At 35.8% G+C, this 72089-nt stretch overlaps 2 protein-coding genes and 1 long non-coding RNA gene across 3 annotated transcripts; 2 read left to right on the forward strand and 1 right to left on the reverse strand.

The window, feature by feature from the left end:
• Window positions 1–31062: 31062 nt before the first annotated feature.
• On the forward strand, window positions 31063–39804 carry LOC144440705 (alanine--glyoxylate aminotransferase 2, mitochondrial-like). Its single transcript, XM_078130089.1, has 12 exons — window positions 31063–31134; window positions 31726–31910; window positions 32929–33052; window positions 33940–34034; window positions 34999–35158; window positions 36139–36267; window positions 36608–36773; window positions 37071–37130; window positions 37338–37426; window positions 38077–38226; window positions 38453–38551; window positions 39688–39804. Exons 1-12 carry the CDS (start codon window positions 31099–31101, stop codon window positions 39802–39804), a joined length of 1410 nt encoding a protein of 469 aa, XP_077986215.1. The 5' UTR covers window positions 31063–31098.
• A 3287-nt stretch (window positions 39805–43091) lies between these two features.
• On the reverse strand, window positions 43092–54122 carry LOC144440706 (monocarboxylate transporter 13-like). The gene is made up of 7 exons (XM_078130090.1): window positions 53954–54122; window positions 52428–52613; window positions 51560–51933; window positions 50715–50919; window positions 47155–47319; window positions 45889–46046; window positions 43092–43193 (listed from the first exon to the last, which is right to left on the reverse strand). Exons 1-7 carry the CDS (start codon window positions 54120–54122, stop codon window positions 43092–43094), a joined length of 1359 nt encoding a protein of 452 aa, XP_077986216.1.
• Window positions 54123–63227: 9105 nt separating this feature from the next.
• On the forward strand, window positions 63228–67999 carry LOC144440707 (uncharacterized). The gene is made up of 4 exons (XR_013481213.1): window positions 63228–63267; window positions 66822–67005; window positions 67787–67858; window positions 67905–67999. It is a non-coding gene; the product is annotated as an uncharacterized LOC144440707 (long non-coding RNA).
• The last annotated feature ends 4090 nt before the right edge of the window (window positions 68000–72089 follow it).

The raw sequence follows: 72089 nt of genomic DNA on the forward strand, positions 1-72089 counted from the left end.
ACCATTGTTAGTGGTACAATGATGACGAACATGTAGTTGTCCGGACACTTCGAATTCTCCAAATAAACCTCACTATTCGTAGATTGCGTAACCTGTTCTGTTGTAAATATTGGTATGTAAACAAAGAAACATAAAAAAATCGATTAAATTTACAAGCATACGTTTGCTAGCAATACCTTTTCTTCCTAAAACAAAAGTGATGACTAACACAGCAGTATAATTACACAGAAACTATGATTTTGAAGGCATCTGGTGAGTATTGTATTGTTATTCAGGGCAATTTGCTCAGATTTTGTTGTATTCAAGTAACAGTCACTTAATTCTCATCTGGTGTGTGTGTGTGTTGGTCATTCACGGACTAGACTTTTCCAGTTTCTAGTGATATTATTACATTTTATATTGGTAATTCGTCCATCTTTAGTGACATGCATACTTACTTCTTCATGATTCATTCATTCATACATACATACATGCATACATACATACACACACACATACATACATACATACATACATACATACATACATACATACATACATACAAACATACATACATACATACATCCATACATACATACATACATACATACATACATGTACATACATACATACATACATACATACATACATACATAAAACATACATACATACATACATACATACATACATACATACATACATACATACATGCTACTTTGGCATTCTTTCACATTGATGTTCTCAAACACTATTTCCCTTTTGATATTCTTCAACGTCAAACGGCTGCCAAAATGAAACCAGAAAATAGTTTAACATAGGGAGCCTTCAGTATTTACAAGGGGGGGGGGGAGGAATCGGGGGGGGTGGGTCACATTTTACAAACCTGTTCTTGGGGGAGGGTCATAATTTGCATTATAATATTTGGGGTAGGGTCACATTTTACAAGCCATAGTTTTGTGACCAAATTGAAGATTCAATTATTGTAAATTTGTTTTGTGTGTTTTGATATGTAAAAGTGAGATGAGCACTCAAACATTTATTTTTACGAGTACGTTTACATACCAAAATACCAAAATATCCAGATCTAAACTGAATGACTTCCGTAAGGGCACTCTGCTTTTGTGATCCCCTACATACTACACTCGTTTCCATGGCAAATAATAAACGAAATTGAAACCTGCATATCATTGGTATTATGCATCAGAAAGTTTACACACTTCATGGTACGCATCGTAACAGTTGAACAATTTTAATACAGTGAAGTGATAAGGTATAATTGCCCTACTTCGTCCCTGGGTAAAGTGTATACATTCTTGTTTCGATCGAGATTGACAGATGCACCATCTGCTCCAAATCGTATACATGTACATGCGTGAAAGGTTTGAAGTGAGCAGATGATCATGACTGTATGATGTAATAATCTTCAGATTCAACGAAAATATCGATACAAACACTTGAAACCCCTGAAAACAGAGTCTTTCTCAGTGTAGAACGAAAGCGTGTATCCATTCCGTAGCTTCCTGGTTAACCTTACATTGACATTGGTGGCGCACTTTTGAAACGAAGCGCGTGTGCTACCAGATGATCGATCAATTAATTAAACAAATTGCTCATTAATATTCATGGTATTTTTATCAAATCTTAATCAGTTCTTGCCATTCAACAGTACAGTTGTGCCAAATTTCGTTTGAATTGAGCCAACCGTTTTGGAGAAAAAGATGACACAGTCAGATGCACAGACAGACACAGACACAGACACGCACATACACACACAGACTTTCACCCACTAATACATCTCTTCCTTACGGAAGAAAAAATACATATATTGTAAGAGAATTCTTTAATAAAACGATGCATTTTGTTGAGTGTACCATCTCACTTTATCACTCACACTGTCCGTGAATAAAAATACATATATTGTAAGAAAATTGTTTTATAAAACGATGCATTTTGTTGAATGTACCATTTCACCTTATCATTCACACTGTCCGTGAATATTGTTGTTAAAATATGATGGTGATGGTAGCAGTGATGATGATGATGATGATGATGATGATGATTTAGTTTTGAATGTAATAGAGAACACGGACAGTAATACATGTACTGACTCAAGTAGTCAGCGAGTCAAATTAGAGTGACACTGATAATGGCAATACTGAAGGTGAACGTGGTGATAGTGATATCAGGGAACTTTTCAAGTGACCAGATCAGGCAGAGTATGCACAACATAGAAAGCATGTTTTAGATACTAACTACAAATGTCGGCAATTTTACTGCAAATGTCGGCAGTTTTACTGCAAATGTCGGCAATTTTACTACAAATGTCGGCAATTTTACTACAAATGTCAGTAGTTTTACTACAGATGTCGGCAATTTTACTACAAATGTCAGCAATTTTACTACAAATGTCAGTAATTTTACTACAGATGTCGGCAATTTTATTACAAATGTCAGCAATTTTACTGCAAATGTCAGCAATTTTACTACAAATAACAGCAATTTTACTACAAATGTCAGCAATTTTACTACAAATGTCAGCAATTATACTACAAATGTCAGCAATTTTACTACAAATGTCAGCAATTTTACTGCAAATGACAGCAATTTTACTACAAATGTCAGCAATTACAAATGTATACTAGAAATGTCGACAATTTTATTACAAATATCCGGCAGTTTTCCTGCAAATGTCAGCAATTTTACTACAAATGTCGGCAATTTTACTGCAAATGTCGGCAATTTTATTACAAATGTCGGCAATTTTATTACAAATGTCGGTAATTTTACTACAAATGTCAGCAGTTTTACTACAAATGTCAGCAATTTTACTAAAATGTCGGTAATTTTATTACAAATGTCGGCAATTTTCCTGCAAATGTCGGCAATTTTCCTGCAAATGTCTGCAATTTTACTACAAATCTCGGCAATTTTACCGTAAATGTCGGCAATTTTACTACAAAAAGTACAAATGTCGGCAATTTTATTACAAATGTCGGCAATTTTACTACAAATGTCAGCAATTTTACTGCAAATTTAATGTCGGCAATTTTATTACAAATGTCGGCAATTTTACTACAAATGTCGGCAATTTTATTACAAATGTCGGCAATTTTACTACAAATGTCAGCAATTTTACTACAAATGTCGGCAATTTTATTACAAATGTCGGCAATTTTATTACAAATGTCGGCAATTTTACTACAAATGTCGGCAATTTTATTACAAATGTCGGCAATTTTACTACAAATGTCGGCAATTTTACTTTTGTGTTTTCCCTTTCATCTGCAGACTGAATTGGCTGGACAGACAAACGTGAAAAAAGGAGGTATTTAAGTGATGGGCGCTGACCAGAAACAATTCTTTTTTGGGAGGGCCTTTAAAACTCTTTCTACAGTGAGTGCTATGGTACAACATTCTATAAAGGTTCACATTACATGTTCTGGTTGGCCAGGAGATCACTAACAGCAATGGGCAAACAGCAATCAATGAAAAAAATAACATATCTTCTGTTGTATTCCAACAATTGTCTGTAGGAACGAGAATCTCAAAACTTTGTCCTTACGGAAGGCATTCACTGAGTTTAAATCTGGTTGTTTCCTATCTCTGTGATTGGTCAAAGCTTTTCACACGTCAAATTCTTTGGTGATACACATCGGTGGTTTGATGCGAAGGACCTGCATGGAGAGATGAAATGGTTGGTAAAACTATTTATAATGTAGAAATTCAAAAGTTGTACACAAAAACCAGCTCAAAAAGCAGCTCAGGTTTGAAACCAACCAAAACATAAAAAAAAACTGTTTGTATTTAATTACTGAGAGGTATATCATAACTCCATTTAAGAGGACACTTTTGGGGCAAACGTCGGTCACTTGCCTTGGCACAGAAACTGGTGTATGTCTTAAAAGTGTCCAGTTAAATCCCTTAAATTTGTGAGATGTCATATTATAATGACGTTATACTATGAATTCAATGTTTTCTGTCTTCCCCAGTGCATCATCAATATTATCATACAACTCTGTTACTTATCCCCAAACACTTACTCGTTATAATGTTAATGAAAAAAATAATTATAGAACCGAAGCGGCATTTCTCACACATCACTTCATAGAGGTTACAAACTGGGTCAAAGGATAGATAGTTATTGTATTTGAGACCCAGCTAATGTATAGATGATTGTTTTATGAACACTCTAATGAAAAACAGGTGTACCAGCAAAAGAAAAGTCGTGTGTGTGATGGCATGTGAGTTGGCGAGCAGTGTTATTGTGATGGTTCACCAAATTACAAATAGTTTCATAGATGCTTAACAAGTTTGTCATTTGTCAATTTCAAAAGCATATATTTCGAGAGACCTAAGTTGGACGGCATTTTGGTGTTCTTTGTCTAAGAACTGTATTACGCTTACATTTCCATGAATTCCAGCTTTGCCAATTAGAATACCCATGTCTTCAGTATCCTCAAAATTATCAGCCACATCAGCAACTGGTATTGGATTATTCCGATCTTAATATTGGGTTTTAAATGATTATAGAAAACTTTACAAACGGCTAGCTGCTTTGAGAATACCTTTGCCTTATTAATACTGGGAAGCACGTGCAGACATATAGACTGTGAAACATTTCATAAACACCATCATTTATTTTGCGGGTGGGGGTGGGGGGTTCAGGTATGACTAAAACCTCTTTCAGTTCATATTTAAATTGAAGCTTTATTTATCAAAAGAAAGACAAAATGAAAGCATTCAATACAAAACGCTTTTTCTTGAAACTTAACGAAAGGCTAGAACATAGTTAATAATTTATCTAGTCTAGCCAATCAAATTTCACATTACTAATAACACAAACGTGTGATTGCTACAGGGTCTGAAAAGATGAAACGATGAAGTGAACTTGGCAGATGACTGGCTAATAGTGCTATCGTATCTAGGTACATGGATATTCCAGCTTACTTTCAATGCATGTATCAGTTGATTAAATTACACCTCCAGTTATTACAGTTGTGAATGATTTTAAGATAATGTGAAGTACTTCATAACGTTCATTCTGATTGGTTAGGAAACAAAGGAAACAAGCTTATCTGTTAATTTTTTTAGTGATAAAGTATATGTACGTTATCCAATCAGTAGCAACCTTGTAACAGCTTCACATCACCCATGAGTTTACACATACAGTGATGTATGTTAGTGAATACTCCTTAAAAAGTCATGTCACATTTGGCTTGTCACTTTAGTAGAAAAACACCATTGATCTGTTAGTCAACAATCGTTATCTTACGAAAGGCATTTTATTATAAATCGGAATTTTGTTCTGTTTTTGACAAAATCCACTTTTTAATAGCAAAGCCAATTGTTGATGATAAAACTAAGGTTACGCCAAATATGCTGAACACATTAGGCACCCTACCGAAAAGGAAATATTCCACAACAAAAGATAAAACTACATCTAATGTCTGAGTTAATGATATGTACACTGCCTTCTCTATTTGCAATGCTCTTGTTTGGCACATCTGTCCGATATAGGCGGTAATACCTATACCAATCATAACTATCCAATCTGTGCCACTAGAGGGCAGTGTGAATTCTTTCAGAAGCAATACTAACACAGTTGACAAAACTATCCCAGACACAATTAAATACAAAATGGGAAATAAGAAGTGGACCTCTTTAATTTTTCGCACAACAACCCATGCAAATGAAGCAGACATGCCACTTATCAAAGCAGTAATTGTGCCAATGATCGAGTGCTCATCTTGATTGTCGCCATGCTTTCCAAAAATAACAGTTGGTTGTACAACTAGTATCACGCCGGACACAGTGCACATGGCAAAGAAAACTTCCACTAACGTTAAGTTTTCCTTGATAAGCATCCAAGCTATTATGGCGACGAAAATTGGTTTACAGAAGTATATTGTTAATGCGTCGGCGACTGGCATTTGTTGGATAGCATAAAAAATACACACATTGCTAATAGCACCAAAAACCCCTCTGCAGACTAACCAGAGGACGTGTTTCCTGTCACATGGTATATCAACTTTGAGATATATCAATAAGGGTATAGTGCCTACAAGCTGTATTGTCAGTCTTACCAATGTCAGCTCAAATGCATGTATTCGGTTTTCAAGGTATTTTACACCGATAAAACCAAAGGTAAAGAAAACGCTTGCAAGGAATCCATATATAAGTCCAATGTGACTTGAGAATGTTGACAAACAAGATGTTGTGGACTCAGAGTCGCTATTTTCTTCAGATGTTTGATATTCAGTGGGAACTTGTGCATGTTCTGACAGCCTGGTGCCAATTTTGGACCGCAGTGTTTGTGTGTTGGAGGTCATCGAAGTCACGTCAGGTTTTGATCTAATAAATCAAATCGATATTAAAGAGAAAGATATTCATATGGGGAAGCCGGGTGAAATTAAGCACGGTCCGTCACATATACTATAACCTTTTATTTCTATAAAAAAGTGCTAACTCCTCAATTTCTTTTCTGTCAAATATAACCCTCCCCAACAAGAGAAGTGAAACAGTAGGGTCAGATGTGAAAGGTTGCACTAGTCTGAGATTTTGAGCCCATGTATCACTTTGATGCTATCACTACAATTACACCTGTCAGGGACAAGTTATATCGCTTTCACACATGGATGTGTTATGACCATACTTAACCATTTCAGTGATAAGGACTGTGTCCCATCGTTGCCACCATGATATTAATTTGAATGGCATTAGTTTATTCTCATTACTACCACCATTGTAAGAGTGTGTGAAGGTACTGATAACTTCAACCTGCGAACTTTTACAAAATGATCTGCTTGATACTCTGGCTCTTACCTTGTTTTGTAACTACCAGAAAAGTAAACCCATTCTTATTCCATTAAGATAGAGAGATGGCGCTTTTTAATTTCTATACGTATTTGACTTTGAATTGAGAGTACTTACCTTTACAATAGACTGTAAATGTTTATTGGCAGAGAATGTATCTCAATTCCATGTAATTTAACAATGATAACTGATTAACGATCACTAATTAAACATTATCCTAAAATTAATATGTAATTAACAGTGAGGTTTTAAATTGTTGCTACATTAGCTCTTAGAAAACGTAACTACGTTATCGATAAACCTTTGATATACATCTATCATAATTTAATGTATTGTTACTTTTTGATCTCGCGCACACAGCTGACAGACCAAGTAACTACACTCTCACATCTTATGCCCGACTCAACTTCTGTACCGGGATCACCACTTAAACTTTAGGGAATTAGCTCAGACTACACACAGTTTATGTTCAAAAGTCTACTCTGGAACCAAGGCAAGCACTTAGCAAGTGCCTCGTTCATTGACTTCCCCCGAAGTGAAGTGCCCCCTGCCTGTTCCAAGTGTCTATCGTTATTGTCCGCAAAGTCTAAATTTACATAACGCCTGGTCAATGGCCAAATCATTAATGCAATCCATATTAAAGTCTGCAGGAGGTGTTACCATGCCCTAAAGACTATTCTCAAAACATTGATGAATGATCACTGTGAATCCTAGCTATTTATGAAATGCAGACTGTCGTCTCATGTACTCGAGTACGCTTGGAATGCTGTGGTCTGAATCCAATATCCTTGAGAGAGTCTATTGACCTTTCAGTCAAAGTGGGACATGCGATGTAGTTAAAATATTGAATTTACTGAAATTATGAATATGTCATCTGTGACAGTATCGTTATATACGTTATCTGTCAATTGACAAATCGATTAAATGTTGACTTCATATCAGTTTGGTATTTTACTGGTTGGTTGTGCATCATCAGTTGTAAAACGCTATTTTACATTGTTACCAAAGACCATGCACAAAATATGACACTTCATGTATGTGTGTATACTAAGAACTTGATGACGATAAGGCAATATTTTCTTCAGGTGATCATACCATGGCCTGAGATTTTTGAAACCAGATACAAACTGCATTCCTCCTGTAAGGGTTTCGTGTTTGAATATCATTGCAATTCGATAAACACAAATGGTAATAATTTTGTTTAACATTTAACCTTGAGGATGAAAGTCAAGATCAAAGTTAAGTACCAAAACTTTCATTTCATAACATAGGTTGGGATATTTCAGTTGAGCCTGTATTTAGTAAACTTCAACGGTTATGAGACAAAATGTGAATTCTTACGACAAAAAGGACTTCTTTAGCTGGTTTTGAGAATGTCGCAAAGTGACGTACTGTACCCTAGAGTATTTGACATTTCTGTCAGGTTTATTCGAACGGGCTCGTGCATGCATGCATGGAAGAAATGAAGTAGTTTATTGACTATTTGACCTTGAAGATGGAGTTCATTAACACATGCAGTAATTGAGTTACACGATAAAAATGTACAAAACAATGGAAACATGCTAATGAGCAAATAAGTATGTACCATTTTCATGTATTTTGTGACACAATTTACGGGACTATAGCAATATTTCGTCCCATTTGATAATAAATTGGTAAACATGTATATTTCCAAATTATCAGTCCTATAAGTATGCAATAATTAAACAACGTTTGACGAAAAGAATACATGTAGTACATTTCACATTTTTTAATAGAAGCACTTAGCGTATCAAGAGACATAATAAATATTTTGTATTAGCATATTATGGTAATTAGTAATATCAGTATGCATTAGGTTTGACAAAGAGAATGGTTACGCCAAAACAGCACCATATTCAGATGTTGGCCAGACATATGCTAATAACGCTCATTAATACGCATGGTATTGGTCGGCAATGCTATCAGCTCTTGCGGTAATTGTAACGTGTGTAGCAAATGCCATTACCACCAACCCAAAGGAGTGTCCAAATGTTATTGGGATATCGTGTATACATACATACATACATACATACATACATACATACATACATACATACATACATACATGTCATACACACAAAGATGGACTGATGGGCAGAACCCCATCCCCCACTTCACTATCTCTCATTACGAGATGTGAAAATGGATGAAGACAACTAAATGGTAAAGTTTACTAAAGTTGATTATCTTACCGATTGGTAAAACTTAGGAAAGGACTAAAATTCATTCTAACACCAACATTTCCAACAACCACACATAAACTGGCCTCTCGTGGGGTTTTCAATATTGTGGACTATAAATAACTGGTGCGATTAAGGTGGCCGAAATATCTATATTTTACCCTAACACTTCAGTTTTGTAGGAAAGTATTTCAAAATAGATTTAATGGTCAACAAAAGCGAGGCCGATTTGTCTCAGCTGGTTTAGTTGGTCTTCAGTGAGTCACGAAAATTCACATTTACTACAATGCGCAACTTTAACTAATGGACGAACATGCCCTCCACATTTTAATTATCACTGTCCAGATTGTAACTGAATGGTTCAAAATTGTGCTTAATTTCCAAAGATGGATGTAAAAAGTGCCCATACTTATTAGTAATGTTCAAATTTATAGGTAAATGGTTAACAACTTCAAAATGATGGACATAGATCAACTGTTCACACTTACTAGCAAGTACTACATCTATCAGTGAAGAGGCTCGAAATAGATGTAACAATTTCATGCTTCTTACTAACGCAAAGCAATAACAAATGTTAACATACGACTTTTATTGCATTAGTGTTCACTGGGTCTGTTAGATTGTTATTCTAAAGTGTACACAATGTTCTCGCAAGCCAGAACACATTTTTCTGCTGACGCAACGATATATGAACCTCTCGCGAGTAAGTTTCATGTGCAGTTTCTTATTGGTTTCTGAGCCAGTGAACACTAACATGTAACGGGGAGTATGGATGATTGAACTAATGACACAAATCCGTTCGATTATGAAAGCAACAAATATGAAAGGTGTGAGAGAAAAATGAAGACAAAATAAATAATCCATACATTACTTTGGCATTTGAAATGAGTATGACACGTTTGTTTTCATCTGTATAACATCAACAATTAGCAAAGTATAGATTTGGTCAAATGTCAAAAAGGGGCCCTGCGGAAAAGTAAGTAGAATTATCTTAATATCAAGAACTAGTAAAACGTATGAATATATATTGCAAAACCTGATGAAAACGAATATAACTTGTGCTTAATGTATGTTCAACCTGTAAATGGATATAAAAACAAATTGAAAATCGTATTGAACATTGTAACATCGTAAAGGAAATTGTGTGTAGTAACTTCTTCACTTGACCATCCTCGATTCGATCACCCAGAATTAAAATTTCGACAAACAATTTTTAAATGGAAAAGTTTCAAACAAATAGAAATGCTCAATTAGAAAACAAAACGAAACAAAAAAAAAAACAAAAGCAAGAAAACCTCGCCAATAAGTATAGCGACTTTGCTGTTGAATGTTTCATAATTATATTATTATATATCATTACAATCGCTTAAACCATTAGAACAGCATGAAAAAATATAACCTACCTGTTATACAAGGTGATAATGAACAGTAGTACAGTCTTCAATACAGCATCCACTAACTATAAGTCGGGAACTAGGGAATGATAAAAAGTATCTTCAGAGCCTTCTTAAATTCAAAATTTTTACATTTGTTTAGTTTTAAACAAAGCTTGTCAGGAAAACTCAAAATGCTTTATTATTTATATAAATTTCGTAGGTTTTCCTGGCATTTCCACACACATACACACAAATGAATACATTAAAAACAGCAGTTTCTATCACAATAATATAAATACCAGAAAATCTTTATAATTGAATACAAATGTTGACACCCGATTTGATACATTCATAGTACAACTGATAAATGACATACCCATAACTCAGTAAGGACAGTAACTCTTTTGTTTGTTGTGTTTCATTGAATGAAACACATAGAAGTGATGCTGACAGTGACAGTGCTTTTGAATACGATATGTGGATAAGAATATTTGAGGGTACCTATGTCGATTCTTTGTCGGCTACCTTTATCCTCTTTATGAAAAACACTCTTTATGAAGTTAATAATCATGTTATGATAGATAACTACGGTCTATGATACTATTAAATATATGACATTGCATTGAGATATGGATAAACACATATTCAACCTTTCTACGGCTCATTCTGAAATTATAAAAAAAAAAATATAGTGCCCCTCATATCATCACTTTGTCGTGTCTCCGTATTCACACCACTCCCTTTTTCCTACAACTCAACATTTTAGACATGAAAAATACGCAATGTAAATTAAATATATGTGTATATGATTATCGTTGTTATTCTCAAAAAGAGCTGGCTCAAATCAAATGAAAATTTGACTATGATGACGTATCATTGTTCTGAAACACCGATATTTGTATCTTGTTACCGCAAGTTAATGTTTTCCCATAGAACCCATAAAGTTATTCGCGCAGAGGAATAAGTGAACATAATGATTTATTTATATTATTTATATTATTTACGTATTGTAAGTTAGATGAAGTTAGATTTTCTGTGTCTTTCAAATAGGTATGTGCATGCTAACGACCGAAATGCATCAGTGAACAGTTCCTTAGAGAAGAGATGCCAGACTCTGTGAGTGCTATTGACACCTGGCATGGTGAGTATTGCTCATTCTACTCACTGAACCACATACAGGTATCACTGACCTGCTGGTAACCAGAGGCGGTATTCCACATCCATACAACAAGCATATTTTTCACAACCATGTACCAGGGCTGTGAAAAAATATACCCTGTAACGGGGCTGTGAGACACACAGCTGGTACATAGCTCTGCTCTTCTTCATATCAGCTAGGATTTATTTGCAGTATTCATTCGGGGATAACAATTTTGGTTTTATAACGTGTATCCCGGATGGATTAAAACCATCCAGATCGGGATACATTAAAATATTTCATATATCATATTTTCAAAACTCTTTGAAAGAGTGTACTGAAAAATACAGTTTTTTGGCAAAAAGTAAGATACACAGCTATTCATAGAAATGAAGCTAAAATATACCATTTTTTAGTGAAAAAGTTACATTATCTGATAGATAGCAACATTTGAACAAATTGATACAATCGCTAAAATGACCTTGACCCAAAATGACTTTGCGCTGTACATATGGCGTGGTTTGTAAGTATGTGAATATGTAAACCATGTCAACCTAATGCATAAAAATAGTATTTTAGTTAAATTGAATTCATTGACCGTGTCACATTGTTGTTCCCTTTGATATGATATTGACGTTATTCCAAGTGCATTGTTCACTTGTGTGACACATATTCATGTTTTCGCCCTTCGTACATTTACGTTTGTTCGTGTTCCTCTCTGGCAATTTACAACAATTCGTAATTTCGATGAAAACATTTTTAATGCTGGTGTAATTGAACACTCTGACCTGTTCATGAAAAGGCTAGACAGTGCGTCCGTAATTTTTTTTTAATTTTGACGGTCGGAAAGTGGACCATATAAAAGTAATTGTCACTTTTCCACCCTAGGCCTTATTGAATGATGAATGGTAAACTCAACTCAACTCTACTGTTTGCAATATGACGCATACACATCATAACTTGAACACTCATACTGCGAAGACAGAACGAGTTCACGGCGTAATTATATGTGATGTGATGTAACTAACATACAACCTGTCATCCAACATACACATACGCTTTTCCATCGCTGGTCAAAAGCAAATGTATCCAGCGAGGGCTAGGTAACAGCCTTGGCACTATATAAGCATTAGAAGTTTCATACATTTTCCGCACAATTATAAAACATTGAAACGTTTTCTGTTCTTTTGCCGACAGTGTGTTTAGTCATTATGGCAACACTGTATTCCATTCATTGTGCTGAATGAGTCGTAATGTTCAGCGTATAGGAAAACCATATCACGTATAGCCGTGGTGAATGTGTCATCAACCTGCTTTTAGACATGGAATGCAGAGAAAGAGACAAAATAAAAACAACATTTTATTTATGATGATTTACACTTTCTTTCATGTGTTTTCTATTGTGCATATCGTGATATTCCTTCTTCTATCCTCTATCTTTACGATCTTACCAGACAACAAATTTGGGGTACCTGTAAACTTTAAAGTGAAACGAATTCTAAAATTACAAATAACGTTTGACACTCGAAAAGAGCAATTTGGGATAATAAGACAATAGCATGATTTTATTCAGGGTAGCTCAAATAAGTTTCATAGTACTAAAGTAAATGAACGCTCGCACAATGTCACGTGAGCACAATAAACAAATTTCGTTCAGGCCAAAACCACCTTCTCGAACGAAGTTCTGTTTATTGGCTGTGTGTCAGATCGTGCGATGGTTCCTAAGGGATATACATCCTTCCCTTGAGGACCTTGAGGCATCTCAACAATCATTAAAAATTTAAAATGTTTTGTTTGTTTTTAAATGATAAAATACAACTCAATACAATACAATACAATACAATACAATACAATACAATACAATACAATACAATAAAACATGCGCGGGAACTGTAAACGACAAGGAAACTTTACGAAACAGACGTAAAAACCGAAATTGATATTAAAAATGGAAATGACAGACACGTAATTCTATCTAAGAATGTACATGCTGAATGCTGATACAGTATAAGTTATATATGACCCTGGGAGAAATCATATATGTAAATGGAAAAATTATTACGTTTGACAAAGTAATGAAGGCAATGTCGGCAATTATCTATTATACGAAACTGAGCATAGAGATGTGTGACTGCAACGCTTGTTCTTTCTAAACAAATTACATTCATTTCAAAATAAAATTTAAAGTCTCAAACATTGACTGCAATATAAAACATTACGACTGATTCAATTGATTTCACTTGAAAGCACAGAACTGTGAAAATGAGATGTTTGCTACTGTTTTGTCTCGGTTCAAATGTACAGCCTACTACTCAGAAATCAAACTCAAAAGTTACTACCTCACTTCATCCTGGGTATACAGGTCTACAAGCACATATTCAAATGAAGGTTGAAATCGTCCCTTACCAGTTCTAACAAGTGTACTTACATGTCTAAACGTACTCCTGGGGTTCTTGAACAGTCCAGGTGTCTTCGTACATTACGTCCGGTCACATGCTATGACTTCCCATGATCGCGATCGTGCATTGCACGAATTGTTTGCATCAAAATCGAATACAGCAGTAAAATCGGCAAAGCGGCCTTTTAATTGATCCTTTCTTGTGTTGAGTGGATATAGAGTTACTAACCGCTCCAAAACAAACAAACAAACAAACAAACAAACAAACAAACAAACAAAAATGAAACTTAACTGGAGAGCAGACGATAACATTGTGTAAGTTTGTGTAAGTAGAGCGCAATTTCCAAAATTTCTATTGTTTTACCTAATTTACATAACAATGACCAAATCAACTTGTCGTGAACAAACTGCTCACCAAACACCTACCCAAATTTGTTTAACTCAATTGGCTCAGTAGTTTTTGAGAAGATTTTACAGCATTTTTACCAAAAAATATATATTCAGACCTAATTTGAATATTAATGACCCAGTTAATTTGTGTTGAACAAACTTCTATCTGTCCATTCCAAGACACCTACACAGCAAATTTCACTGAAATATGTCACATTTTGTGTAAGCTGTATGGTGTGCATCAGACAAGCTTTACCCCATACAAACAATTCCATTTCTATATAATTATGAATAATAACAGCATGTTTTGTTTAATAATATGCAAATAAGGGTGATTAGTATGCATGAATTTGCTCTCTCTCCAGTTCTTGGCATGGCGACATAGAATACGTCTATCAAATTCATTTGAACCTATCGTTGCACAGACAGACAGACAGACACACACACACACACACACACACACACACACACACACACACACACACAAAGCCAAAGCATAAGCATCCTAAGTTAAAAAGCTCACACTTGGCCCTTGTACATTAATCCTAGCACTACCTTTGAAATGCACACAACCTTAAAATGCCGATTTTCTGTTTGACGAAACTTTTGCAACCACTAGGTGATTGACGGCGAAAATTTGCAAGAAAATGCTGCCACTGTTGGTACATACCTTTTGCAGGAACTGAAAAAGTTTTGGGATTAGTTTGAGATTGTTGGTGACGTGTGTGAGAGGGAAAGGTTTAATGCTTGGCATTGAACTTGTCAACAAGGTAAGTTTATAAGTTGCAAATGAATTTCAAATTGTAAATGATGTGAGAGGAAAGGATATATAATGGTAGAAAAAGATGAGGTATGGGCATTTATTTTTAATTTTTAATTAACAAAACAACTCTGCAATGCTTTTCTACTTAATTTACACAAAAAGTCACGTCCAGTGACTCTAAATTAAACTATTTATGTATAATGTTTCAGCGTATGGGTAAGCTAAAGATGCAGAAATTAAATATGGCATAATGATTACTTGTGTTTACCAGGTTTGTTTAAAAAATCCTTTCCTTACATATCATAAGAAACCTTTTACAATATTTAAAAAAAAATATTATTGAATTGCAACCACGAACTTTGTCACTCTTTATTTTCAAGTAGAAAAACATTCTTTTATTAATCATAAACCGTGACATCATTGCTGCAGAGTACAATGCCGATCAGATATATACTAGTCTTTCTTCATTCAAACCATTATAATACTAATTAATGCTAATTATGTTAATTTATGCACGAGTCATGCATTTCACTAGAAGCATTACGGCAGACATCTGTAATGGAGACACTCTCAAATCTTTCCAATCATCAAGACTTGTAGTGGAATGATAAACTGTATACGAACGTTATATGTGGTATGAACTGGATACATAGACTTTATTTATCAAAACCCTGGCGGCCTCACCCCAAGGCCAGGGCCAGGAGTTGACTAACTTAAATTTTACAAAGTACTTTACATGAAAACTTGGAATGTCTATTGTCTAAACACATGACAACACATTCAATGTGTATGTTGACATCTCTAGTATGAGTTAAACCTCGGCTAGTCAGACTGACCAAGTCTCATATTATATATATATATATACATCACACCCAGAGAGTAGGCCTCAGAGTGTCTGATGATCGCAATATGCGTGAAACTCCGAGTTACACCCAAGAAAGAGTTCCAGTACTACCAAAACTATTACGCTCTGCCACTGCGGTATAGAGCACTGTCTTAGCAGATTGATACTCACCGAGTTATATATATATATATATATATATATATATATATATATATATATATATATATATATATATATATATATATATATATATATATATATATATATAATATGAGACTTGGTCAGTCTGACTAGCCGAGGTTTAACTCAAGCATTAAACCTTTCCCTCTCACACACGTCACCAACAATCTCAAACTAATCCCAAAACTTTTTCAGTTCCTGCAAAAGGTATGTACCAACAGTGGCAGCATTTTCTTGCAAATTTTCGCCGTCAATCACCTAGTGGTTGCAAAAGTTTCGTCAAACAGAAAATCAGCATTTTAAGGTTGTGTGCATTTCAAAGGTAGTGCTAGGATTAATGTACAAGGGCCAAGTGTGAGCTTTTTAACTTAGGATGCTTATGCTTTGGCTTTGGTTGTGTGTGTGTGTGTGTGTGTGTGTGTGTGTGTGTGTGTGTGTGTGTGTGTGTGTCTGTCTGTCTGTCTGTGCAACGATAGGTTCAAATGAATTTGGTAGACGTATTCTATGTCGCCATGCCAAGAACTGGAGAGAGAGAGCAAATTCATGCATACTAATCACCCTTATTTGCATCATATTAAACAAAACATGCTGTTATTATTCATAATTATATAGAAATGGAATTGTTTGTATGGGGTAAAGCTTGTCTGATGCACACCATACAGCTTACAAAAAATGTGACATATTTCAGTGAAATTTGCTGTGTAGGTGTCTTGGAATGGGCAGATAGAAGTTTGTTCAATACAAATTAACTGGGTCATTAATATTCAAATTAGGTCTGAATATATAATTTTTGGTAAAAATGCTGTAAAATCTTCTCAAAAACTACTGAGCCAATTGAGTTGAAATTTTTTGGGTAGGTGTTTGGTGAGCAGTTTGTTCACGACAAGTTGATTTGGTCATTGTTATGTAAATTAGGTAAAACAATAGAAATTTTGGAAATTGCGCTCTACTTACACAAACTTACACAATGTTATCGTCTGCTCTCCAGTTAAGTTTCATTTTTGTTTGTTTGTTTGTTTGTTTGTTTGTTTGTTTGTTTTGGAGCGGTTAGTAACTCTATATCCACTCAACACAAGGAAGGATCAATTAAAAGGCCGCTTTGCCGATTTTACTGCTGTATTCGATTTTGACGTAAACAGGATTCGTGCAATGCACGATCGCGATCATGGGAAGTCATGGCATGTGACCGGACGTAATGTACGAAGACACCTGGACTGTTCAAGAACCCCAGGAGTACGTTTAGACATGTAAGTACACTTGTTAGAACTAGTATGCACTTGTTAGAACTGGTAAGGGACGATTTCAACCTTCATTTGAATATGTGCTTGTAGACCTGTATACCCAGGATGAAGTGAGGTAGTAACTTTTGAGTTTGATTTCTGAGTAGTAGGCTGTACATTTGAACCGAGACAAAACAGTAGCAAACATCTCATTGTCACAGTTCTGTGCTTTCAAGTGAAATCAATTGAATCAGTCGTAATGTTTTATATTGCAGTCAATGTTTGAGACTTTAAATTTTATTTTGAAATGAATGTAATTTGTTTAGAAAGAACAAGCGTTGCAGTCACACATCTCTATGCTCAGTTTCGTATAATAGATAATTGCCGACATTACCTTCATTACTTTGTCAAACGTAATAATTTTCCCATTTACATATATGATTGCTCCCAGGGTCATATATAACTTATACTGTATTAGCATTCCGCATGTACATTCATATCCATTCATTTTTAATATCAATTTCGGTTTTTACGTCTGTTTCGTAAATTTTCCTTGTCGTCTACAGTTCCCGTGCATGTTGTATTGTATTGTATTGTATTGTATTGTATTGTATTGTATTGTATTGTATTGTATTGTATTGTATTGTATTGCATTGTATTGTATTGTATTGTATTGTATTGAGTTGTATTTTATAATTTAAAAACAAACAAAACATTTTACATTTTTAATGATTGTCGAGATGCCTCAAGGTCCTCAAGGGAAGGATGTATATCCCTTAGGAACCATCGCACGATCTGACACACAGCCAATAAACAGAACTTCGTTCGAGAAGGTGGTTTTGGCCTGAACGAAATTTGTTTATTGTTCTCGCGTGACATAGTGCGATCGTTCATTTACTTTAGTACTATGAAACTTATTTGAGCTACCCTGAATAAAATCATTTTATTGTCTTATTTTCCCAAATTGCTCTTTTCGAGTGTCAAACGTTATTTGTAATTTTAGAATTCGTTTCACTTTAAAGTTTACAGGTACCCCAAATTTGTTGTCTGGTAAGATCGTAAAGATAGAGGATAGAAGAAGGAATATCACGATATGCACAATAGAAAACACATGAAAGAAAGTGTAAATCATCATAAATAAAATGTTGTTTTTATTGTGCCTCTTTCTCTGCATTCCATGTCCAAAAGTAGGTTGATGACACATTCACCACGGCTATACGTGATATGGTTTTCCTATACGCTGAACATTACGACTCATTCAGCACAATGAATGGAATACAGTGTTGCCATAATGACTAAACACACTGTCGGCAAAAGAACAGAAAACGTTCCAATGTTTTATAATTGTGCGGAAAATATATGAAACTTCTAATGCTAAGTTATATAGTGCCAAGGCTGTTACCTAGCCTTCGCTGGATACATTTGCTTTTGACCAGCGATGGAAAAGCGTATGTGTATGTTGGATGACAGGTTGTATGTTAGTTACATCACATATAATTACGCCGTGAACTCGTTCTGTCTTCGCAGTATGAGTGTTCAAGTTATGATGTGTATGCGTCATATTGCAAACAGTAGAGTTGAGTTGAGTTTACCGTTCATCATTCAATAAGGCTTAGGGAGGAAAAGTGACAATTACTTTTATATGGTCCACTTTCCGACTGTCAAAATTAAAAAAAAATTACGGACGCACTGTCTAGCCTTTTCATGAACAGGTCAGAGTGTTCAATTACACCAGCATTAAAAATGTGTTCATCGAAATTACAAATTGTTGTAAATTGCCAGAGAGGAACACGAACAAACGTAAATGTACGAAGGGCGAAAACATGATTCTGTGTCACACAAGTGCACTTGGAATAACGTCAATGTCATATCAAAGGGAACAACAATGTGACACGGTCAATGAATTCAATTTCACTAAAATACTATTTTTATGCATTAGGTTGACATGGTTGACATATTCACATACTTACAAACCCCGCCATATCTACAGCGGAAAGTCATTTTGGGTCAAGGTCATTTTAGCGATTGTATCGATTTGTTCAAATGTTGCTAACTATCAGATAATGTAACTTTTTCACTCATAATTGGTACATTTTAGCTTCATTTCTATGAATAGCTGTGTATCTTATTTTTTGCCAAAAAACAGTATTTTTCAGTACACTCTTTCAAAGAGTTTTGAAAATATGATATATAAAATATTTTAATGTATCCCGATCTGGATGGTTTTAATCCGTCCGGGATACACGTTATAAAACCAAAATTGTTATCCCCGAATGAATACTGCAAATAAATCCTAGCTGATATGAAGAAGAGCAGAGCTATGTACCAGCTGTGTGTCTCACAGCCCCGTTACAGGGTATATTTTTTCACAGCCCTGGTACATGGTTATGGAAAATATGCTTGTTGTATAGATGTGGAATACCGCCTCTGGTTACCAGCAGGTCAATGTATGTTGTTCAGTGAGTAGAATGAGACAATACTCACCATGCCAGGTGTCAATAGCACTCACAGAGTCTGGCATCTCTTCTCTAAGGAACTTGTTCACAGACGCATTTCGGTCGTTAGCATGCACATATCTATTTGAAAGACACAGACAATCTAACTTCATCTAACTTACAATACGTAAATAATATAAATAATATAAATAAATCATTATGTTCACTTATATTCTAACAAATAACTTTTTTTCGTAAATAGCTTTGAAAGGTTGGTAATATACCTTCATCTTCACACATTTCTTGTACCAAGCAGCTCGTGTCTCTGGGAACATGGCTCCTGTCTCCGTGTAACTTCTTCTGCGCGAATAACTTTATGGGTTCTATGAGAAAACATTAACTGTGGTAACAAGATACAAATATCGGTGTTTCAGAACAATGATACGTCATCATAGTCAAATTTTCATTTGATTTGAGCCAGCTGTTTTTGAGAATAACAACGATAATCATATACACATATATTTAATTTACATTGCGTATTTTTCATGTCTAAAATGTTGAGTTGTAGGAAAAAGGGAGTGGTGTGAATACGGAGACACGACAAAGTGATGATATGAGGGGCACTATATTTTTTTTTATAATTTCAGAATGAGCCGTAGAAAGGTTGAATATATGTTTATCCATATCTCAATGCAATATCATATATTTAGTAGTAACATAGACCGTAGTTATCTATCATAACATGATAAAGAGTGTTTTTTCATAAAGAGGATAAAGGTAGCCGACAAAGAATCGACACAGGTACCCTCAAATATTCTTATCGACATATCGTATTCAAAAGCACTGTCACTACTGTCAGCATCACTTCTATGTTATTCTGGTATTTATATTATTGTTATAGAAACTGCTGTTTTTAATGTATTCATTTGTGTGTGTGTGTGTGTGGAAATGCCAGGAAAACCTACGAAATTTATATAAATAATAAAGCCTATTGAGTTTTCCTGACAAGCTTTGTTTAAAACTAAAACAAATGTAAACATTTTGAATTTAAGAAGGCTCTGAAGATACTTTTTATCATTCCCTAGTTCCCGACTTAGAGTGAGTGGATGCTGTATTGAAGACTGCACTACTGTTCATTATCACCTTGTATAACAGGTAGGTTATATTTTTTCATTCTGTTCTAATGGTTTAAGCGATTGTAATGATATATAATAATATAATTACGAAACATTCAACAGCAAAGTCGCTATACTTATTGGCGAGGTTTTCTTGCTTTTGTATTTTTTTGTTTCGTTTTGTTTTCTAATTGAGCATTTCTTTATGTTTGAAACTTTTCCACTTAAAAATTGTTTGTCGAATTTTGAAAAATTAATTCTGGGTGATCGAATCGAGGATGGTCAAGTGAAGAAGTTACTACACACTATTTCCTTTACGATGTTACAATGTTCGACACTTTCCGCGAGATAAGATTTTCAATTTGTTTTTATATCCATTTACAGGTTGAACATACATTAAGCACAAGGTATATTCGTTTTCATCAGGTTTTGCAATATATATTCGTACGTTTTACTAGTTCTTGATATTTAGATAATTCTATTGACTTTTCTCAGGGCCCCTTTTTGACATTTGACCAAATCTATACTTTGCTAGTTGTTAATGTTATACAGATGAAAACAAACGTGTCATACACATTTCAAATGCTAATGTAATGTATTGGTTATTTATTTTGTCTTCATTTTTCTCAATCCTTTCATATTTGTTGCTTTTATAATCGAACGGATTTGTGTCATTAGTTCAATCATCTATACTCCCCGTTACATGCTAGTGTTCACTGGCTCAGATAAAATAAAAATAAAAATCGTATGTTAACATTTACATTAAGAAGCATGAAATTGTTACATCTATTTCGAGCCTCTTCACTGATAGATGTAGTACTTGCTAGTAAGTGTGGACAGCTGATCTATGTCCATCATTTTAAAGTTATTAACCATTTACCTATAAATTTGAACATTACTAATAAGTATGGGCCCTTTCTACATCCATCTTTGGAAATTAAGCACAATTTTGAACCATTCAGTTACAATCTCGACAGTGATAATTAGTGTGGAGGGCTTGCTCATCCTTTAGTTAAAGTCGTGCATTGAAGTAAATGTGAATTATCGTGACTCACTGAAGGCCAATTAAACCAGCTAAGACAAATCGGTCTCGCTTTTTTTCACCATTAAATCTATTTATGAAATACTTTCCTACAAAACTGAAGTGTTAGGGTGAAATATAGACATTTCGGCCACCTTAATCGCACCAGTAGTCCACAATATTGAAAACGTCACGAGAGGCCAGTTTATGTGTGGTTGTTGGAAATTTTGGTGTTAGAATGAATTTTAGTCCTTTCCTAAGTTTTACCAATCGGTAAGATAATCAACTTTAATGAACTTTACTGTTTAGTTGTCTTCATCCATTTTCACATCTCATAACGAGAGATAGTGAAGTGGGGGATGTGGTTCTACCCGTCAGTCCATCTGTGTGTGTGTCCGGCTGTATGTATGTATGTATGTATGTATGTATGTATGTATGTATGTATGTATGTATGTATGTATGTATGTATGTATGTATGTATGTATACACGATATCTCAATAACCTTTGGACACTCCTTTAGGTTGTTGATAATGGCATTTGCTACACACATTACAGTTACCGCAAGAGCAGATAGCATTGACGGCCAATACCATGCGTATTAATGAGCGTTATTAGCATATGTCTGGCCAACATCTGACTATGGTGCTGTTTTGGCATAACCATTCTCTTTGTCCAACCTAATACATACCGATATTACTACTTACCATAATATACTAATAAAAACTGTTTATTATGTTTATTGATACGCTAAGTGATTCTATTAAAATGTGAAATTTACTACATGTATTCTTTTCGTCAAACAACATTGTTTAATTATTGCATACTTATAGGACTGATAATTTGGAAATATACATGTATACCAACTTATTATCAAATGGAACGAAATATTGCTATAGTCCGTAAATTGCGTCAAAAAATACGTGAAAAAGGTACATACTTATTTGCTCATTAGCATGTTTCCATTATTTTATCATTTTCTTTTGTTTAACTCAATTACTGCTTGTGTAAATGAAATTCACATACCCACCTTGAACTCCATCTTCAAGGTCAAATAGTCAACACAATACTTTATTTCTTCCATGCACGAGCCCGTTCGAATAAACCTGACACATCAAGTCAAATACTATAAGGTACAGTAGGTCATTTTGCGACATTCTCAAAACCACCAAAAGAAGTCATTTTTGTCGTAAGAATTCACATTTTGTCTCATAACCGTTGAAGTTTACTAAATACAGGTTCAACTGAAATATCCAAACCTATGTTATGAATTGAATTTTTTGGCACTTAAGTTTGACCTTTAAATGTTAAATGTTAAATGTTAAACAAAATTATTACCATTGTGTTTATCGAATTGCAAAAAAAAAAACATTTAAACACGAAACCCTTACACGAGGAATTCAGTTTGTATCTGGTTTCAAAAATCTCAGGCCATGGTATGATCACCTGAAGAAAATATTGCCTTGTCGTCATCAAGTTCTTAGTATACACACAGACATGAAGTGTCATATTTTGTGCATGGTCTTTGGTAACAATGTAAAATAGCGTTTTACAATTGATGATGCACAACAAACCAGTAAAATACCAAACTGATATGAAGTCAACATTTAATCGATTTGTCAATTATAACGTAGATAATGTAGTAACATACATTAAATTATGTTAGATGTATATCAAAAGTTTATCGATAACGTAGTTACGTTTTCTAAGAGAAAATGTTTCAACAATTTCAAACCTCAATGTTAATTACATATTGATTTTAGGATAATGTGTAATTAGTGATCGTTAATAAGTTATCATTGTTAAATTACATGGAATTGAGATACATTCTCTGCCAATAAACATGTACAGTGAAGGATGTCTATTGTAAAGGTAAGTACTCTCAATTCAAAGTCAAATACGTATAGAAATGAAAAGGCGCCATCTCTCTATCTTAATGGAATAAGAATGGATTTACTTTTCTGGTAGTTACAAAACTAGGTAAGAGCCAAAGTATCAAGCAGATTATTTTGTAAAAGTTCGCAGGTTGAAGTTATCAGTAGCTTCACACACTCTTACAATGGTGGTATTAATGAGAAAAAACTAATGCCATTCAAATTGATATCATGGTGGCAAAGGTGGGACACAGTCCTTATCACTGAAATGGTTAAGTTTGGTCATAACACATCCATGTATGAAAGCGATATAACATGTTCCTGTGTACTTGTAGCAATAGCATCAACATGATACATGGGTCCAAAATCTCAGACTAGTGCAAGCTTTCACCTCTGACCGTACTTTTTCACCTCTCTTGTTGGGGAGGGTTATATTTTACAGAAAAGAAATTGAAGACTTTGCACTTTTTTTTTTGAAAAAAAGGTTATAGTGTATGTGACGGACCCTGCTTAATTTCACCCAGCTGCCCACTTTGCAATTATATTAGGCTTCCCCATATGAATATCTTTCTCTTTAATATCGATTTGATTTATTAGATCAAAACCTGCCATGACTTCGATGACCTCCAACACACAAACACTGCTGTCCAAAAACGGCACCAGGCTGTCAGAACATGCACAAGCTCCTACTGAATACCAAACATTTGAAGAAAATAGCGACTCTGAAGCCACAACATCTTGTTTGTCAACATTCTCAAGTCACATCGGACTTATATATGGTTTCCTTGCAAGCGTTTTCTTTACCTTTGGTTTTATCGGTGTAAAATACCTTGAAAACCGAATACATGCATTTGAGCTGACATTGGTAAGACTGACAATACAGCTTGTAGGCACTATACCCTTAATGATATATCTCAAAGTTGATATACCACGTGACAGGAAACACGTCCTCTGGTTAGTCTGCAGAGGGGTTTTAGGTGCTATTAGCAATGTGTGTATTTTTTATGCTATCCAACGAATGCCAGTCGCCGATGCATTAACAATATACTTCTGTAAACCAATTTTCGTCGCCATAATAGCTTGGTTGCTTATCAAGGAAAGCCTAACACTAGTCGAAGTTTTCTTTGCCATGTGCACTGTGTCCGGCGTGATACTAGTTGTACAACCAACTGTTATTTTTGGAAACCATAGCGACAATCAAGAGGAGCACTCGATCATTGGTACAATCACTGCTTTGATAAGTGGAATGTCTGCTTCATTTGCATGGGTTGTTGTGCGAAAAATTAAAGAGGTCCACTTCTTATTTCCCATTTTGTATTTAATTGTGTTTGGGATAGTTTTGTCAACTGTGTTAGTATTGCTTTTGAAAGAATTCACACTGCCCTCTAGTGGCACAGATTGGATAGTTATGATTGGTATAGGTATTACCGCCTATATCGGACAGATGTGTCAAACACGAGGATTGCAAATAGAGAAGGCAGTGTACATATCATTAACTCAGACTTTAGATGTAGTTTTATCTTTTGTTGTGGAATATTTCCTTTTCGGTAGGGTGCCTAATGTGTTCAGCATATTTGGCGCAACCTTAGTTATATCATCAACAATTGGCATTGCTATTAAAAAGTGGATTTTGTCAAAAACAGAACAAAATTCTGATTTAAAATAAAATGGCTCTCGTAAGATAACGATTGTTGACTAACTGGTCAATAGTGTTTTTCTACTAAAGTGATAAGCTATATCTGACATGACTTTTTAGAAGTATTCACTAACATACATCACTGTATGCATAACCTCATGGGGGGGGGGTGTGAAGCTATTACAATGACAATGTTGCCACTGATTGGATAACTTACATATACTTTAATCACTCAGATCATTAACAGATGTGCTTGTTTCCTTTGTTCGTAACCAATCAGAATGAACCTTATGAAGTGTTTCACATTATCTGAAAATCATTCACGACTGTAATAACAGGAGGTGTTATTGAATACATGCATTGAAAGTAAGCTGGAATATCAATGTACCTAGATACGATAGCACTATTAGCCAATCATCTGCCAAGTTCATGTGAACAATGTTCAAGACAAAATTAGTAGCACCCCAGTCAGAATATGCTTAAATAAAAATAGATTTTTGATTAATATTTTGATTTTGTGATATTTCCAATTATGTGAAGTATTATCCTTTTCATCGTTTCAACTTTTCAGACCCTGAGGCAATCACACTATTTTGTGTTATTAGTAATGTGAAATTTGATTGGCTAGACTAGATAAATTATTAACTATATGTTCTAGCCTTTCGTCAAGTTTCAAGAAAAAGCGTTTGTATTGAATGCTTTAACTTTGTCTTTCTTTAGATAAATAAAGTTTCAATTTAAATATGAACTGAAAGAGGTTTTAGTCATACCTGAACCCCCCACCCCCACCCCCAAAATAAATGACTGTTTAACAGTCTATATGTCTGCACGTGCTTCCCAGTGTTAATAAGGCGAAGGTATTGTCAAAGCAACTAGCCGTTTGTAAGGTTTTCTATAATCATGTAAAGCCCAATACTAAGATAGTCATGCCACAACACATTGGGCTTGGGATAGGAACTTAAATTGCGATTATTCCTGCATTTCGTCGGTGTATTTTGTGACGCGATTCTGACTCTGAACCTAGTTTTGTATTAATACTCCGTCTGCATGCGGGACTAGGCCGTGGTCATCTCCAGGGTCCAAGCTTATGTAGATTGGATACCTCTTTGCGATATATTGACCCAGCGATACAAGAGAAAGCCTAAGTGAATCAGCCTTGGGGGTTAACTGACGGTTTGGGGAAATGTAATTGCGTTGATAATAACATCTCTATATTGATGTTTTATTTGTTTCAAGATCGAAAACCCGTAATTTGATCTCCGACATACTTCGTAGTCGTCAATTCATTTTAAGGGGTACTTCCCATAAGGGGTACACCATTTGATATTAGGGAGCTAGAGGATTTTTGTAAAAAACTATTGAAGGCCATCCCCTGAAAAAAACCCCAAAACAAACCCAAAACAAACCCCCAAAAAACTCAAGATAGAAAAAAATAGTCCAGTCAAAATATGGAATGACCCATCACTAATTGGAACTGAATTTATTTTTTCACCATTATCTTCAGATTGGTCCTCATAATGAAATATCAAAAGATCTCCTCAATCTAAGTGGTGGAACATTATCTAATTTGCATAAATCCAAAATGGCCGCTGAAAATATTTAACTAAATTTCAATTCTAATAAACTTTTATGAAGTATTTAAATATGTTAATCTATGTAGTTTGACTATTGGAGTATACAGTAGTCACAACAGACCTAATTAGTATGCTGAAATTTGCATAAATTAAATATGGCTGCCAAAATGTTGAATTTTCATGTTTTTATACTGTCTTGTTTTCCCTTGAGAATAAGTATGTATGAGCTTGGAATGTGGCTCCGAACATGAACAGGATTCAACCAGGTTGTATGGTAGTTAGGTTAGAGATAACCAACTGTGTGGTTGTTACGTAAAGATCAACAGTTTCACCTAGAGTGTCGTGGGATTCACTGCAATCTAACATGTACAGATGCCTACAATCGAAAAAGAGTATTAAATCTTCAACCGATAGTCATTCTTTACGTTCTACAGAAGCACTGTGTGGCTATAACAAACACTGTCTTTTCTGTGGCACAACAGACATGTATGGTGGCAAAAAGAAAGATTTTAAATTGGTACCAGTGTCAATTTTATGACTGGCAAAAAAATAACTCGGAAATATATTCCTTTTGGTGAAGCTACTCCAAAACGTGTCAAGCTTGGTAGGCCACAGGATGAAACACAACTAGAGGCATTCATTTAAGCCATGGAGTATTTGGAGGAGAATGATGGTGAGCAGCTTATAATTACAATCAATGATCTGATGCAAAAGATGACTGGCTATATAGGTGACCCTGAAGCATGTGGTTTTACTTACATGAAGAAACAGATCAAAAATCATTTTGGTGACAAGGTAATCATAACTGAAATCATGGAGTACTGCAGCTACTATTCTCCAATACTTTCATTCACAAAACAGGAAAACTCCAAAGTATAAAAGCTTATGATAATACAGACTGCAGCAAAGCTCATTAGACTGAAATATACCTACCCAAATTACCATGAGATGTCTTACATTGAAGAAATAAATGCATTCTTGCCAGAATCTTTTCGAGTTTTTCTTCAGAGCATATTCACTAGTAAAGACACAAACTAGAGGTAAAAGATGGCTTCATTAGGCCAATCCATAGTCCGAGCAACTCATCCTAAGTGTTATATTGTCTCCATTGCAGTGAGGATCCGGACTTGGTGTCCAGCTGCATCATCATTTTGCATAAAAATCCCTGATAAATACCCTACATAAATTTGGCTTTTGCAGCAGCTATGATGATGTGATCAAGTTTGAGTGCAGTGTAGCTTTCTCCCAGGGCATAGAAATTCCAAATGTGACAGCAGGCAACTTTATCCAGTACGTCGCAGACGATGTTGCAATTGACCATAAAATTCGTACCATTGACGGGAAAAACACATTCCATGGAATGGGGATCATAACCACAATAACACCTGGCATATCGGGTGAATATTGAACACTTCTTATCAGAATTTGGTGGCCTGCAGTCATTGAGCTATGGGAAATTACGAAAGTATGATGCAAATGATCAGACCTCTCATGCTGCTCTACTGTGAAATGTGTTACTATCACTAAAATGACATAAACCCAAGTGATATGACCTGCATTTACCCAACAGTACTGCATGTTTCTTCTCATGCAAGGCGATATGGCATTACTCCTATTGTAACATTTTATCAGCCACTTTGGTGGAAGGCCCTAACAATACAAGAGAGTACTCCATTAGGCACTAAAATAAGATCTACTAAGATTCCACACAGAAATGAGCTTTCCAGGCCCTATCAGACACATTATGACTGGTACAGGGCTGCAGGAATTACTAGAGTGTGTACATACAAGCAATGCAGTAGGCCATATGCTGAGTGAAAAAGCCATTTCAAGGGCTATTCGTGGACATGTACTTGCCAATAGAGCACTCACTATAATTTTATTGGCACAAGCATTCAGCATACCGATGCCATGCATACCATCAAGTCAGCAAAGTGAAGTCCAACAAAGGGAACCTAATGAAGAATCAATCCTTGAGACAGGTGAATCTACCTCACAAGCAGATGATTAGCGTCATGTTGGTGAAGCTCAAGGGGACCATGAAAGCAGTTGATCAATTTCAAAGTTATGGATTCAATATCTAGAAATGGTGAGCATTTACAAGCATTCTTCAAAGCTGAGCGCACAGACAACTTGCAGTTACAGTTGAAGATATGTACAGTGCATGACATGTTGCCATATCTAGCTGCTTCAGGTCACAAGAACTATACAAAGTCACTCTGTCTTTACTTGCAAAGCATAGATATGCTACAGGAATGCAGGAGTTGACACCTTTTACTTATCACACAAGTGAGCAGCATAAATATCTATATCATACAAGACAAGAAACGGACTTGTCAGACACACAGCCACAGGAACTTCTAGCTTTTCTGACACAACGAAACCCTTTCTATCTAGATCCCTTCCTACATAGTAGTGTTACTGATGTTACATGTGATGCCTTTGTGAATATCAGACAGTGCCAAAGCAGGTGGTGATATCTTTGCCATCAGAGGATATTCAGTACATATTGGATAGAGTGGCATTGCTTCATAGAAATCCATGGTATCGTGGAGCAACATATGACTTTTATGAGGAAATATGCCAGCAGTACTACTGCGGTTACAGCCTGTACGTAGAATATCACGATATGTTCAGCCAGTAGTAGTGTTTGATGGATATCTGGGCGGACCAAGTACAAAGGACACCACCCAACAGCAGGACAAGGACAGCAGCTAGATCAAACACCTGGTGTGCCAAGGATGTCACACAAAACATACCAGGGGGATGCTGAGCGCCTAACTGTACAGACTACCATTGTTGCTGCACAAGTGACAACTAAGCCAACTGTCGTTGTTGGTGATAACATAGATCTTCTGATTTTGCTTCCAATCACAGCTCACAACATCAAATGTATACTTAAGGCCACAACCCCACCATGGCAGGAATAGGACTCCAAGATGCTGGAATATTACTGTCTTGAGAACTGTGCTTGGCCCACAAGTATGTGATAATGTACATGTATTATTCATTTATGCTATCTAGGGTGTCACACAACTTCTCACATCTATGGGCTCAGAAAAGGAGTTACACTGAAGTTGATTTGTACCAGTCAACTGTTTAGGGAAATTGCGGAGGTATACATATGTTGATTCATGCCTCTAAGTTCTATGACATTATTACAACAGTTAATTGCATTGTGGGTAGTCCACTCGATATTATTAAACATATACATTATGTCATCCGATCATTTATTAGTTATATCTTAATATTAGGTTTGGGTTTAGTATGTTGTAAGTGTGGCTTACGGTATGCTTCAGTAATTATAATACTGCACACTAAACCTGCTGCAAAACCTGCTCAAAACGTATAAACTCAGCCTGTGCCCCTATAACATGTCCCAATAAATATTTAAGACGCAGTATACAAGATGTGTCCCCATTGGTTATTTCGTTATCTACCTGTGCAACATCCTCTTTTTACAGGCAAAACACACATCAACTATATTCATAAGAGCTTAGATCTGTATGCAGTGCTATTTTGCTACACAATGAGTCGACTTATCCCAAAAGTTATTAGATCGGCTGCAAAGAGCCAAAGCGGTGAGTATAGGAGTCCTAATGAAGCATTACCCCAGGAAGCAAAGTTCTTTCATTTAATGAGGAGGGTATTTAGGGTTATTTCGATTACCTAAATTTATTTTCACACCTTGGGATATTCAATCATTATTCCATGGTCTTCAAAAGTTATATCAAGAAGCTTTGTATTATGTATGTGCTTTGTTATAATTTATGTATACATCAAATTATATTATAGTTGAATAATACATTTACTGCATTTAATTGTAAGGTTCTAATTATGTAAATGCCTCATTGATATTCATATATTGTTTACGAAACCAAATCTATTACTCATAAAGATGTGTACCAAGTTTCATTTTAGAGATAATTATGACACAGACGAACAGACGAACGTATGGACGGACGGACATACATCACCATTTCATAACCTCCCCTTAGTGGAGGTAAAACAACAGTGCACTTTTATTCGAATATGTTTTTGATGAACATAAATATCTAGTTAATAGTGTTATAAATCGGATTCTTTTTAACAGTTCTGACGGCTGTTAATCCCAAGATAAAAGAATACCGAGATGAACTGGTAATGCCGCCATGTAACTTCAAACCTCAAAAATACAAGGTATTAACTTTTACTTGCTATCCTAACTTACACCACTCTTTCTGATATGTTCACAAAGAAATGTCACAACAAAAATCTCGCACAAGACGTTTCTTGAATCTATCTTGTATTCTAGATTTTGTGATCAAGACCAATTATTGCTTCAAATGATACGGCAGCCATTGCTACGGATACTCTACCGGAGAGTATTTTGGGGAACATGCATAATTGATAATTCGTTTCGACTATGATACTTAGTTAGTAATCCTCAAATTTGTCTTCGATCTGCCAAGGAAAACACGAATGACGTAAGATCAATGATATAATTGTACCCTCTCACGCATAATTGTGAAATATCCAGCTAAAAATAACGGCGATTTCGAACATTTAAACAGAATTCAATTACCACAGAACTGATGACAGATGAGAGTTATGACGATGAAAGACCGGGGTATAAAACTCCATTTTAGTCCATGCGTTCGACCTGGCTTGCGTAGTATATTTACCTATTTTACAAAACTTAATATGGGGATTGGTTATTATAACATGTTATCTCTTCCAAAAGTCAACTATTGCCAACCGATCGGAAGTTTAATGTTATGATTTGTACAGGGTTTATCGTACGCAGAGGCAATAAAAATACGCAGCGAGAGACTAACACCATCTCTACTTACATATTATCAAAATAAACTGATGATTGTTGAGGGTCAAATGCAGTGGTTGTTTGATCAGAATGGAAAGAGATATTTAGATCTGTTTGCAGGAATTAACACAGTCAGCGTAGGACACTGTCATCCGTAAGTATATACATATATCTATGTATTCATTTACGAAGACCTCTTTATGCACACAGATTTTAGAAATGTTTCTTAGCTTCACCTAATTGTAGTAGATAAACAATTCTGGTTACAGGGTACTTATGCCCTCATATGCTAAATTGAAAATGAGTTCAGAGCAAAAATACATGACTATGTTCACACTGTATTAGTTATCAAATTCCATTTTTTCTAAAATTAAACTGAATTCGTTTGTTAATATCTACTATATACTATGCTTTATAGTGTCAAGCAAGTTACTTTCCTCCCTCCCCCCCGCGCGTTAATTCTGCTCGTTCCCTAAACACCTGTAGCCCCGTCAGGTGGAGGAGACCACAATCCCAGACTATACACACTGTATGTTGCAAGGTTCATAAATAATGACGTCTCTTATTCATCACAACATTCTGTTTACAACAAAAAAATTATAATTACAGTGTGTCTGCAGTTCGCGCATTCTCGCATGTTGCTCCAAATTACCTTTCTTGACAGTTATAACAGTTGATTAAAATATATCTGTTGATTGGTAGTGACAAGGCCCCTTAGGTCTTTCATATATCCGTTGGCTGAACGAAAGGAAATATTTTGAAATGGTATCATATTGTTACATGCATGTGTGTAGACTTGTACAAGCATCCGGCGAATATTAATTCTTTATTTGAATATTTTGTGTTAAACAAAAACGTGTTCTTTTGTGACAAACAATAACATGACTGGGTGATTGTGAAACAGTCGGGTGAGGGCGTACAACCCCTGACAGACTTAGTAGTAACTGTAATAGTTTAAAGACAGTTGACATTTCCTTTACAAAACTAAAAATGAAATAACAAACTGAAAACATTTGAAGATCATGAGAATAAAAAAATATCTCCCAAGGGACTGGTACCTATGTGGCATGAATGATTAACGCCGAGACAGTTATGATGGGTGTGCATTTATAATATAATAATGGAAATGAATCTGTGCCATTGCCTATATCAATATTCTATCTTACTGACAGGAGAGTGGTAGCAGCTTTAGAACGACAGATGAAGACACTGTGGCATACTAGCAATGTCTATGTTCACCCAAAGATCCACGAATATGTTATCAAATTAACAGATAAACTACCAGGTGATTTGAAGGTAATCATAGCTAAATCCATTTTTCAAGTGGCCATATGGATTAGAATTTGGTATTTATTTGGGATGTTTCATTGATAAAACAAACCTATCCATATTATTCTACTTGAAAGAATAATATGAAGCAACATATAGCAAGCTCTTGTTTGTAACTCAATAAATTGCACAAAAGAAAAGAAAAGGAAGAGTGTGTAAAATATGTTATTGTACTTTGAAAAACATTGTCAAAACATTTATTTCGCTTTTTGTAATTTATTGAATTACAAAGATGGTGTTTATCGATGCTGCTTCACCTTTAGTTTCAAGTGGGAAAAATATTGTCTATAGTTGTATAAATCAAACATGCAATTTGAAAATAAATACCCCCTTGTCATCCATGCGGCTATAATATCTACATTGTATGTGTTGCTTGTTTGAAACTGACAGTTTACATTTTTGATAACTGGAAATAGATAATGGATAAATCTAGACATGTTGTTAGTATCAGAAAAAGCAACATGCCAATGTATACTGCAGCGTAAACTGAGGTTTCAGTTTATGAATACATACGAAAACTGTTGTTTAGACATGAAGACATACTCTATTGAATGTATGTTGGTTTTAATTATGTGCACAGTAGGGTAGCATTTCTGATGACTTTCGTTACCTTACAAGGTATATTGTGGTGACGTGAAGAGTTTATACTATCTTGATGACAGGGTAATTACATCGGCACAAAAGAAGCAATGCTATCACTCACTAGTGTAATCTATTAAACTACACAACAAACGTTTTCATTTGTGTCTATAAACCGAAAGATCGATTGCCGCTGTAGTATTTTCTATCCTCATTGCAACATTAAACACTACCAGAGAACGTGAAAAATATGATAATGTCTGTACGATTTGCAGGTTGCTTACCTCGTCAACAGTGGATCAGAAGCCAATGACCTGGCTATGATGATGGCAAGACTTTACACAGGAAACTTTGATATCATTTCATTAAGGTATGTAGCTGGTCATATATTCTTAAATTGGTGGTGGACATGGCATTTTATTTTTACAAAATGTAAAGAAATTTTCAATATGTAAAGTCAACTTTTCTGCTAAGATGTCGGAAGGAAATCCTGATATAGCAATTTGTACATATTTGCGTTCAGTGTCAACGATCAAACATATTTGATGTGAACGTATTGCTCCAATTTTATCAGTCGTAAGTATTGCAGATTCAATGGGTCTCTCATATATTCACGCAAGTGTTTCCATAGGTAGTTCTTGGACCGTCAGATTAGCAATGCCCCTGGTTTATTCAAGTTTACCCCAGTTATAATTTTCAAACGTCTTCTCAACATGCTGTTTTGTTTCCCGTTAGATCCTGCACACAATGACTTGTTCAAATTAAATTTCCTACAGGAGATTGATCCACCTGCATTCATTAAATATCTATTTAATTTGTGCTCTTGGTCTAACAGTCGTCAGGTGGAATTTCACTGCCATCTTCCCTAGTTGCTGGTCATCAAATAATGACCATGTGGTTTCTAAATCTGACATTGGTCTTGGGATTCTAGTCATGAAGGTTCTATATGTTCATATGCACAATACTTGTTGTCAACAAAACAATTCCTTATAATTTGAAGAACCCCCTCCTAATCACAATTTATCCCTGACATATGCTGAAATTTTTCAAGTACCCCTCAATTCTCCTGAAACGTCCCCCACCAAGGTTTCTGTGAATTCAGCCTTAATGCTGCGATTTTATGAGCAGGAATCCACAATACAATTGACGTCTGTACCCAATTAGTAAACCGGAAGTATGTAATTGCGCCCTCTGATATGAACTTGATGAACTCGCCTGTTGACCCCACTGCAGTCGACCTATATATGGATTATTGTAGTTCGTTGATGAAAAATATAAAAAATGAAAAGTATAGTGTATAGATGTAGAATTTCTCATCCATTCTCATAATATAGGAATGCCTATCATGGTGGCAGTCCATACCAACAAGGCCTGACAGCGATGGATTCATGGGCTTATACCTTTGCCAGAGGATTTGGAATTCATAACAGTATGAATGCTGATGTGTACCGTGGACCATTTGGTGGGGCGAACTGTCGAGACTCCTCAGTTCAGGTGTAGTGTCAAAACGAATAATAAAACTAACTCCGAAAGTTTGAAAATATCATTTAGGCATAATTTCCTTTTGAAATATTTGATATTTAAGCAATTGAAGATGTATTTACGTTTGTTTTTTCAAACCAACTTGGTAAAGATTTCATCTGCCACATATTGCGTTATCTGAAAGTTACTCAAATGGAACTCAACATTTGTTTTAAAAGGGTATGTGACTTATAATATGTAGTTTTCAGGCCACATTTACTATCTGATCTGAACTCGTAGTTTTCGTGGCATAATTGACGCACGAAAACAAATGTGTGCAGCTTTATTGAATACTTATACATGAGTAAATAATGTAACATTGGTTAGGTTATCTCTCTTTGGAGGATGTGGTGGCCCTGAAGGGTCTCTGGATTGTGTGTCAAGCCGTAAGAATGGTACATCGCATGCACTAAAACCACATCCGTCCATCTGTGCATGCATACCTATGTGTGTCCATGCGTCAGTCCATAATACATTATTTCTCAGACATGCAATATCAAATTTCATTCAAACCTGGCACAATGCATGGTTACAAATCTTATGGGCCGTATGTACGTCACTTTGTTCTGCAACATACACAATCTGTGTAACAGCTTTGAAACCATAAGACAGAGACTTCATGCAAGTGTCTACTCCTATAGTATAAGATGCTACCTTTCTGCTGATACGACATTTACCTTCGGAGTCAAAATTCAATAAAAAAACCCCCAATTCCATTTGTTAGTCACACAGAAGTGAAGACCTGGAGAAGTATGTCTTCTCCTTAAGACTTGCACCTAGTGCGAAAGATGAATCTCTGTGTTTTTCCTGGATAATTACGTAGACTATATCTTACATTTTTTTTCAACAAACGTATCACTCAAAGGTAATACGTTTGTTGAAAGTAAATATAACTTTGAGCTCTCAATTTGATATCATAATATTTATGCTCCACGGAACTATCTCTTTATCAGACCATTCGAGAGTGTGACTGTGCAGTGGGGCAGTGCCAGGCTCGTGAGATGTACGCATGCCAGGTGGATGACGTCCTTAAATTCTCCTGTGCTAAGAAAATTGCGGGTGTATTTCTAGAACCTATCCAGGTAGGCTTATCTACTTCTGGTGTATTCGTATATATGTAACGAGGTACTGGAGAGGTAATTTGCACATAGCGATTCAAAACCGTTTGCCTATAATCACAGAATACGTGCCAAAAGGCCAAGGTTTCAATCCCAGGTTCTCGCATTAGTGTGAAGCCATGCAAATTAGACAGGACTATTTTTTGTTCTTGCCCAACTTAGTGTCTATAGCTCTGCCATACAACCGTTTTTCGAATCTAAATTTTAATCCGAACAACCATTGCAGAATATGATAGTGATGCCTTCTGCTTTAGTTTTGTATATGTTTTCAGTAGTCCTAAAATGTGAAATATTTTTTATTCAGGGAGCTGGTGGCATAGTCCAATTTCCTAGAGGTTTTGTGAAAGATACGTATGCAGCTGCAAAAGCCAAGGGTGGCCTCTGCGTTATTGATGAAGTCCAGACGGGGTTTGGTAGACTTGGAAGTCATTATTGGGGATTCGAAACACACGGTGTTATACCAGATATCGGTAAATAAATAAATAGATAAATAAATAAATAAATAAATAAATAAATAAATATGCCATACATAAATTTTGAATCAATTATTTGTCTTCTCTTCAATATTAGCATGAGCTTAAATTGCAGACAAGGAATGTCATATGACACACGGTCACAATTACACTTGAAAGACAAACAACGTGAATATTTCTTCCGATTAGATAAGTATATCAATCATATTGAGGTCATCAAGGTGAGGGTGATGAAGGTCAAGGTGAACAATATTCGAAATGACTTCAAATTAAATTTATATTTACATAATGTAGTCACAATGGCTAAAGGTATTGGTAATGGATTCCCAATGGCTGCCGTGGTTACAACACCAGGTGAGAACGTCATTTAATTCACTCCTAGTTCTTGAACTTACAAGAATACAGCCCCTTTGCAAGTAAACATGGTCATTGATTCTTGAGAAGAAGGAGAAAGAGGAGGCAAAATAAAAAAAATCTCGCTAGTCTTTTGTAAAAATCCAAGATTGCGTGTCTGACAAGTACACACATTTGTAGTAAAATAGTGTATGTTTGTTGTTACAGAGATCGCTAAATGTCTGACGGAAGCCATGCATGTTAACACCTTTGGTGGCAATGCCTTGGCCTGCACTGTAGGATCAGCAGTTATTGATGTATGTATGATCTATGTGTACAGTATTTAACGTCATTTGAATTGACAGTTTTTGAGATAATGTAACAAATTGAATTACGAAAAGGCTGTCGTAATAGTGCTAATGAAAACAGCAAATGAATGTCACATTTTCCGTAAGCCGTATGATGTGTATTGGCCAAGCTTTAACCCATACAAACAATTCCTTTTCTATATAATTATGAATAATAACAGCATGTTTTGTTCAATAATATGCAAATACAGGTGATTAGTATGCCTGAATTTGCATTCTGTCCAGTTCTTGGCATGGCGAGCTAGAATACGTCTACCAAATTCATTTGAACCAGACAGACAGACAGACAGACATACATACATACATACATACATACATACATACATACATACAGGCATGCCTGCAGATAGACAGACAGACAGACAGACAGACAGACATACATACATACATACATACATACATACATACATACATACATACATACATACAGACACACACACAGACACACAGCCAAAACATAAGCACCCCAAGTTACAGAGTTCACACCTGGCCCTTGTACGTTAATCCTAACACAACCTGTTGAATCATGTTTACTTTTGAAATGCAAACAACCTTTAAAATGCCGACTTTGTGTTTGACGAACCCTTTGCAACCACTAGGTGATTGACGACGAAAATTTGCAAGAAAATGCTGCTACTGTTGGTACATACCTTCTGCAAGAACTGAAAAATGTTCGGGATGAGATTGAGATTGTTGGTGATGTGAGAGGGAAAGGTTTAATGCTTGGTATTGAACTTGTTGTCAACAAGGTAAGTTTATAAGTTACAAATGAATTTCAAATTTATGATGTGAGAGGAAAGGAAATATAATAGTAGAAAAGATGAGGTATGGTCATTTATTTGTTTATTTTCAATTAGCAAAACAACTCCCAGACTGCTAATTATGTTAATTTGTTGGGGATATGCCTTCGAACATAGAAGACTTGTTAATACTATATCTAGTTGATGATTATTTTTTGTTTGTTTTTATTTTCAGGAATGCCGCACTCCATTACCAGTTGCTGATGTGGCTGATATCTTTGAGGATACTAAAGACATGGGTATTCTAATTGGCAAAGCTGGCATTCATGGAAATGTAAGCATAATACAGTTCTTAGACAAAGAACAGCAAACTGCCATCCAAATTAGGTCTCTCCAAATATGCTTTTGAAATTAACAAATGACAAACTTGTTACAATTAATCATCAAACTGGTTAACCATCACAGTAACACTGCTCGTCAACTCACATGCCATCATGAACACAAGACTTTTCTTTTGGTGGTACACCTGCTTTTCATTACAGTGTTCATACAAACATCATCTATACCTTGGCTGGGTCTCAAATACAGCACCTATCTATCCTTTGATCCAGTTTGTAACCACTATGAAGTGATTTGTGAGCGATGCGGTTTCGATTCCATAAGTATTTTGTTCATTAACATGAAAAGGAGTAAGCGTTTGTGGATAATTAACAGTCATATGATAAGGCCAAATAAAAAAAGTTGTTTGGTTCCGGTTACCCGACCACACCAAGTTTTTCACGCCAACCCTAAACTTTGTTTGTTTTTTTACATATTCAAGAAAAACAAATAAGAAAATCGCGAAAATTGTGAAGTCTCGCAAGAAGTAGTGGATGCGGAAACCGACATCACCTGAAAAAGACAACATAAAACTGTTCTTAGAATCTGTAATGGCTGTACATCTGATGAGAAGAAGCCAATAACACAAAGACCATATAGAAAACAACAGAAAACATAACTAAACTAGACACTCACATGAAAAAAAGAGTAAAAAATAAAATACAAAATCTACCTTCCCCACCTATTTTAAAATTGGATGTAATCGGAACCACACAATTTCTTTACGCCTAACATTGATAATGTACTGGAAAAGACAAAACATTCATTGCATTCATAGTATAACGTCATTATAGTATATGACACCTCACCAATTTAATGGATTTAACTGGACACTTTTAAGACAGACATCAGTTTTTTGTCCAAGGCAAGTGACCGACGTTTGCCCCAAAAGTGTCTGTTAAATGCATTAAACAGAATGAAGCATAATCTGCTATACCTCTAAGTAATTAAATGTAAAAACGTTTTTTTTTTTGTATTTAAAGTACTTAAAGCACAAACTGGCTGGTTTCAAACCTGAGCTGGTTTTTGTGTATAACTTTGAAATTTCTACTTTCTAAATAGTTTTACCAACCATTTCATCTCTCCACGCAGGTCCTTCGCATCAAACCACCGATGTGTATCACCAAAGCTGATGCAGAATTTGGCGTTGCTACGATACGAAAAGCTTTGACCAATCACAGAGATAGGAAAGAAAAACGACGCACATAAGTCACCAAACAGAATGATATTTCAACATCAAATGATTGTGACGTCACAACATTCGAACAACCAGATTTAAACTGAGTGCCTTCAGTAAGGGCAAAGTTTTGAGATTCTCATTCCTACAGACAATTGTTGGAATACAAGAGAACATATGTAATAAGTTATTTTTTCTCATTGATTGTTGTTTGCCCCTTGCTGTAGCAATCTCCTGGCCAACCAGAACATGTAATGTGAAGCTTTATAGAACGTTGTAGCATAGCACTCACTGTAGAAAGAGTTTTAAAGGCCAAAAATGAGAGAAAAGAATTGTTTCTGGTCAGTGCACATCACTTCAATACTCCCCCTTCCCGCGTCAATTTTTTTCATTTTTGTCCAGCCAATTCAGTCTGCAGATGAAAAGGAAAACACAAAGGTAACTCTCCCTACATTAATTGCCACTTCAGTGAAGACAACTGCAGAACCAATCATGATCAAGCCTATGACATCTGCCCCAAGTACACTCTTGCTGTAAAGTGCTAGATAAAAAGAACAGTAACTGCAATGAACAGTAGATTGAGTAACATTTGTTGAGAATGTAAAATTCGTTTTTTAAATAATCGCATCGTCGCACGACTTTAGACAGCATTTCCTGACCAGAATCATTTTTTTTTCTTTCTTGTGGCCTACTGAAAATATGCCAATAACTTATTAAAACTAAATGCAACATCAATAATAGTGTCAGGAAAGGTGTGCTTTGGTATCGCAAATGTATGTGTCACATTATATTGAATTTGAAGCGTGCATTCTTGAGATATAGCCTAATTTACCGAAAACCATTAATTACGTAAATTGCTCATTAATATTCATGGAATGTTTACCGAAAAACCTAATCACTTCTTGCCATTACTCTACAGAACACGTCTACCCAATTTCGTTTGAATTGATCCAGCCGTTTTATAGAAAATGGTGATACAGACACACACAGATAGACAGACAGACAGACAGACACAGACTTTTCCACCCTAATAAAAAACCTTCCTTAAGAAAGTTAAAAAGAACATCTTCACGGACAAAGGAATGTCGAATTCATCAAAGACCGGCTTATCCTTGAGCTATCTTAACGTTATATAATTACCCTAAGATAGTTCCTCTATCACCTGGTAGTTTCTTAACCAATTAAATCTCATTAAACGACATAGGTAAATTGATGCAGACATGGATTTTATTGCTGGTAGTCCAGAAGATTTTATTTCAATTACATTAACTCATTTTGATAGATTTGTTGTTATATTAATGGTTGATAGATTCATTTCATCCTTCCAGGAATCTGGGATTTTTAAAAAACTTGAAACCATCTCTGTTCCGTTCGTCTTCCTGTTGGCTAGTAAATATCACCTTCACTGGCGGCTGTGGATTTTTTCCACCACCAAATACTGTACATAAATACAAAATATACCATGGGAATGGCATGCGTAATGAAATAGTGGTATTCAGATTGTTCAAAGTACAATTGTGAATTGAAAACATAACCAACGTGTACACATACTTTGACAGTATTTTACTCAACCGACCGACCGACCCATCATTGTAGGATGAAACTAAATACCAAAAAGTCATCCATCCCTAAGATGACATAAATCGGACACACAATATCATGTTTAGATGTTTTCCAATAACTTTTCGATCATACTGTATAACATTAATATGATTTCGTAGACTATATATTTGATATCCTAACTAAATGCCAGTACTAACGGCAGTGACGTGGCACAGACAATGTTATTTGTGAGATTGTCTCCGTCAATACGCATCTTCAGGAATATTGTCAAAGTTATAAAATCTCGCGTATAGTGGGGTCAGAATTTTTACCCATAACTGCTACAAAAGGGGGTCGAAAGGATTATGATAAGCTGCAGAAACGTCTGATAATATGTAGCTCTACACAAAGAGTATCTTATATTGAAATAAAATTTGTCATTCAGAAATGTTTATCTACTGAAACTAAAAGACCATATACACACATACGGTGTACACTGCATGATTTCTTGTGTGTAGCATGTGGCAATAAGCAGCACAAGGCTCAACCAACAAGCAGGCGTTATCCCACATTCGACCACAATAAATGTTTTGACTATAAATCACTGCTGAAATGACAGATACTCCTAACTTCAAAGATAGGGGTATCCATGCGATATCTTATCAAACAGTAGAACCCAAGCCAAATACTGTAAAGAATGTAGCAGAAGATTTCATACGAGGTAGTTCAAGAAACCATTCCTTTTCTGAGCTCATAAAAGTGACTACATAGAGTTGCTGTGTTTCCTTTTTGGTCATGTGTCCGATAAAAGTAGATACACTTTGTGAATTTGGAACTGTTTTCTTTGGTTTAGAACCATTTTATGTTGTACGTAATTCCTATGGTAATTTTAGTGTACTTTTATCTACTGATAGGGTAACTGACAACTTTGATTACATTGATGAAAGTGAAGTAATGTTTCTACAACTATTGTACATGACTAATGTTAAAATTATTCAATCAGATGTGTTACAACTATCTATGACTGAAGCACTTGGTAACACCGTATTTACAAAATATTGTCGAAGGTGTTCCTGAAATGCTCCTCTGAACCCCCCCCCCCCCACAAAAAAAAAAATTATTTCAAGCCTTCAGTCACTGAAACATTATGTTGAGTAAAATCAGTATTTTTTGGCAGAAACAAGTACACAGTCTTATACTTCAAAGATGTGAGATTTACTTGGATGATTTTAAACTGTCTGATAATGAAGAATGTGTTTTGCAAAAACTTAGCACTGATGTATTTGTGTATTGCTTGCAAAAAACACTCCTCTCACATAATGAATGAAATTTTATTTCCAAATTGGAGAAACATGCATACAAAAGTCCATAGTTCAACACGTGAAAATATTAAAGTGGTTTACTTAGGTGTTTTGAATAAGCCATGTTACAGTTTGGAGACAGTCAAACATGCAGTAGAAAAATTCCACTGTATTTTCAATGTAGGCAGGGACTGAAGTATTTAATACTAGTGGGGATGGCAAGACTTTTGAGCTGCTTGTGAAATTGAAACATGAATATGCACATGAACTTGTATCACAGGAGTTCATTTGAAATGATGCAATAATTGAAAAAGAAATATTTGTACAGCCTAGTGCAAATAGCACTAATGCCACAGAGAAGACATTTTTGAATTTGAACAAGCTAAGTAGTACTATCATAAGAGACCCCGACCTTGCTGACATTCCAGAGGAGGAGAGAGTTCAGTATCTCCAAGCTGTTTCTTGAAAGTGTTCTTTCAAGACGTTTCTTTCATATCTGGTAAAAGCTCTGCTTCTAGAAGCTTGGCTATCACTGATTCAGAATCAAGTTTACTGCCTTTTGTTGTTTGATAGGTACCCTGTATTACAAACGTCACAACAGTGAATTTGCTAAGGATTATTCAGGCCCCGAAGACGTATTTAGTTTATACCTCCATGATCTGCGCTACCCTATCCGTGCTATCAGATACTGTACAAATGCATTCAAGGCCATGTCCACATAGAAGCCCTCTTACATACTATTTAATATCCCCCACTCTAAGTACACATCAAATTGAAATCTGCATGATTTATAGACCATATAAGGTAAAGACCCCAGTTTTCGCACAGATAATAGTCCATGGGCCAGAGGGGGTTACCGTGCAAATCCCCCACAAACCTTCAACATAGGTATTTTTTGTTCTTTGGAGTCTACTGAATGAGAAACAAAATGTTAACCATGAAAATTTTGGGATGCACTACCTGTTTGGCCTCGATTTCAAATTACATGTGCATCACGGAATGGCGTCGAAAGGTTGAGGGTAGGAGGGAGGGTGGGAGGGGAGAGAGAGAGAGAGAGAGAGAGAGAGAGAGAGAGAGAGAGAGAGAGAGAGGGGGAGAGAGAGAGAGAGAGAGAGAGAGAGAGAGGGGGGAGGGAGGCCTTTCTATGTTACGTAATAGACTGTTCATGCAAAATGTAATCGATTTATACAACATAAATGTTCTTGAAAAATACAAGCGAAAATTGTACTGGTATCCTTCACATCTTGGAAAACATTATACTAATTAGTGTTGGTTATCAGAAATACAAACGTCGTATAGCTTGGCCACAAGGAGCGCTGTTCAAGGGAGCTGTTGAACATGGCAACCGTTGCATTCTTAAGAAATTGTTCTAGTAGTAAACAAGTAGTTTTCTGGAACTCGAGGAGTTCTTTATCATTTACCAATTATGTGACAAGGCAATGCGATTATTTTCACTTTCAACTGACTACACTATGTCAATGGCTAGTAGCTGAATAGATTTGTGAATTTGATATATCTTTCGAGAGGAGGACGAAATTGCCGAAATAGTAATATTCAAATATTGGTCCGTGACAATATTGGTTATGCTTGCAGAAAAGGGACGATGAAGCTGGCAGCGGTGTATGTTAATTAGGTGACCAAAAACCCCCGTATGTATACGAAGTTGAATGAAGACATCAGAAGACACACCTTTAACTGGTTCGAGGGGGGGGGGGCATCAAGTATATAATCTGTACTATGTTATAGCCCCTTTGCCGCGCCGCCTAGTGGTACAGCCAGCAAACGGACAGTGTAATAAAGTCTGTTGACCTGGGAAACTCAATAATTACCTGTAAATAGTTACGCTATTCGCACGTTATTGGAACATTTGCTCCTGTAACAAAGTAGACGTCTACCTAATTTACATATCAACAATAATATCATATGGTAATCAACAATACTTAATCTACACACCCGAGACACATGCCAACCATATTTAGGGTCAGTATGGCTAGTAGTTTTGAAGTTCAGAAATTTTAGATTGAAAATATCATCTTTAAACCAAATTTTATTATTAATTCTCCATCTACACCTCTTAAAGATATCCCTACCAAATTTTAAGATAGTAGTTTTGTTCAATCCACTCAAAACCACATTTAATGCCTAATTTGCATGTCACTAGTCTAATGGTTTCATCATATTACCCAAGTCACCTCGTCACACATCTGTGGTGCGATTTTCTAACTACACCTCAAGTTCTGTCCCCAACAAATACAATGCAATTGGTATGGCAAGAATTGGACTCATTAAAGCCGTTCATACATACATACATACATACATACATACATACATACATACATACATACATACAGATAGGCGCACGCTCGCACGCATACATACATGCATACATACATACATACATACATACATACATACATACATACATACAGATAGACAGACAGACAGACAGACAGATTTAAAGACACACACAGAAATATATATATATATATCTAATAATAGTGCTACTGAATGTTTGATTATGATAAGAAATCTGCATTCCACTAAAATTATAAAAACAAAACAATAAATCATTATAACGTAGTGTTACGGATGACAGAATACAACTTTTTAATATTCGCTAAGTTTTGTTGCTTTGCGAGGTCACCGTGAACTCTCAGCTGTCATGAATGAATACTTAGAACAAATGTTTGCATTTCGCGAATATTCTTCTGAGCTGACAACATTAAGTTATTAAAAGATCGTTGATGTCACATAATGACTAATAACAGACAGTTGGAAGAACAATGACGTGATCACATTGTTCGGCTAGTTTTCATATTTGTCAATATCATTTGCATTGAATTAAGGCGACGGCAATACTTCCGTTTTAGTCATTTATGGTGCTGATTATTTTATTACCCAATCATTTGAGTATTGTATATTTTATGTTTATAAGAATTTAATAGAATGATAAAATTATGGATTCATTCTTTGGAAGTTGGCGCTGAAGGCAACAGCTGTGCCTAGACTAGGAGCTTCGATCTGCTCCCTGACGTGGCCACTTCTAAATGATCCAGGTTAACCATGAACATTGTGTGTAGTTTGAGCTAATTCCCTAATGGCCCAAGTCGATCCCGTGTACAGAGTGGAGAGAGAGAGTAACATTGAAAGAGGGTTACGTTAACAGTAGAGGTTACCCCCCTCAATTTGTTAAAGTAGTGTTGAGACAGTGCTTTTCAACAACTGAAAATGTTGCGCATACATAAGCCTGAATATGAAGATAATTCAGTTTACAACTGTGATATCAGTCTCTTCTGTGTATCGTTGACGTTTCCGTTTAACAACTTTTTCAACGACAGGTAGAAGGAAGGCCAAAACGGCTGCCAGGAGAGCAGCAGCCCCTGCCATCCAGAATGCCCAATCGTAGACACCAGTCTCGTCTCTTATCAATCCTGTAAACAGAGGTTTATTTAGGGTAAAGGTAAATAGAAAAAAGGATTTGCCAATACAAGCTTTCGAGTCATGTGCAAACATGAGATGTAATAAGTGAGTCAGACTTTGAAAACACGCACATAGTGAGTTGGCCTCTGAGGATAAATATAACAAGACCGAACTCCAAAACAAATAATTGAAGTGATGAAGCTGAACTTTTTTCGCGACAAAAAAATGCGAGAATATTTCTTAGTGTTTGAATCGTACAAAAAATGTCATTATTGCCAATCGTATGTCTTGACTAATTAGTGAACAATTTAAACCTAACAGGAGCAAATTCAGCTGAAACAAAACCTTGTCTGGTTCAACACTGAAGTATTACTAATAGGGGTATTTCTGTGAATAGTTGTTTGGCTAGGCTTTTTACTTGTGTGTTGAATAGTAGTGACTTGATCGGGTTTTTTTTTAGAAGAAAATAACATTTATACTCCTTTTCAGTCAGGTTTTAGAGCTAAATGAAGAACTTCTGACAATATTTTTGTACTTAAATCAGTAGTTGAAAAATATGTTTATTCTGCATCTGAGGGCAATGATAGCAAACATCTTTACATTTGCTTTGTTGATTTTCACAACGTCTTCGATAGTGTTTGGCGCACAGGTTTGTTTTGGAAATTAAGAATATATGGTGTAAATGGTAAATGTTATAACCTTACTAAGTCTATGTATGACAGTATACAGTACTATATATGTTAAAATTGATGTTGGTATTACCAAGAACTTTCAATCATTTGTTGGTGTTAAACAATGATTTAACTTAAGTCCAACTTTATTCAATATCTTTTTAAATGATCTACCATCTATTTTTATTTGAACGATAGCCCTGTGAAACTTACAAGTCTGTCTTTGAATTGTATTTTATATGCTGCTGATCTATTCTTGTTCTCTTTAAGTATAGTTTGTAAAATGTGTATATATATATATATATATATATATATATATATATATATATATATATATATATATATATATATATATATATATATGAATATCAAAGGACGCCGAGGACTTACTAAACGATATAGGTGAAATACATAAAGTAGGTAGTAGTAATATGTTGAATAAAATTACCAGCAAGGGGCGATACAAGAAGGATGGTTACTCCATAAACTTGATACAGAAATGAACTCCCATATCCAATCCTGTTAGGTCCAAGAAAGTCTGATACCACTAACGGCATGAAAACTGAACAACCACCATTACATATCCCGTAGATGATAATAAATATAACCTGCCCTGTAACGTAATAAACAAATTATATTTATATACTCAGTATATGTAAAATGTCTATGCTGGAGTAAACAATGTTCAATACATATATATGTAGAGTGGTAGAAATAACACAATATCAAGCAAGATACTGATGATCGCAACAGCGTGAAACACTGTGTAACGACTCCTCAGTATTCGATATATATATATATATATATATATATATATATATATATATATATATATATATATATATATATATATATATATATATATATATATATATATATATATATATATATATATATGAAATCAATGTTAGTTTTACGTCATAATGCTCCGAGTATGATTCCGCGGACTAATACAAATTCGAGCCGGTAGGCGAGAATTTGTAGTCCGCAGAATCATACGAGGAGCATTTTGACGTAAAATTCACATTGATTTCATGGAATTATATATTTATCACATAACTAAGTATTTCCCCGTATTTTTCTAAAATTTTAAATCGTATTTTCGAATACTGCATCATTTCATCGCACTATATTCTTCATCGCGTATTAAAAAATAGCGCAAATATTGCGTTGCCGCACAACTTCATGTTCAGGGCAATGATAGATATATAATTTTTGGAAGATTTAAAGTTGTAACCAAAACAAAACTGCCCTGTAACGTAATAAACAAATTATATTTATATACTCAGTATATGTAAAATGTCTATGCTGGAGTAAACAATGTTCAATACATATATATGTAGAGTGGTAGAAATAACACAATATCAAGCAAGATACTGATGATCGCAACAGCGTGAAACACTGTGTAACGACTCCTCAGTATTCGATATATATATATATATATATATATATATATATATATATATATATATATATATATATATATATATGAAATCAATGTTAGTTTTACGTCATAATGCTCCGAGTATGATTCCGCGGACTAATACAAATTCGAGCCGGTAGGCGAGAATTTGTAGTCCGCAGAATCATACGAGGAGCATTTTGACGTAAAATTCACATTGATTTCATGGAATTATATATTTATCACATAACTAAGTATTTCCCCGTATTTTTCTAAAATTTTAAATCGTATTTTCGAATACTGCATCATTTCATCGCACTATATTCTTCATCGCGTATTAAAAAATAGCGCAAATATTGCGTTGCCGCACAACTTCATGTTCAGGGCAATGATAGATATATAATTTTTGGAAGATTTAAAGTTGTAACCAAAACAAAATTTTCATACCTAATTTCCATCATCATAATCCAGCCATCCTATGTTGGAAGTGTACAAGACAAGTATAGCAACATCCTAATCAAACTTTAAAGGGATGTGTCTACAAGGTTTTGTACTTCTTTATTTTTTAAAATCAATTTTGGAACCAAGTCATACCAATGTAACAGGTTTATCTTTCTTGGTTGTCTTATTGTAATATTGTAAAATCCAGCTACATTCAGTTTATATGGGTAGGTGATGAAACAGCTGTCTTACAATATATTACATAATCCAGTCATAAACCAAACTGGCCATGCTACAGGCTTAACCACCAGAGGAAATAGTAAAGTAAACATTATAGTTAATTAACAATGTACTGTTCTCACTGTGTCAGCTATTAATGAGGACAAATCTACACTGTACACATTCTCAACAAAGTTAAGCTCAATCTACTGGGTAATTTCAGAGTTAAAGATTTTTGAGGAAAAGCAATGACAAAGAATAACACTTCTAGAAACATCTCACCAAGTTTCAAACTCATTCACTTAGTATTTTTTGAGATATAAGTTTTTGACCAAAATTCACATTTTTACACCTTAATTCCATATCACTCATGGAATCATGGTATGCTTAACATATCTTCGTCCATACATCCCTAAATGCATTTCCATTAAATTTCAGCCCAATCTGCTCAGTGGTCTTGGAATTATAGATTTTTAACCAAAAAGACACATTTTCAGCCCTAATTTGCATATCACTGAGGGAATCATCATGTCATGAACAAATCTTTCTTTACACCCCCTAAAGAATGTTCCCACCAAATTTCGCACCAATCTGCCCAGTAGTTTCTGAGTTTAAGTTTTTTGACCAAAAATCACATTTTTTGACCCAAAACCCACATCCCTGATGCAATCACTTTCATTTGAACAATTTCCCAACTAGACACCAGAAGTAACATGACCACCAAATATCAAAGCAATCGGTCCAGCACTTTTTGACTTTAAGTTGTTTACACACACACACATACACACACACACACACACACACAGACAGACAGACAGACAGACAGACACTTTGCCATGCCTATAGCACTACTGAACCTTATCAGTTCAGTTGTGCTAAAAATGGCTATGCAAATTATATAATCGCGTGACCTGTTGCGAGGTCAAGCTTACCATAGTGTATGGTATCGGTCATACGGTTGTGTGGTTTCTCAACCAAAATTATCGGTTATAACCAAGCGATGTACATGTAATATCGAATTTAGTTTAAAACGTAAGTAGAATTGTCTGAATATGACTTTTGTGCCATCATTTTAATAATATTTTCTCGGGTTGTGTAAGTTCGGAGATCTGAGCTCGACGGAAAATCGGAAGCTTGCCGGCTGCTACATCGATAATCGATGTGATTTTTAAATAGAATAAATTGTATCAAATAAAAAGAAAAGTACTTCTACGTATCAAACTCATGCCATCCAAGGAGATATGTAACGTAATGTATGCATTTACATTTTGAAAGCACATAATTATTACGATAAACTTGATCGTAGCGTAGGATTGACACGAACACTCGAACAGCACGGAGAAAAAATAGTTCTGTAGAACAGGGGTGATATGCTCTGAAATCACCCCTGTTTGACGTCACACAGAAGATATGCACGTATTTATGTGATAAATATATATATACATCTTCATCGAGCACTTTTCTCTCCAACGAGACACTCACATTCATATAGATATACATATTATATATATATATATATATATATATATATATATATATATATATATATATATATATATATATATATATATACGAAGAGCAAACCTTAGTACCTTGAATGAAACTATTTTCATCCAAAAGGAATAAATACTTTTTCCGAAACAATCTTACAAGAGCAAACCTTAATGCTTTGAATGCAATTGTCACATTGAGCCACTGATTCAGTCTGCTTTAGTCTCTGAAATAGAAAATCAGGCCACGACACCCACAATATCAGTCAAACAAGATATAATACTGTTAAGACTGAAAGATAATTATACCGTCTGTAGGAGTAATATATTATGATGATGACAGAGATGGTTTCATTCTATACACCGCATTCACCAACTATGCCAAGTTTGACGATGTTTCACCTATAAGCTTAAATCTCGATATACAGTAAACGATAGAATAAATTGTGAGCGTACCAGCGAATGTCTTGGTATAGGTACTGATAAGAGCTGCTGTACCACAGATAGCAAAGGCACATCCATACGGAATGTTAGCCCTCAAACCACGAATATGACCGACAACACCCCACAGAGGACGTGCGATGAGCTGTGTTAAACCCATGAGAGCTGGTATAAGAGAACTGTAGTAATTCGTAATACCAAAGTCAACAGCACGACGCACCTATTAGAAGAAACCAAACGTTAGATAAATGTACACTGGGCACTTATTTGAAGCCCACAATTAGTAACAACAACATTTGAGTATGGTGGCATGGAACACCTTTGATAAGTTTACATTGTCGTATACTAATACTTTATGAAGTCACTTGAATGTGATCATATATATATCCTACAATAGAACGTGTCACCAATTTACAAAAAAAGGATTTGCAAATTTGGATACACACAAGTATTAAAAGAAACAAAACAACATAATACAAACAAACGATTGAACAAATCAATAAACAACAGCAACGGCATCATCATCATCATCATCATCGTCGTCGTCGTCATCATCATTACCATCATCATCATCATCAACAACAACAACAACAACAACAGCAACAACAACAACAACAACAACAACAATAACAACAACACTAACAACAATACATAAACAAATATGGACAAGCCATAAATATATTTACCATGTGTACAATGATAGTTCCAGTGGTAATAGAAAGTCCAATGATTATGCAAATTTGTACCCAATATACTGGTTCATGAAATAATGACAGGTCGATCGTCGTTGATATACACGATTTAAAGCGTAAACGACATCTAGAAATATTATCTATATTTTCAGAGTTTCTTTCGTTTACATGGCAAAAGGGTTCGTTCTGTTCGTTAGGGCTAGGATTTATATTCGTATTCAAATCCAAAATCTGGCCCCGCCTGTCATCAATGCCCGACTTTGTTATTGCACTCGTTGCTTCATTCAAGTCATTGTTTTCACTCATTATGAGGGGCCGCATGAGTGCACCAGCGACACATATGTTCAAAGACAACGCTGAAAAAATTAAAAGGGTTCCTCTCCATCCATAGATATCGAGTAAATACTGACTGAACAGGGATAAAACAAATTGTCCTGCACCAGTTCCCGCCATTGCTATTCCTAGAGCAATGGTCAACCTTCTTTTGAAATACACACTAATGATTTCCACGCATGTCATAAATGCCAACCCACACCCAGTACCTGGAGAGAGATTCAGAATGTTTGATAACTTATTTGTATGCCACATATTTGCAATATTTAAATCAGGTCAGTGGGATAAGATTGCATTGCGAGTGTGAGTGGACAGAGAGACACACACACCCACACACATTTCTACACAAAGTACACACACACACACACACACACACACACACACGTCTAGACATAGTGGAGCACTTATTACTAGCAACACACTTAGGTTATTAGGTGGTTAGCTGTGCTGAATTCTTGATGTATTGCAAGACTTTAAATCCCAAGTAATGCACTCAGTACGGTTTAGTTTGTTCTGGTGAAGGATGTTACCGGCTTCCTCCTGCACTCACACTGAACCCATGAGGGTTTGCCGGTCCTCACTGGACTTCTTGGGAGACAAGTGTTTATATACTTCAACTATCCAGTATAAATTAATAGATACATATTATTATTATTATTATTAATCAATAGAGGGATATTGATTTTTTAGAAGTCACACTTACCTATGACAATACCATATGTAAAGTACAATATCACCAAATGCGACGCAAATGAACTTGTAAATAGTCCAATGAATACAAGAAACCCACTAAACATTGCTGTCCTTCGATGCCCAATCTTTCTTGCCAAAGTAACGCCAAATGGTGAAGCGAGGCCATACAGAAATATTAGGATTGAACCAACCCATGCTGCAACAAACTTGCAAAGGTTATGATGACTCCAGGAAATAAAGATATTTTCATAAATTTGCATACATTTGAAACTCGTATTTCACCTCTATTTCTCTTTCACTGATACATCAATGCATGATGGGTCTTAGCAGACATAATTATTCATCAGATGCAAACTGAATGACTCCTAAGAGCTTACTTCCTTTAAAAAGAGTCATAAATATTCAGTGTGCATCTAATGAATAATCATGTCTACTAAGACCCTTCATGCTTTGATGTATCAGTGAATAACAACAAAGGTGAACAAGACTTTAATTAGTTAATGTTTGCAATTGGTGTTGCTGGCAACTGAGAGAACATTATGTAATGATGTGAAATCATAAAATGACTCTCCAGAACGCAAACTTGACGAAAATTCCGTTATTTGCGAGAGTGGCGTTCTCCATTAATAATTTTTATGATTTTGAATGTTGTAATTTTCATTGAATTTATTCCTGTTATGAGTTTGTAGTTCCATGAATGGAAATAGTATTATTCATAATGAAATAATAACGAAATTGAAATTGACACGAATTGAGAATGGTACAGCTAATCCTGCACACACATCAGATCGATAACATGCAAATAAGGCCTTTACGTTGCTTTATTTATTTATTTTTCTTTTCTTTTTTTTTTTTAGAAAGAGGATGTTTTCAAATTTAAAGTAACTATAATCATCATGACCTTCATAAGTCAAACCCCCAATTAAATAAATACTTAGCCGATTGCACTAAAACGTGTTTGTGAAAGATTATAGGGGTGTCTAGATGACGACAGTTTTGATATAGTATGACAAAGTCCCAATACGTGCGAGTGCGAGTGTGGCATCCGTTGCGTTGGGTATTTGCAGCAGTGCTTGCAGTGTTCACTGTGGTCATACTTTCACGAGCGTAGCAAGTGAAGATGCAACAGCAAACACTGTAAGCACGACGTCGGGCACTTCTGTTATTATTACATATATTATGCATATCAGAAACATCAAATTTGGCGTAGGTATGCAATAAGGTTTTCGGTATAATTATGTGCACACGCTGTACGTGTGTAAGTAGTCGCTGGTATGTATGTAATAATGTAAGAACTTGGCAATGCGCTTTGCAGCCATGTGGATGTTTGTGCCTCATGTTATATTTTAATATATTAATTATATTATGTTTTTATTAAACTTTTGTGTTCTGATTTTGATTGTATTTGAGACTGGAGAACAACGTTGCTGCAAAGATTGTCTCTGGGAAATTTTATTGTCTCTAAATTTTGGCCGTAGATCTACTTTTAGCTATTGCTTGTCCGACTATATTAAAAGATGCCATAGCTAACCTTACCCGTGTCTGCCTTCGATTCACCAAATGCATCCAAAAATGCAACATAAAGAACGGAAAAGGAGTAAATGCTGCCAGAAGTTGCGGCACAGGATACAAAGGTTGCGAAGACGATGACCCATCCCCACCCACCATCTGGAGATTCTCTTGACGGTTGGAATCTATCAGCCATGATAATGTCACTGCACTATTGATGAAATCTCGTATCATATTCTAGAAACTGTTCTCATTTCTGTAATTGAAAAACGCAGTCACATTATCTCAGTGAAAAAATGACGATTTGTTAATAATTGAATTCGTTCTTTTATAATGGTCTAAATAACGATTGGTTTCAGAAGTTGAAAAATTAATGTATAACAAAGGCATGCACTTAGAATAAAGATTATATTTTGAATTCATGTATGTTGCCAAATTAACTTTGAAAGCAACACAAACTAAATTTGTGGACCTGTATAACTCAATTCAGAAACAACATGAACTAAGTCTGTGGATGCAAAAACTTCAAAAGCCATGGAGGAAATACAACTCCGCAGTGGAAATGTAAGTATTATGGCAAGCCATTCAGGCCAAAAGGATTAGCTCGCGTAGCGGCTCAATGACTATACGCTTGCGCGTCCTATATACTATGCGAAGACTATGCGATACAAAATTCAGTAGGGTGGCCATGGTAGGGTGGCACTCCCAAGGATGCATTGCGGCGCATTGACTACGCATGCACCTTCCACATACTATGTGCATTCTCTATGCCACGCGGAGGGCTTGATCTTGTGTATATGTATATTGCTACCGTACTCCGGTCGTCACATAGGCAACATAACATCGCCATACATTGCAATATTGTAACAGTATGCCTGTTCAGACTGGATGTTCTGCAGAGGTTTTAAGGATATAATTTACCAAATCATGTCAACGTATTTTAACCTTCACCCCAGACCACTGCAATGCAGCAACTTCCATTCTACTTAGGGTTGCCTCTGTTTGAAGTTTAGAATAGGCTTAGCAACTGATTTTACATACCCGGATATTGTGCAGAGGTCGAAAAACCATGATCTGACCATGACAAATTATGCTATGGTGAGTTTCTTTCATTTGTAGCAAACCCATATGAGAAAGGACATCATTTACGGTAAGGTAAGTCAAACAGCATCGCTCCATCAGATACACAATTATGTCTTCTGCTGAAATGTCATACTAGTCTGATTTCGAAGACAATGCTGAAGAATGGACTGAGATTTACAGGGACGATTTTTCAGACTAAGAAGTTTATGCAGTGCTAACTACCAGGGTCAAACTTTGTCTGCCATCACAACATTACATGTGTCTGATTCTTTATTGACAAAGTCCTTGAATCGGCTGATCATCGATTTCATCATCCAAGTGGTACCTAGATTCGAACATGACTATATCATTTACTATTGCATACATGTCTTGATTTAGAATCCAAATTCGCAAACGACCGAAACATACTCCCAACGTACAATAACACTTTGAGAGTTCATGCTCCGAGAAATTTGATTACTACTGAGATCGTAAGTTCACGAAATCGTTGTTAAAAACAGGGAATCAGCTGTAATTTCTCTAAAACTGACCATTTTCAGTGGTATTTACGTCAATGTTTTAATTGAAACAGTAACTATTCAATGCTAGCATCTGTCTCAAATATACCAGAAATGCATGAAGAACTAAAACTAAAAATAAAAGCTACGTCAACAAGCTTTTCAGGACATGTGCCCTTTCTTTTTTTTGAAGTATCTACCAAATTATACTCAATTTGAACATGCATTCTAAGATATAGCCAAATTACTGAAACTCATTAATTATGCAAAAGAGTCAAGCTATATTATCAAACTTTACATGACACATGGACTTTGTTATCATCAATGTATTTACCACAACTACATTTAATTTGACGTGTGCATTTTTAACATAGAGCTGAAGTACCGAAAATCATTGGATGTTTACCAAAACCTAATCATTTCTAACCATTACCCTAAAAAATATGTGCACTGAAGTTCGTTTGAATTGACCAAGCCGTTCCTAAGAAAACTATGGCAGACAGACAGACAGACAGACATAGACTTACACACACACACACGATCAGTTCAGTTGTGCTAAAACGTACGTACTGGCCATGGAAGAGAAGAATATTAGTCAGATAGAGTTAACATATCAGTCATGGGTAACAGCAACTGCGCTACCAACCTTCAATAGGGTGTGTAATCCTCAGAGAACCGTTAGTCAATTCTAACTATGGCTGACTTGTACTACGAATGAATTATCCACTGGTCTGTTGTTAGGTGATGAAAACAACACTATTCTAATGACCTTTGAACAGCGCTGGCGAATATCTGCATATATGGCTACTTATGTTTCTCACGACCAACACGGCAACTCGGAAAGAAGGTCGCCGGGGTCGACGACAAATGAACAAATCAAACACTAGTTAGGTGTAATGTGTGAGATTATTTATGATGTATTTGACCTCAGACAACTCTGTCTGTTGTCTGAGGTTTCACAAATAAAGGTCTAAGGTAGTGACCTGATAAAACGGTATCCTAAAATCCAAGTAATTGCCCATAATATTAAGCCCTGGTACAATCCTGCCATTGATCATATGTTGAAGTATGTGTCTTTATTTGTAAAGAAAACAAGTAATTCAAAAGATTTGTTAGATCACGCGGAGGACCAAGCAAACTACAGTTCCTTTGACTCCGTCCCATATTTCACAAATTAAGATGTATCTGTGTTGAGTAAATCATGTCACGTGATAACTATATAGCAACACAATCTTATCGGAAATTGATAAAAATGCATCCTGCGATAAGCAATATGTATATTTTACACCTATCTGACGAAATAAAAAACCAAGTCGGTACAATATGTCACTAATAAAAGTGACGCTGGGATAATTAATTAAATATCCCTGTTTACGTCGTTCTTCAAATGTATGACAGATTTGAAGGAATGGGATGTCGGTATTTACTAAACAATAACCCTTGTGGTACGAGTCTCATCAATAACTCATTGGTGATATGGTGCTGTGACCGAGATCCGAGAGACTTGTTGAAGCCAGCCGACAAGCAAACAGCTTAGGCGAAAACATTGCATGATGTAATTGACACCAAACGTGATTTATACACAGATCTCACCTCTAAAAGTATGGCCATCTCTATGTGTATGGAGGTATACATTTGCACTGTATCTATACAGTAATAATGAATTGTGTACATTGCTAATTGACCTTGAATATGGATTTCAAGGTCATGGGTGTCGAGACATGGCTAAGAACAGACGCACATGAGACATAGGTAATTTATGGTTAATTGATATAGCCCCCCCCCCGGGGGGGCAGGGGTATGAGGCAACAATCCTGGTGAAATTCGAAAATGATAATGATATATAGGTAATAAAGGCCCAAGTTAGCTATTTATATTATGTTTTAATAAACTCATTATACACGTCTGCACATATTTGTTATTGTGGGTATGAGGCCAGAAATGATTTTATGTATGTATGTATGTATGTATGTATGTATGTATGTATGTATGTATGTATGTATGTACTTGTACACTTTCTGTTCTTTAAAAAAAATGAGCAAATGAGCAAATTGAGCAAATGCAGGGCTCGTGGAGATTGAATTTTCAAAATCCAGTACTTTTATGATATGGACGGTTGCAATGATTCGAATCATTCGAGCTCGCGATAGCGCGACAAGACAGATAATTCATATGACCGTTTGGGGGCGCTACTCAATCGGTCCACTCCACACACAGCATACGTTATACATGTCACACATGCATTACGCATGTTACGTCCCAGTCCGCCGTATTCTATTTATATTTCAACGCGTTTCAAGTTACTGTATGTATTTTTCTGTGTATTTTAATTAAATATTAATTATTAATTCAAGATAATGAAGTAATTATAAACATAATTATAAACTTGAGACGGAACTTTTTGATGTTGTCTTTATTCATGTTATTCAATAGTTAATAGACACCAGAATTGTTGCCTCATGCCCTTGCTCTGGCCTGTGTCCACATAGAGCTAATAATGATAAGAACAAGTCTCCAACTGTCCACATGTCCTAACGCAGCTAACATAAAATCAGCCTAACTTTACATTGGATACAATTCTGTAAAATAAATGGCCTAGCCCTTAATTTGATATTTTATTTTCCTCAGCTCGATAATGATTTAAACCTGCGCTACCTGCAACCATAGACCATACATGGGGTCTATGCTGCAACTAGGGCATTTCGTCATCAAATAACCACGTGTATTCTCTAAAAATTGGTCAGTTACTTATCAAAATACATAATATCTCTTAACTAGTGGTCGGTATTATCTGTAGGTAGTGTAGTGGCAAGTTTAAATCTTGAGTGAAAGCTTGGTTTTCGATCTGTCGCCACTGTACTAGTTGCAACTGGAATATATTTTTTCAATCACAAAACCATAATTTATTCACTGAAAATTGTCAAAATGCTAATTACACATCGTACATTTTAATTAGTGGTCAATACTGTCCATAAGCAGTACAGAAATATGTTAAAAATACAACTGTTGAGGGCGCTGATTTTTGGGTATGGGCCTGAAAATCGAGTTATTATGTATACAGCTACAAATGTGTCTATGCACAGGTGATGCAATATCGTTCACGGTGTATGATATTACGATTTTGTACTTTTGACTAATCCTGAATGACAAATGAACCAACATATACCATTTATAAGATCAATATCTCAATTTATGTCATATGTTTTTATCCAGTTGCAATCTTATGGTATTCAAATACAGTTTGTATTAAGTCTTAAAGCCATTTATTCTGACGGGAAACAGAAAAGGGGTGGAAATGACACTTCTATATGACTACTGTTCTATATATGTATGGCAGTTTCCATTTCCCTCATCTGCATAGATAAGCCATTTCACCATTTATGCAGGCTAGTCACATTTTCAACATGACTTTTTCATCGTTGGCTTTTCATTCAAATGGTGTTTTCAGGTGAAGTAACAAGGTAGCCTTTAGTGCCATGTAAATATTCAAAATAGGAAAGACATCAAAATTGTTATAAATTTTGAACTCAACAGTACGATATAAGAAATGTGAATTTCCAAATTCTGTCTCCTCTGTAATACATTGTTCTGTTCTCTTAACCAACTGCTTCCAAACATGTGCTCTTGCTAAAAGAATAGTATTTTTTCCACAGATGGAAACGTTGTATAAAATATGATGATTATTGGTGTGGAAACGGGCGTGTTTTGCAGCTGCTACAAACTGGCAAACCATTTGTGGGTATGCTCCCTCCATTCCATATTTACAGACCTCAGTCTGAAAGTAACAAAAAAGTGTTTAGCAAAATACACATTTCAAATATCATAAGTAGAACATTCGCATCATTGGGGTACTTTGATAAGAAAGTAGTGTAAGAAAATAATACTTAATTAAATGAGCACTGTGTCCTATATTATGTTACTTTATTTCAGGTTTTACGGCAACATGTCTTCTTTCAATTAACACATGAATTACCCAAAACCAAGTTCCAGCATGATCACATAGGAAAAGTGTATCCCTCTCTAAAACATCAGTTTCATAGGAACAGTTAGAGAATGCAACACAATCAGTGATACAGCGTCATTCTGATCGCCCACATGAAGCAGATACCATACCATTCAATGACATCAAAATAAAATAACAACCACTTCCAAATTTGAGAGACAATTTTGATTATTGACAGGTGTTTCATGGTTCAATATTTTGTAACCGTTCAAGTACATTAATATTCATTGGATAGTGTTTGTACAACAACTATGATGTACAGCTTGAAGTTGTCATGTTATGTTGTTGACGGTGAGGTTTCCTTTATCACATCATTTATGACTGGATGGCACCAATTTTGTATTGGATCTACGTTGTACTGATCCATGAAATGTAACACCACAAGTCGAATTGTTTTGTTTTTTTCGGAAGTTGAAATAAAGTTTACTACATAAAAATTCAATCCACCTTTTAGAGTGTCATCGCTGCGTGTATTTCTACTACTGTAGTGTGAAACGTTCGTGTAAATACGTGTGTGCGTGGATGTATACCTCCATGGTATGTGGGCCATAGTCATGCATGCATGTAAGTATCATTGCCGAAATCCGTACAAACGCTCATAATGTCAGTACTGTGCGAATGAATTACAAAGTAAATCAAAGTAGCTCATGCACTGGGCCACGAAGAGAGTCGACAGTGAAAAAATACGTCTTCTTCACTGGACCAGGACCGTACGACTGGTCGTGGAGAATCGACAGTGAAAAAAATAGTCCTTGTTCACTGGGCCACAATCGTACGACTGGTCGTGGATAATCGATGGTGACAAAATACTTCTTCATCGGGGCACGATGTACGACTGCCAGGACTGGTCGTGGAGAATCGACAATGAAAAAAATACTTCTTCACGGGCCACGACCTGTCGTGGAGAATAGACAGTTTAAAAAATACTTCTTCTTCACTGGGCCACGACCGTACGACTACAATCTGATAATCGATCGAGTTCTCACCGCTCGTCCGAAAGTACTGATAGAAACATGTTCGGTATACTCTGCTATTTTTCTTTCAGTGCTCGATACATCATGGAAGGCTGAGACATTTTCAAAGTTTCTATTAGTTCAATATCACCATCTTTCAGCTTGGGATATGAACCCCTGTTGCCTTTCACTGATTTGCATGATACAAATCGTTTTAAATATTTTTTGAATACCACGGTCACTGAAATGGGACTTTTCTTTTCAGCTAGCTTGTCTACTGCCTGGATTTCAGGCGGAACTTTTATACGCAACTGTTAACCGTTTCGGACTCACTAAACCTATAGCTAGTAGACAGACCACGTGTCCTCTCCGACAGTACATGAATTTGACCTCATACAATCAACACGCAAGTTCACGTGACCGCCGCCAAACTCCATGGGCATTCTCTGTACATATGTATGTTTTGTCAACACCGTCGCTTACAACAACAACGCGAGGTCAAACGCCAGATTGATTCATATACATGTCACACCCTGCAATTGTCGAATAGATTCCGTAGAAAATTTGGATTTCATGAGAAAGTGTATTACTTTAATATTGAGTAACACGAGTTACATGTGTAAAAGTTTGTAAACTGACAAGAACAAGAACAATCCACACAATACTGCGGACTTAATTACAGAAACTCCTTATGAGAGTGACGCATTGCCGTTGGGGTGGAAATATCCATATCGCGTACGTTCTGAAATACACCCGTCGGATTTAGAATCGAGATGTGGTGGCGATCACGGCACATATATACTGCTTTTAAAATCATGTTATATTACATTTTGTTGTAGTTATCCCTTGGAACTACAACACACGGTTATCCTTTTAAACACATAATAAAAGCTACAAGTATGAAGTCATCTCAACGATTTGTTGTCCACTAATAGGCTCATAGTATGGTTGACTGATTTCACACTGTATTGATGTATGTATAAGATTGGTTCATTAATTTATCCTTGCTTTTGTTTCAGTATATAAAGATTTCATGATATCCATATACATGTACTTAAATTTATGGGCGTCAGTACGCATACCGTCACTGTATTCGTGTACTTTTTTTTATCTCGCGTCTAGAAATTATTGCAGTAATTCTCGCAAGCCAGAGCATGTGTTTCTGCCGGCGCAACGTTTTGGATGGCGTACGTCGTAAAATAGGCCCGTGGTTTATGACGATGTTCCATAGTTTGACCATGGAGGACAGTTATTTCAACATTATAATCAATCGTGACTAGAAGCCGAAAGAGATAGATGTTTGAGAAGTCACATTCACACTTTTCACAGTATTCATTATTAATAGTAGTAAAATAAAGTATAGTAGGCTAAGAGTAGTCTTTTATTTAACATATCTTTTTTTTATTTATTAATAAGATAAATAAGATTAGTCAGAAATCGGTAAACAAACACAGCACTGATTTAGTTGTGGCCTAGCTTATATTTTAACAGACTTTCAAAAGATCCGCAAACATGATTATATATAATATTAAATCTCTTCAATAAACTTCCAAAGATCTGTAAACATGATTATATATCAATTAAATAAAATTAAATTTAAAACAAAAGAAACTTTCAAAAGATCTGCAAACATGATTACATATCACTTAAATACTATTACAATATACTTTCAAAGTAAAAACAACCTTTCAAAACACCAATAAATATAGTTGAACACTACTGAATAACAAAAATAACTACTCCTTTGAAATTAATTTATATTTTAAAAGGCCTCTGAAGAGAAATGGCGTTTATCCCAAGTGTATACTCGTCCTGGGTACACGTACACGGCAAATTGAATGTAGCAATACTGAGAATAAAAAGTTTACGGGTTTGACCAAAGTTAGGCCGGGAAAATAAAGTAAGTCACAAACTCAGAGGAGAGTCCATATCCGGCATTCTCTTCTGTTGTGGAAATAGGCAAGACTAGTAAGATTTTTTTTCAAATGGTATTGTGAAGAACCCGAGGAACAGTTTATAACACTCATAAATTGAAAATTGAAGGAATGATGGGGGGATTACTATGTTCTGAAACCCCAAAAACCTTTATTTCTAAACTAGTGAAAAGAAACACACGTACAAAACAAAGTAACAAACAAAAAAACAACAGACAAACTCTCACTCATCACTCACTCACTCACTCACTCACTCACTCACTCGCTCGCTCGCTCACTCACTCACTCACTCACTCACTCACTCACTCACTCACTCACTCACTCACTCACTCACTCACTCACATACATACATACATACATACATACATACAAACACACATACATACATACATACATACATACATACATACATACATACATACATACATACATACATACAAACAAACAAACACGGAACAAAAGTTGGGAGAAAGCTAGGGTCTCCTAAAAGATCTTACGAGTAAATTTGATAGATAACTAATACTTTATTCTGAACCGTTCCTTCGTGATATTTTAGACTTACCACGGTGACTAGCTTGATACAGACCCATAAACTATATATAACCGAGGAGGTCATGAAGTCATACAATGTCACTAGAGTTTAGAGACTAATTTATGCAAAGGAATCCATGCGTTAAGGGAGATTGTGAGCGGTTTGTATAGCTGTCCGATTTGATTCTACCATACAATGCAATTGGTCGAAAAGAGTCACGGGGCAACTGTTTTGTGTTCAGATGTGATGAAGTTGACTCACTAATACTTTACCTGCTTAGTTCCTCCCCTTAGAGCATACCGTTGATTCGTGGCGCTACGGATCGAACTTTGAAATACGGTAAGAATCATGAGTTTATCATTTTTCTCACAGTTTATTCAGTTACACGGTACATGTGACAACCCACGGGTGATTTTTACACAAGAGTTCAATTCATGTGATCAGGTAAAAGGTGTTGAGGTTGCTATTTCATTTGTTCATCCACTCATATACTTGATATGTATTGATTATTACTGGTTTCATACTGACTTTGGTATTTATTCGATATCCTCTTCATAGTCTGCATTTCTGTTACTAGTTTATTTATGGACAGCTTAGCGTCAATTCATTGGAGAAAAACAAAGTGAGCTTATTTTAAAATCAGCAAACATGTATGTATGTATGTATGTATGTATGTATGTATGTATGTATGTATGTGTGTGTGTGTGTATGTGTGTGTGTGTGTGTGTGCGTGCGTGCGTGCGTGCATGTGCGTGTGTGTATGTATGTGTGCGTGTCATGGTTATTGACGTTTGGTATTTAGTGTTTCATAAGTTCTAGATCTGTCTAGTATCTCTTTTTAAAAAATTGTTTGTATGCGTCTCAGGTTTACACTCAATCTGTTTAAAATCTGCTGTGGTGAAAGCGGCGAGGCGTTTTATTAAGGGTGATCACCGCCTTCCCACGCGACCACCCTAAACTAAGCTAAGAATTTTGCATTCCAACAATTATTGTGTGTGGGAAGGAAAATTTCAAGACTTTGCCCTAAGGGAAGGCATTCAGTTAAAATCTGGTTCATCATTGTTTCACCTTGTATCACTTCTTCAGACAAATCGATTGAAGTTACATGAACTACTTCATGCCCAACGACTTTAATTACCTAACTTGTGTTTTCATTAGAGCAATGAGTGGTGAAATAATAATGGACTGAAATGGGCTTGTGTAAAATTTTCCCAAAAGCGAGGTAAAATGGGGTAACTCGTGGGTTATTATGGATTGATGTATTACTTTGTTGTCGTCTAGTAGAAAACGAAAGCTAACTGACTGATTTATTACTTTGTTGTCATCTTGTACAAAAAAAGAGAAAGTAAATGGTCGCGAATGTCCTTGGGCTGAACGCCGCACTCAACGTGATAGATGTATGACAGATGTGTGTCACGGTTTGTGGCTTTACCAATTGAGCCTATTTAATAGTTTTTTTCAACAAAAGTTATTTCGGTCTCTCTCACACTCAAATGTCAAAGTAATTGTGCACTTACTATAATAGTCGATATTCAGTGACTCAGATATGAGTATTTTAGGGAGTTGTAAGCTAGCATTGTATATTTTAAACCTGTCCCAGGCACATACTCTGAAAAGAAATCCACCAAAACTCCAAGGCGAGATAAATAGTTAAATGTAGTATGAACAAGTCTTCCTAGATGACACATCCCCTATCAAATATGTCTATGTGATTGCATGAATGGAGACATGATTTAAAATACATTGTGGCAACAAATACAACTGCTAACGGGGGAGTAAAGCATTTCAGCTACTTATCCCATTCCATCAAAAAATCACCAATGGCGTGATGACAACTGTATTTGGCTGTTGCTATGGGCATGGTCTTGTGGATAGGCATATTTTCTTAATTTTTTTGAATCTGTATTCACTTGCCAACCCATCTCTGTTATGAGTAGAAAGTTCTGATATGTAAATTCAACCAAGTCGTTTCAAATCAATATTCATTCTCATAGGATATCAAGGCAAGATATACAGTAGGTCACCACCTGACTGTGTATCTAAATGTTGTGGAACAGAACGACACACCACAAGTTCTAAAAAGATAAAATAAGCTAGTTAATTATTAGGGAATGATGTGAATAATCTATTAATTCCATGGGGTTCCAGGGTTCCAGATGGAAAATTACTCCTCCTCTTTCAACCTCAATCGATCCCCTTAGCTTACCCATCCCTTGTTGTTATCTTTGTAATATGTATAATAATTTCACTATTGCTAAGGGCATGGTCATGGTTGCTATGTAACGGCTAGTTGTGTCAAAATGTTTTGAACAATAACTGCAGAATAACACTTCCAGAAACATTCCCACAAAGTTTTTGTAATATCCCCAGCAAATACGAAGCTTTACAAGAGAGCACCAACCTCTTGTGGGGTTCCTACAGGGTCTCTCCCTAGAAGCGCTTGAAGGTTTTTACTATTAAAGCCAATTTTGAGACTATTGAGACACTTCCAGAAAATAATTTATAAGCTTTACAAGACAACACCAACATGTAAAAAGCAACTACATGCGATTGAAATATTTTTTAAAGTGAAGTTTAATAGTATCTTGACAGTAAGAGGTAGAGGAAGAACTTTGAGACTGGGATATGTCAACCCCTTGTTGAGGTCCTAGGGGGTCTTGATCCCCCTACAAGCTCTGGAGGATATTTTTACTCTTAAAGGCAATTTTTAGGCTATTCAGACCCTTTCAGGCAATAACCTCCAAGCTTTACAAGACAGCACCATCAAGTATCAGAAATTATTCTTTTATAACTTACATAGGGTTGAAATATGTTCTTAAAAAGTTAAATAGCATAATTATAGTAAAGGTCAGCACACCTAATGGTAGTATCATTGGTAGGGGAGATTTGCAGTTTTAAGGCATTTTTTAGACTATCTTGGCAAACATTTCACATCTTTAAAAGACAATATCGAATTAGCCTATATGTTGAAAATATATCAGAAAAGTTTAATACCATTATGTACAGTAAAAAGGTTGGTGCACGCGATTGTTGGTTGAATTTGGTTTAATGCATGAGTGACCTGTGGGGGTGAGTGAGTCCTAGGGGGTTTCCCCCTGGAAGATCTGGAGGTTTGTGTTTTTATTAAGGCAATTTTTAGGTTATTCATAGCTGTTGAGGTAATATTTCCAAGCTTCGAAATCTAAAGTAAATGTAAGTTTTCACATAAAAATGGGCCTGTACTAGAACATTGGTATAGGGGCATTGATATTGCATGACTGTATAGTAACGTCACTGGTATGTTCAAAAGATCATACCTAGTGTATATTAGAAACTTGAATCTAATGAGATGTGGTGAATTGTAGTGTCGAAAGAGTAGAACAATTTAGATTAACTTCTTTTATATACTATCTTTGAAGATTACCATAACGAAGCGTCCAAGCTCACTTTGCCCCATAGTGCAATGTAAGTGAAGCACTGAGTGTGAAACAGTCAAATATTTACATGGCATGTTCTTTAATTAGTGTGGTAGCTAGGTAATACATGTATATGTATATGTATAGTTATGTTTGAACTCTTATGTGAAGTAATTTTAAAGGATTTATATAAGAAACAGGGACAATAATAAATATATACATGTACCAATTTCAGACGAGGCTATATATACCATTGTAGAAAACGTTTTTTTTCTTCCAAACACAATGACCCCCCCCCCATCCACAATTTTCAAAACAGCATGAGTCCCGCCCCCCCCCCCCTACTGCCATGTTCAAAAATAGGGTCTCCCCCCCCCAGTCCGAAGAAACTGCCCGGTCCCTTCGTTTGTAAATCCGGAAAATACAAACTACTACAGCCAGGATAAAAAGAATAATACTCTTGGTCTAAACGTTGGAATCGTTTCTATTCATGTATAGAATTGTGAAATGAACTCGAACCGCTTCGAAGACTTATCTAGTTGAAGACTTGCTGGAAGATAAAATATGGGGTTACGTGGAAGACTTGGTTCGTTGCTCTTGATACAACTCCTAATCAATCAATCCAGCGCCATTGCCTTTGATAAGGCAAAGTGGGTTAAGAATGCTGCGACTCACAATCCAGGTAGGTGTTGTCGTTTATTGTGTATGACCTTTCATCTCGTGCGCCAAAAGTGACAAAACAAGCGACCTATCGGTCAACAGCGATGTGTGTGTGTGTGGGGGGGGGCATGTATGTATGTATGTATGTATGTATGTATGTATGTATGTATGTATGTGTGTGGGCGTGTGTGTATAATCCGTGGCATTCTTAACTTAACATGCGTCTTTCCTTTTTTCCCATTTTTCAATTTTAAATAATTCCGTGTGTCCCACTTAATAGATGTAGTACATCTAAGACATGGGCGGGGCAGTGTCTCAATGAAATAACGTTTTTCTTTAACTAAGCAATCAGTTCCTCTTAAAAGGTTGATTGACACCATAGTCAAGAGTCTGCATATAAGATGGTCCAGTTGAACACATTCACTGTCTTGGTTGGATGTTGTCCATCGCTTATTCATTACATTGTAAACTTTTAGTCTTTTCCCATCTTGCACTCTCTTGTTTTATTTTGAAACGACAGCTGTCTTTTGTGAGAAGAAGAATTATGCTTATTCGATTTTAGTATGTTATACACCTCGTGATCTTTCCAAAAGATATATCATATGTTAAAAAAAAACTCTTTCAAATGACTGTAATTATCACAATTTACCAAAGACAATAATCGGGAAGATGAGGTAGATAGAAATACCCCAACATTTGGAATCATCATTTTGTTTTGTTTCATTTCGTTTCGTTTCTTTTCTCCGAATACAGGCGCCATGCAGGTTGACATCCTTGATACTATTTACCCATTTTCTCCGCAGAAAACAGTAAGTCCTACTTGGACTGGCCACGAATTCACTTTGCTGGTTCATTTTTCTTTGATCCTCCCACTGGCAACAACATCTGTGGAAACTATGACGTCAATACGATTGATGATAGACTTCGAAGTAACCCGGATGTTATGGGATGGAATCCTGAAGGTTCAGGATCGTTCGAACTCAATGACTGTAAAGTTACATCTGTTTGCTATATGAACGAGACATGCTTGAGGGCCAATGATTCGTTGATAGGAAAACCAGTATTAGGTTTGTGATGTTTACCAATAACTAGTGAAATACAATAGATTACATTGAAATGTTCGTGTTTGGAAGAATCTGACACATTGCGATAATAGTGGTGTATTAACCTATTAAAGTGCACAGTAAAAGTGCAGTATCAAAGCAGGTATCACCCACAGGACATGCACACACGACCTTGTATCAACACAATCAGACACTGACATGGGTTTAACCAAAAGGAATCGTCTAATATTTTGTTTATACAAGTCCGTATGTCTTGATGTCTTGTGGTGCAAATACTTTGATACCAATTTTAGTAAGTTTCATGTTGGTAAGTACACTACAGTAATGATAAAATACTGTAATTAAACACAGTGTGTCTGGTTTGGACAAATGGAACACTTCAAAGCAATCCATTGTTATGATATAGAAGGTCCATGTTAACTGATGCCAAGTATAATTGCAATGACCTATATAGCAACTTGTCTCAAAGCACTCCTTATTCAATAAATGGTAAACACAAATCAATGTTATGATGGGGATCGATGTAATCGAATTCTTATTTGTAAACTATTCAACTAGGTTATTGGACATTCGTCTTTTGGAGATTAGGTCAATTAGCATAAAAATAAAGTCAATTAGCTTGGTGAGTTACCATGGAGATGATGGCAATTACAATAGAGATAAGATCAATTAGCACCGAAGTTGATACATACTATTTGCTACAATAGCTCATATTGCCCGATCCTTCAAAAAGTCATCATTTAATTCTACAACATTTGACCATCACGTACATGACTGACATGATAGCATACATGTATATCTTTGCTTTAGGCAATCCTAAAAAGGCACCTGCAAGGATCGTGGATTTAGATCCCGACGTCCAAGATATCTCGTCGACTATATTTGGCTTATATATCCATCTACCGGGATTGTTTTCGGGCCGATACCTTGAATCTACATTCCAGGACATTTTCAACAACAAAGTACCTGGACGTGTGGAAGATGAATATGGGCAAGATGGAATAGTATTCTATTCTCTTATCGTGGATATGGAGTGGGAAGAAAACAGTGAAGGCTCTGATATAGCCAGGGAAATTAAAGAAGAAAGTATGAAAAATCAACCAAATGTTCTGTCCATCAAGTTCAATATTGACTACTTCAATCGCCAGGCTAATCGTTCCCATGATGCTAAGTTTTGTACTGGTCGAATTGTCGGAAGCATAGGTGTTGCTGGTCCGGCTGAACCCTTCCATAGTTTACGTCATAGAGAACTTATCCCAGTGGATGAGAATTTCCAACGAGGATACTTTAGAGTTTTTGAAAAACGAAGGAAGATCTTACTAGACTTGGGAAACAGTCTTCAATTTAATGAGCAGGGATCGATTGACCCTGGCATAACTGAACTATTGCAGGTTGTATATGCAACTGGTACTCCTAAAATAATGAACTGTGACACAGACGTAGAAGTGATTGGTGAGATCCAATACACAGAACATCAATGGTATGAATTAACAGCAGGTATAACATCAGTTACCACAACAGAAATACAGATGCGGGCTCTTGCATCTCACCCGCTAATGATACGACAACTTGACCAATTCGCTCAGAAGTGTATAAAAGTCGTTTTAACTGAACAGAAGAATGGAGTAATGGTTAGTTTTATGGGAGATCGTATCCTTAGAGAAGATCCGGATGATAGCTGGTCCATTACTGTCTTTTTGACGAAATTCGGCAAACCGTTTCCAGATATGACATTGGAAGTACGTGTACCAATATCCGTCATTACAAAAGAACGTTCATCTAAGTGTGTAGATGACATTATAATACCCTTCAATAACCCTACTGAAGGTGTGAAATATGACAAGAAAAAACCCACAGATAAAAATGGAATAGCCGTTTTTGACTTCACTGGCCATGACCCTGGAAACCCTAGAAAAGTGACAGATGGACAGCTCTATTTTTTTGAAATACACGTTGAAGTAGACAATACACCCATTTCAAGTCGAGAAGTTATCATACACATCTATGACTATTTCCGGGTCTCCAAAGGTGGGCCTACTTGGTACGGTGATGTGTATCCGGTGTTTAAATATTACTCAAGCCTTTACCCAACAATGCAAAGCATATTAAACTTGGCATCATATGGAGATGTTATTAAGAAAAAGGACATTATAGCAATGACTATGAGTTTGCCGCCAAGTGACCCATCATTCATGCCTGTCACGCGTGACTTGTCCAAACGAAAGACAAGTACGATCCTCGGGTGGTTAAAAAGTGAAAACCCCAGAATGGGACAACATGAACTGAATGTCGAAGATTTGAAGAAAGGCCTTCAACTTGCTTTAGAAACTGAGCTTGCAACAATACCACCTTACCTTTTTGCATTATTTTCATTGAAACAAGGGCATAATGAAGAAATCGCTCATATCTTGCGCACAATTGCAGTTGAAGAAATGCTCCACATGACTCTTGTAGCCAATATTTTGATAAGCATATGTGGTAGTCCCACGTTGAATGTAAGTTCTGTTATCCAACGTTATCCAGGAAAGCTTCCAGGTGGTATTCAACCACTCTTAACAGTATCTCTGGAAAGGTTTTCCAAATCTCAGGTCGAAGGTGTTTTCCTTAAGATAGAACAGCCTGATAACACTCTGCCCTTCACACGTCGCCAAGAAATCTTCAATCCAACGCTACCACGTGTCCCTGTAGATATACGACGACACTTCAGCACGCTGGGACAATTTTATACCTATATTGAGGAATCTCTGCAACAACTAGTAGAAGCAGATCCAAAATTATTCAGCTGTGGAGACAAATACAGACAAGTATCTGCGGATGATTGGTATGGACATAGTCAAGACAAACCGTTTCCTGTGACAAACCTCAGTGAAGCAAAGTCCGCTATTAACCTGATTACAGAGTTAGGGGAAGGTAGTTCAGTCACGCAACCTGAAGATGCTGAAGGTGAACTTTCACATTATTACAGATTTCTTGAAATAGTGATGGGTTATAAGCTTGTTATTGATAAAAATCATTCCCTGTCAAGACCAGAAGATAAATACTGTGGTGATGACAAAAGTTGCAATGCCGATTATCGAAAGAAAGATAATCAGAAGTTTTGCCAGAGTAAGGATAAATCATGTGACTCCGCTGACGTACACAACAGATATGTTGTGCCGTATTACTTCACTGGAGAAAGGGTTCACTTTTATGAGAAAGGTGTTTGGCCAACACTTAACAATCCTTCCCATCAGCGGTATCCAAAAGGCTCCATAGTGGCCGGTTATTCACAACGGTTCAATAAGCAATATTCGAATATGCTACGATGCCTTCACGATGCTTTCAATGGCAATCCAAAAAGTATGAAACAATGTATTTCTATGATGATGCTGTTGGAAATACTTGGAAGACAACTGGTACAGACTCCGATCGATCCGACTGGTGACCCTGATGTTGGTCCGAATGGTGCACCGACCTTTGAATTCCTTGATCCCATGTAACCATATTATAATTATTTGGTTACCTGTTTACTTGCTGACGAGATGTACATATACAATAAATATGAATCGAATTACAACAGTCTTCACAAAATACAGTCTCCCAGGAAATACTTTACTTCTGTGTGACTAACAAAGGAAAATGATTACTTGTATTTTAAATTTTGAATCAGAAGTTAAAGACCAGGCAAAATGGCACAATATTCCAAATAAATAGTTTGATTTTGATAATTAACCCTGGCAATCTGTATGTACTACAGTTTAGAGTTTACAGTAAATCATGACTTTGTACGACAAATATGGGAGCCAAAATTAACATAAGCACCAAAAGTAATGCTTTACAATCTGTTTATTGATCATCTTCTACATTACCTGGAAACACGATTTAAAAGAAATTGGCGACAAACAAACACAACAAAGTGCCTTGTGATATGCACGAAATGGCTTGCATCAGTTCATTGAACTTAAAGGTCAAGAGCAAAGGCCAATGCCTTAAAGGGAAGCTTGCACCTGATGGTATTGGGCATACACAGGAATCTTTGTGTATTACAGTTTTTGCAATAAGC

Source organism: Glandiceps talaboti, chromosome 10, assembly GCF_964340395.1.
Source record: "Glandiceps talaboti chromosome 10, keGlaTala1.1, whole genome shotgun sequence".
NCBI lineage: Eukaryota > Metazoa > Hemichordata > Enteropneusta > Spengelidae > Glandiceps > Glandiceps talaboti.

Excerpts from the sequence above, each read along its gene's own strand:
- LOC144440705 (XM_078130089.1), top strand. The coding sequence starts at position 31,099 with ATGCCGCCATGTAACTTCAAACCTCAAAAATACAAG. Across the intron at positions 35,159-36,138 it reads GTCGAGACTCCTCAGTTCAG|ACCATTCGAGAGTGTGACTG; the intron begins GTGTAGTGTCAA and ends TCTCTTTATCAG. Across the intron at positions 36,268-36,607 it reads TATTTCTAGAACCTATCCAG|GGAGCTGGTGGCATAGTCCA; the intron begins GTAGGCTTATCT and ends TTTTTTATTCAG.
- LOC144440706 (XM_078130090.1), bottom strand. The coding sequence starts at position 54,122 with ATGGCTGATAGATTCCAACCGTCAAGAGAATCTCCAGATGGTGGGTGG. Across the intron at positions 47,320-50,714 it reads CTATACCAAGACATTCGCTG|GGCAGGTTATATTTATTATC; the intron begins GTACGCTCACAA and ends ATTACGTTACAG. Across the intron at positions 43,194-45,888 it reads AAGAGACTGATATCACAGTT|GGTACCTATCAAACAACAAA; the intron begins GTAAACTGAATT and ends TTTGTAATACAG.